Source organism: Cervus elaphus, chromosome 21 (assembly GCF_910594005.1).
Source record: "Cervus elaphus chromosome 21, mCerEla1.1, whole genome shotgun sequence".
NCBI lineage: Eukaryota > Metazoa > Chordata > Mammalia > Artiodactyla > Cervidae > Cervus > Cervus elaphus.
The window spans coordinates 50,597,247-50,669,335 of record NC_057835.1 but is presented as its reverse complement, the minus strand read 5'-3'; the positions used below and the strand labels follow the sequence as shown (position 1 = coordinate 50,669,335).

The 72,089-nt window shown below is 39.0% G+C and overlaps 1 long non-coding RNA gene across 1 annotated transcript; it reads left to right on the top strand.

Annotated features, from left to right (window-relative positions):
• The first annotated feature begins 30,303 nt into the window (after window positions 1–30,303).
• On the top strand, window positions 30,304–38,517 carry LOC122679637. The gene is made up of 3 exons (XR_006336466.1): window positions 30,304–30,471; window positions 35,438–35,585; window positions 35,814–38,517. It is a non-coding gene; the product is annotated as an uncharacterized LOC122679637 (long non-coding RNA).
• Window positions 38,518–72,089: the final 33,572 nt, after the last annotated feature.

The following is a 72,089-nucleotide window of genomic DNA, read 5'->3' as shown; positions in this document are numbered from 1 at the left end:
TTTAACTAACAGGAAGAGTAAGGCTTGAACTGTGATATGAAGGGGAAATAGGAGTTGACCAGATAGGCAAAGGAAAGAAAAGTGTTTAGAGAAAAAGGAACAAAAAATATTAATATAAAGACAGAGGTATATGAGTGTGCGAGACATTTAGAGGGTCTATAGGAAGCTGGTTATTACATGATCGCCAAGGGCTGCAGGATCAATGTCAGGAGAAGCAGCTGAATACAAAGGCAGGGGACAGACCATCAAAGGCTTTGTGTATTGAACTAATGAATTTAAAACTTTATCCAGTAAAAGAGTGGATGAAGGATTTTGAGCCTAGGAGCAAGATGCTCAGATTTGCTCTGACAAAGATGCCTGGTGGTAGCCTGGAAAAATGGATTGGAGAGGGACAAGGCAAGGGTACTTGCAAGAGAAGCAAGAGTACTTGACAGCGTCTGTAAAAAGATGGGTTATAGATTCTGAGTGTCCCGACTAAGGCTGTGACACTGGGGATGGAGCCAAAGGGCAGACAGTTAAGGGAAACATTAGAAGGAGAGAATTGGCAGAACTTAAGGGCTGATAAAATGTGAGATATAAGAGAAGAAAGAGTCTTGACTTCTCTTGATGCATTTCACAATTAATGGAGGAAATGTTGACCCTATATGGTAAAGCTGCCTGTCCACTTGTGTAGCAAATCCGTTTTTCCCTCCTAATCAAGGACTTTCTTGCTCTGAGTATATATCCCCTCTCTCTTTACCGTATCTCTGTTTACTGAATCATTCCTGTCAATATAAAACATGGTACAATAGCTCTTATCTTTAAAAAAATAAAAGAGCTCTTTTTGACTCTACTCTCCTTCCCAAACACTGTTTGATTTCTCTGCCTTCTTTTATAGACAAATGTCTTATGTGAGTTGCTGCTCTTCACTGTCTCATCATCCAATTTCTGTCAAACTTCACACAAGTTTTTGTGCCCAACACTCCACTCATCTCTTGCCAAGTGTCTGGTAAAAGTTAACTTGGATTCCACCCCCCTGGGCACACCTGGAGAGCGTGCAGGCGCAGTTCAGTGTGGTCTTGCTCAGGGATCTCTAGTATTTATACGGCAATACCTGCAGCACTGATTAGGGGCCATCTAAGGCAGGGTTGTTATTGTTTAGTCACTAAGTCACGTCCCACTCTTTGAGACCCCCAAGAACTGTAGCCCACCGTTCCTCTGTCCACGGGATTTCCCAGGCAAAAATACTGGAGTGGGTTGCCATTTCCTTCGCCAGGGGATCTTCCTGACCCAGGGACTGAATTCATGTCTCTCACATTGGCAGGAGGATTCTCTATCACTGAGCCACCTGTGAAGCCCTCTAGGGTAGGACTGGGAAGTATAAATTCCTCAGCATCCCTAGATGTCTGTGAAAGCAGGTTGCTGAAACCTGAGGCCAGTTTTCCTACAAAGAGATGCAGGTACTGACCTTTAGCAAAAGCCAGTGTTCACAAAAGCTGCCTAAGGGAGGGGTACCCAAACTGGGATCCCCAGATCAGAATCCCTTGAAAATTTGTTGGAAATGGAAATTCTCTGCCACACCCCCAATCAAAAGTCCTCCAGGTGACTCTGATGTACATTAAAGTTTGAGAACCACTTCCTAGAATCTCTGTGAAAAAAGCACAATTACATTATCCTTCTTGTATAAATAAGAGTCCAGGAGATTTTTGACTCCATTATTTGGACATCGTGAGAGTCCGACTCCACATTTATGAACACAAACTTTAAAATCAAAATTATAATAACAAGGATGAATTTTTATCAAGAAAAAAATTTCTACAGCAGACAATATTATACCAATTTAATTTCCTGATGAATTTTTTATATACTACACTTAAGTCTTTTACTATTGATTTAACATTAACATCACTGGGATTAATACAATTTACTATGCTACTTTTGTCAAGGAGCTTCAATTTATCCATTAAAAATTTCATTCTATCTAATTCAAACTTTTATGGTTATACATTTAGCTAATTTAAAATTTGTTTTGTGGCCATTATTTTTGTGAAGTCAATTTTTTTCCAGGCCAAATTTTGCAAACCTATATTTTGCCAACAAAAATTGATTTGTCAGTCAATTTTTCATCAACAGCAAATTTTACAGTGAGCAGTTTTAACTATTACTGGTTTCATTTCATGTCAATTATTTCTATAAACTGTAAGCTGGATAAAATACTATATGTTTATCCTTATTTCTTAGCTAATCCATAAGAAAAACCATGGCAAATTTTTATCAAGTATTACATAATCACCCTATTTACAAAATCCCCAAATTATAAAAAAACTCTCTTTCAGGATATGCAGTTTTTCCATAACCTCTTACCCTTGAGAGTACCTTAAATGTGTGCTACTAATTTCTTCCAGAGTGGATCTAGTAGATTTTACAAATGCGGAATATGGGACACTGAGCTCTCAGAATTCTGCTGGCCAAAACAATGTGGAACTTCGACAGAGTGGTTTACTTTTGTTGTTTTACCGAGTGCAAATAACAAACAGATTTACTATAGGGAAGAAACAAGGGGATTACTGAATTTTCCATAACGTATGCACCCAATTTCATGTCGTCTCTCTCTCTCTCTCTGCTCTGCACTAACTACTATACCAGTGAGGGAACAAACAGCATTAGTGAACAGATGTGTGGGAGTTTGGTGCATGGCAGGTTCAAGATCTTTGACTTTGTCATACGGCCCGGACATTTGTTCATCAAACCCATTTTTTCTTCCTCTTGAGCTTACATCTGTCTTTCAAGGCCCTGCTTCCTTCAGAGATCTCTGGGCACACATGACTAGTATATCTTAATGAAATATGAGGACAAGTGAGACACAGCACTCTCCCTGTGCTCTCTTCTTCTGGCTGTCTGACATGGAGAAAATACTCTGGCAATGTCAAGAGTTAAGTGTTTCAAATGGCAGAGCAAGAAGAAACACATTCTAGGTTTCTGAATCATTGCTTAAAGGAAAGTTGCCCCACCAAGAATACCTACTGTGGACTATTATATTAATAAGAAACAAACTGAAAGGTTAAATTATTGAGATTTGAATGCTTGCTTGTTATAACACCCCGCATTATCCCAACCAACACAGAGGGAATAGCGGTAGTATATACAAAGGCAGGATCAAAACACGCTGATATGGAACACAAATGCCCTTCAGTGGGTAAGTAGTTAAACTGTGGTCCATTCCTACTCATGGAATACAGGGAAAAATTAGTGACACAGACAACAACTTGGATAGATCACCAGGGAATTATGCTGGGTGAGAAAAGTCAATCGCAAAAGGTTACATACTGTATGATTTATAAGATGTATTTGAAATAACACAGTAATAGAGTGATAAAATAGTGGTTGCCAAGATTAGGGGTGAGGGAATGGAAGTGATGAGTGCAGCTACAGCTTTGGATCTTGATTGTGGTGGTAGTTACGTGAATCTGTACATAGGAAAAAGTCACACAGAACTATACACACACAGGCACATGAGAAACTAATGAATCAGATGAAATTCTGTGGACTCTACCAATGTCAGTTTCCTAGAGTGGAGATTTTACTATAATGGTGCATCACATTACCCTTGGGGAAAGATGAGTGAAAGGCATACACAGAAGCTCTATGTATATTTTTTGGTAAATTCCTATGAAATTTTACTCATTTCAAAATAAAACCCTGGAGAAGGAAATGGCAACCCACTCCAGCACTCTTGCCTGGAAAATCCCATGGACAGAGGAGCCTGGTAGGCTACAGTCCATAGGGTCACAAAGAGTCAAACACAACTGAGCGACTTCACTTCAAAATAAAAAGTATTGAAAATATATGGATTGAATTTTCATAAAAGTTATAAAAGGATTAGACTTAAAGCAAGAAAAATTCTGTGATTCTCAGTGGGTATTATTTGGGTTCAAGGGGTGACCCTCTGAAAATAAAAATGGCTGGATCTTCAGGGGAGAAGATGTACTTGGGCTTAAGCTATTGCTTCTAGTTAACTTCTGACCCACTAAATATATTTAATTGTTAACAGTTCAATGAAAATTTATCAAATCCTTTCTAAGAGCCAATTCTGATTTTCTTTTTCCTCTCTCTCCCCGTCTCCCAATTTATATCTCTTTCAACACACCCTCTTTTTAACCAAAGGGAAGGGAATAATTGTAATCTTTATGTGTGTGTGTGTCACACATGAATATATATATATATATATATATAATCTTTATATTCATATATATTTTTCCCAACACATCATATTACTACTCTGGATTGAGGATTATAGTTAAATATTTATTTATCAAATATATATCTGAGCACTTTGAAATTCAAGACTTTACATTGGGGTTTCTGTGTGGGAAATCAGTCATAAAACAGGAAGGATCGACTTGCTAACATCACTTTATGTGCCTGTGTCTATTACTAACTGGTGGTACTTTTGGAGGTGTGTGTGTGTTAGCTGCTCAGCTGTGTCTGACTGTTTGAAACCTGCCAGGCACCTCTGTCCACGGAGTTCCACAGGCAAGAATAATAGAGTGGGTTGCTATTCTTTTCTCGAGGGACTCTTCCTGACCCAGGGATGGAACCCAGGTCTCCTGCACTGCAGGCAGATACTTTACTATCTGAGCCACAAGGGAAGCTCACTTTTGCAGGAGTAAGTTTTTAACTGTCAGCAGTCTATTAATGACTGCTTAACCAAATAGTTAAAAGTAAGCTGACCCACTTAAAGATGATATTTGTTGACAAAGGCAAGAAGTTTTCTACTGCCTCCACTAGTATTTACCATTTTATCACTTATATTTTATGAGCTGTCTCACCTAAAATGTGCTACCTATATTTCATTCATTTAATTCTAAAAGAATACCTGAACTCTAATTAAATCATCTTCTTCCTAACACTTTACTTATTATCAAGTCAGGATAAGCCATCTCCCAAAATCTGCCCTAGAAAACAAAGGCCAGATTTATTGAAAGCTAATGTAAACAGGTGTGTCTACAATGTTGTATGTGAAAAAAAAAAAAGTTATCTATGTATGGAATGTCTACATCACTGTTTAATCCCCCTATCCACACTAATTTATAATGCTCTGGTTTCCTCATCCATCAAGAGGGATGGGTGCCCAAGATGAATGGCTTCCTCTTACTTTAAAGAAAACTTCCCACTCATAAGTCTCTTCCTTGAGTCTCTCAAATGGCACCGAGAGAGATTCCTGTCTAACAGGTCTGCAGCACCTTTTTCTATGGTTCATTCAATGACCTGGATCCTCTAAGCTTCAGCTATTCATCTTCTAAGCCAAATCTTTGTGGGAGTTAAAGCAAAACTGTCTCTTACGTTCAGCCCTCATAAATGAATAACACTTGTTTTGTCTCTTGTGAGCATTTAAAAATGAAACAAAACAAAAATGAGGATAGCCTGGTATGATATGAACAACAACTACTCACTTAAAAAGAAACAAAAATTAGTTGAAAGAGAGCTGGGAATTAAGAAAAAGACTCCCAGCCTTGCTCCTTTCTAGGTCAGAGTCTCCCTCAGCTACAGTGTGGCAGAGGAGAGACCCAGAAGGCACTTCAACTCCCTGAGATTGAGCTGGAAGCTGGCTGGGAGCTCCACAGGGCCCTGGAGACCAAGTCACTCTGGAGCAGAGGGCTGCAGAGTGGAAAACTCCAGAGTTGGAACAGAGTCACCCATCAACTGTGTACTATCTGCCTGGCCAGAGCAGTCAGCAAGAAGAGTGGCCAGGCTGCAGGGAGCAATTGCCCTGCATTGCTTACGCCAAGAAGACAGACTTGAGTCATCAGCAGTGAGCACAGCAAGGACAGAGGCAGACTGTCCAAGTCCAAGTCAGCAGAGAAGAGGGAAGCCCGGAGGACACTGTGGATCCCCAGTACCATGTTATATGCCAGTCTTGCCAGAACAGACCCGATGTGATCTGGAACCAGAGGAGGGAGAAGAAGTAGGAGAGTAAAACTCTGCAAGGCTCCCCGCCCCTAAAAGACTGAGTTCACCTTAAAATGACAGAACGAAACCGCAGGTGATTAAACCAGAAGTAGAGGCTCATGAGCAAGCTGTTATAGTTTTACCTACTAACATTGTAACTGTAATTTTTAAAGCCTCTTGGTGGGATTTTTGACCTCAATAACCAGTAGGTGAGTTTTGCCAGAAGTGTGGGATTTAGATTTAAAGACTTGGTTTCAGTTTCCGGATATTTGTATAATTCCCTCCTCTCCTCCAGCCTTATTTAATTCAAGGATCTCCTCACAGAGGCTTTGCTAGCCTACTCTGTCTGAAATAGCCCCCCTTCCTCCTCTCTCTCCGCTTACCCTGCTTTATTCTCCTTGTGAACATGTACTAAACGCCTACTCCATGGTGTTTCATTATGTAAGTATTTGTTTATTGTTTCTCTTCCCTACTAGAATGTTAAGCTCCATGAGGACAGGAATTTGATTAATTTACAATTGTTCCAATGTGACACAGTACTTGTTCAATATATGTTTCTTGAGTAATTAGAAATATTCTAAGTCACCCAACTTCTCTCTTGCTTTCCTCAGTTATATATCAATGATCATATGAATACCAATTCATCAGCACTGAGGAATAAATCAGAGTGTACCTATAAAGGCTCCATGAAATCCATAAATAATTGGTAGTTAGTGTTTTAATTAAAACCATGAAAATGTTTAACTCAGGGTCCCTCAAGTGATATCAACAAGATCCAAGAAGTGTTCATCCACTTCTTGTTTAGTCGCCCAATTGTGTCTGACTCTTTTGCAACTCTATGGATTGGGATTTTCCAGGCAAAAATACTGGAATGGGTTGCCATTTCCTGCTCCAGGGGACCTTCTTGACCCAGACATCACCTGCGTCTCCCGCCCATGTCTCCTTGCACTGCAGGTGAATTCTCTACTGCAGAGCCTGCCCATGCAAAAGCCAGTGTTGTTAACTGCAGTGTGTCTGCTACCCTCTTATTTTGGATTAGCAATAAAGATGTAGCCATGTTCTACTGCCATTGCTTTTAGAATAAAATTCAGACTCCTGACAATAGACAATGCTTTCAAATCTCTAAAGATCTAGGTTCTGCCTGCTTCCTGGTATTCATCAAATACCACTGTTACTATTCTTTAGAGTCTAGGAACACCAAACTTCTTTCTGTCTCGACTACTCCAAGCTTTTGCACTCACAGATTTTTTTTAAGCCTCTTCTTCTCCTTGGCAAAGCTTCCCAAAGAGCTTAACAACCCTGGTCCCTTTCATGATTCAGGGTTTGACTCAAACATTAATCTCCTCAAATGGTTCTTTCCTGATCACTTTGTCTGCAGGAGTCCACCCCAATCACCAACACACACATACCAACCTGCCAAAGTCATTCTCTATTCCAGAGCCCTGTGTTGTTTTCATGACAGCAAAAGTTTACATTCGATTTTTTCATAGCACTTAAAATGTTTAATCATCTCAGTCTCTTAAAGTTCTATACCAAAAGGGAGTTCTTTAACATAAAGAGAGTTCTTTATAAAAGTTTTAATTATTGCATTGAGACTGTTTTAACTTTTGAAAAATAATTATGCCTAAATACTGGCTTTTGTGTACTATAAATAGTTTTTAAATTTTATGATGCCCTACAAGTGTCTAAGTGACAAACTTACAAATCTACAAATAGATTCCTTTTGCTTTTCTCAGAACTAATTCATCTTTTTATATCTAATAGATAAAAAGAAATACTGCAAAATATTCTAGACATAAAAATGAACATATTGAGGTCTTAAAGTGGCCTTCAAACCAAATTCTCAAACCCAACCTTTTATCTTCAACTAATTATGTAAGTGTGCTAAGAACTTGGCCCTAGCTCTTAGATTTAACACAGAAATATCCTGATAGATCAAAAGGACAACAAAACTATTCCTTTATTCAATAAATATTTATTGAGTGCATAATTTATGTCAGTCCCTGTTTTAGGCATGAGTAAAACAAATCTTGGTGTTCTCTTATCGCTTACTATATCAAAAGAGACACATATTAAACTAATATACATGCACAAAATATCTAATTTATTATTACAATAAAAATATAAATGGGGGAAAGTACTAAGAAATAGAATGATAAATCTAAACATAATTTAAACTAGGGGATAACATTTAAAATGAGTCCTAAAAGATGATTGGAATCAAACTAATTGGAATTAGTGATCTAATCATTAAAATGATTAGAATGAAATTGATAAGCAGTAGGCTTCCCTGGTACAGAATCCACCTGCAATATGGGAGACCTGGGTTTGATCCCTGGGTTGGGAAGATTCCCTGGAGAAGGGAACGGCTACCGACTCTAATATTCTTGTCTGCAGAATTCCATGGACAGAGGAGCCTAGCAGGCTTTGGGCCATGGCATCACAAACAGTTGGACACAACTGAGTGACTTTCACTTTCAGGCTTTATATTGGCATCCAAGGCAAAGAGGACTGCTTGAGCAAAATACCTGGGACAGGATAAATTGTTCATATTTCCATTTTTAAAAGTTTCATTTCTAATCTCTCCAACGCTTATTCATTGTATTTGAGAAGGTCACTTTGTCTTCCAAATATGAGTGCTATCATCTATAAAATATAAAAAATAGAATGAAAATACACTTTGGAGAATAAGAACTGTATATGAAAATGTTATGGAGTTATAGATAAACTATAGTACATCCAGACAATGGAATATATTATTCAGCACTCAAAAGAAATGAGGTATGGGGCTATGAAAAGACATGGATGAAATTTAATGCATATTACTAAGTGAGAGAAGCCTGTCTGAAAATGTTGTCTACGGTATGATTCCAACTGTGTGATGATAATCTGTAAAAGGCAAAACTATAGAGACAGTAAAAAGGTCAGTGGTTGCCAGGGTTTAGTGGAGAGGGAAAGATGCATAGTGGGGTACAGAGACTTTTAGGGCAGTGAAACTACCATGTAGGATATTATCATCATGGGTACCTAAAATGGTACATTTGTCTAAACCCCTGAAATGTGTAACACCAAGAGTGCCTCGAGGTAAACTACGGACTTAGGTGATAATGATGTGTCAACGTAGGTTCATCAATTGTAATACATGCGCCACTCTGGTGGAGAAGGTTAATGATGGAAGCTATACATGTGTGGAGCAGAAGGTATGTAGAAACTCACTGTGGCATCTACTCAATTTTGCCAAGAACTTAAAGCTACTTTGAGAAAACAAATTCACTAAAATAATGTTATGAAAAAAATTATACTACTACATAAACAGTATAAAGTGTTCAGGTAATACTTTAGTAGCTTCTATTAGACTAATTTCAAGATAACAATTACCAACTCTGGAAACTATTTGATCATACTGAAGAGATATAAGCAGGAGGCTTCCCTGGTGGCTCAGCAGTAGAGAATCTGCCTATCAATGCAGGAGACGCAGGAGATACAGGCTCAATCCCTGAGTCAGGAAGGTGCCCAGGAGAAGGAAATGTTAAACCACTCCAGTATTCTTGTCTGGGAAATTCCATGGACTGAGGAGCCTGATGGGCTATATACCATGGGGTTGCAAAAGACCCAACTTAGCAATTAAACAATCACAACACCAACATCATAAGCAGACAGAAACTTGAAGAGATTTGACCTTTGAAAGCAGAGAAACAAGCTGAAAAATATTTATATTTGCACAGTGACTTCCATGAAGGTAAAAATAAAGTCTTTAAAAATAGTCAAAGGATTGAAGTTGGGGACATCATCACATTATATAAGAGGAACAATAAGAAAGACAGATAATGTCTCACCAGACACAATGGAAGGCAGAATATAATGAGATAGCAGCTTTACACTGATGAAAGATTTTCAAGAAAATCTGTCAAACAAGAATATTATCTCCAACAAAAATGTCTTGTAAAATCTTAGTTGAAATAAAGACATTTTGAGAAAAAAAAATGAAGCTGAAATACTTTTGTTAGCATATCCACACTATTATAAATAATAATGTTCTTTGGGATAAAAGAAATAAAACCTAATGGAAATTCACATAAAGGAAGATTTTAAAAACACTGCAAGTGGTAAATAAGCAGTTAAACATAACATATAATTTTTATTTTCTTTCTTAAATTATTTTAATGTCAATTTACTATTTAAAGTGAATATTTTAATGTATCTGAGAGTTTATAACATTTAGAAGTAAAATATATAAAAACAATTGCTCAAAGTGTGGTAGGGGTATGAATAAAATTATATTGTTGCAATTTCTTATATTAGTAAGGTAATATAGTATATTATATATAGTATATTACTATATTATATATATATATTATAATAACTCCAATATTTTGGCTACCTGATGCAAAGAACTGACTCATTTGAAAAGACCCTGATGTTGGGAAAGATTGAAGGCAGGAGGAGAAGGGGATGACAGAGGATGAGATGGTTAGATGGCATCACCGACACAAGGGACATAAGTTTGGGTAAACTCCGGGAGTTGGTGATGGACAGGGAGGCCTGGCGTGCTGCAGTTCATGGGGTCGCAAAGAGTCAGACATGACTGAGCGACTGAACTGAACTGAACTGAATATAGTATATTTACAAGGTAGATTGTGAAGCAACATATGCATAAATTACTCACAAAAGCACTACTAAAATGTAATGTAAAAATGTAGGTAAAATTCCATAGAAGATATATAATAAAATACTAAAATATGGCAAGTAAAACACACATACAATCCAAAATGAGAAGGAAATGAGTAACAATCAAAGAAAACTTGTTACCAAAAAATTCAAGATGATAGACAATTACATCAACATCTATGTCAACTGGGTAATTGTTTCAATTAAAAAGCACAGATTGTCACATCAGTTCAAACACACCAGAACCATCTGTATGAAGTTCAGGGAAGGTATACTTTAAATATAAAGACACAAATAGGTTGGCAGGAGAGATGGAAAACAGTATGCAAATAGTGAGTATAAAAACTTGTGTGGCTATATTAATGTCACCAAAGGAGTAACCTGAAGCAAAAATTAACAGAGACTTTAAAAAAGGTGATTTCATAATAATAAAGGATCAATTTATCAAAAAGATATAAGTCCTATGTATATATACATCTGCTAGCCAAGCTCTCAAATACATGAAGCCCAAACTGACATAATAAAAAGAAATCTATACAAATCCACAATCAGAACAGAAGACTGTGATGCCCTCTTTTCAGTAAATGATAGAAGTAGACAAAAATCAGTAAAGATACAAAAAATTTGAATGAGCTATCAACCCATTTGATCTAATTGATAACTAGCAGAATATACATGTATACACAATTTAGTTACCAAGGAAAATATATCTTAGGTAACAAAACAGATCTTAATAAATTTTAAAGGATTGGGATATTATATAGTATTAGATCAAGATAGAAAAAAATTAAAAGGTAATAATGATAAAATATCAAGAAAATTCACACATTTATAATAAGCATCATATAACTAGTTGACCCTCACTCAGTTCAGTTCAGTTCAGTCACTCAGTCGTGTCTGACTCTCTGCAACCCCATGAACTGCAGCATGCCAGGCCTCCCTGTCCATCACCAACTCCTGGAGTCCACCCAAACCCATGTACATGGAGTCAGTGATGCCATCCAACCATCTCATCCTCTTCGTCCTCTTCTCCTCCTGCTCCTAATCTTTCCCAGCATCAGGGTCTTTTCCAATTAGTCAGCTCTTCGCATCAGGTGGCCAAAGTATTGGAGTTTCAGCTTCAACATCAGTCCCTCCAATGAATACCCAGGTCTGATCTCCTTTAAGATGGACTGGTTGGATCTCCTTGCAGCCCAAGGCACTCTCAAGAGTCTTCTCCAACACCAAAGTTCAAAAGCATCAATTCTTCGGCACTCAGCTTTCTTTATAATCCAACTCTCACATCCATACATGACCACTGGAAAAACCATAGCCTTGACTAGACGGACCTTTGTTGGCAAAGTAATGTCTCTGCTTTTTAATATGCTATCTAGGTTGGTCATAACTTTCCTTCCAAGGAGTAAGCATCTTTTAATTTCATGGCTGCAATCACCATCTGCAGTGATTTTGCAGCCCAGAAAAATAAAGTCAGCCACTGTTACCCATCTATTTGACATGAAGTGATGGGACCAGATGCCATGATCTTAGTTTTCTGAATGTTGAGTTTTAAGCCAACTTTTTCACTTTCCTCTTTCACTTTCATCAAGAGGCTCTTTAGTTCTTCTTTGTTTTCTGCCATAAGTGTGGTGTCATCTGCATATCTGAGGTTATTGATATTCCTTCCGGCAATCTTGATTCCAGCTTGTGCTTCCTCCAGCCCAGAGTATCTCATGATGTACTCTGCATATAAGTTAAATAAGCAGGGTGACAATATACAGCCTTGACGTACTCCTTTTCCTATTTGGAACCAGCCTGTTGTTCCATGTCCGGTTCTAACTGTTGCTTCCTGACCTGCATACAGGTTTCTCAAGAGGCAGGTCAGGTGGTCTGGTATTCCCATCTCTTTCAGAATTTTCCATAGTTTGTTATGATCCACACAGTCAAAGGCTTTGGTGTGGTCAATAAAGCAGAAATAGATGTTTTTCTGGAACTCTCTTGCTTTTTCGATGATCCAGTGGATGTTGGCAATTTGATCTCTGGTTCCTCTGCCTTTTCTAAAACCAGCCTGAACATCTGGAAGTTCATGGTTCATGTATTGCTGAAGCCTGGCTTGGACCCTCACTCAAAGAAGTCTCAAAAAAATTTTTGAGCTAAATAACAATGGAAACATATCAACATTCATGGAATTAAGCTAAGAAAGGCAATCCCAAAGAATCCTCAAGCTACTGCACAATTGCACTCATCTCACACGCTAGTAAAGTAATGCTCAAAATTCTCCAAGCCAGGCTTCAGCAATACGTGAACCAGTCCATCCTAAAGGAGATCAGTCCTGGGTGTTCATTGGAAGGACTGATGCTGAAGCTGAAACTCCAGTACTTTGGCCACCTCATGCGAAGCGTTGACACCCTGAGGCTGGGAGGGACTGAGGGCAGGAGGAGAAGGGGATGACAGAGGATGAGATGGCTGGATGGCATCACTGACTCAATGGGCATGGGTTTGGGTAGACTCTGGGAGTTGGTGATGGACAGGGAGGCTTGGCGTGCTGCGATTCATGGGGTTGCAAAGAGTTGGACATGACTGAGCAACTGAACTGAACTGAACTGAATCCATAGAAGGACAAAATTCACCAACCATTCATGATAAAAACTCAATAATTAGGAGTAAAAGTGGAAGTCACTCAGTTGTGTCCGACTCTTTGCTACCCCATGGACTATAGAATCCATGGAATTCTCCCGGCCAGAATACTGGAGTAAGTAGCCCTTCCCTTTTCCAAGGGATCTTCCCAATCCAGGGATCAAACCCAGGTCTCTCACATTGCAGGAGGATTCTTTACTAGCTGAGCCACAATTAGAAGTACAAAGGAATGTATTTAATTTTTAGCATTTTTAAGAAGCTAGGGTTAACATTATATTATTGGTAAAAAATTGAACATGTTCTTCCTAAGATTGTGAATAAGGCAAAGATATTTGCTCTCTGCACTTATATTTGGCATTGTTTAGGAAGCTCTAATCATTGCTATGGGGCAAACAAAGAGGCATCCAGATTTAAGGGAGAGAAGTATTTCTTTCATTTGTAGAAAATATGATTTCTCATATAGAAAATCCTACAGAATCAGCAGAACTAATAAAATATCTAGCAAACTTGCAGACTGAAGTCTGATTTTAAGATTTCCCATAAAACTACTGTAACCAAGACAGTGGCATAAGGAGAGACAAATACATTAATGAAACAACAGAAAATTTAGAAACAGATCCATACTTACATGATTAATTGATATTTGACAAAGGCACCAAGGTAATTCAGTGGAGAAAGAGCAACCTTTTCAACAAATGGCGCTGGTGTTGGAACGACTTCATAACTACGGAAAAAAATTTTTTCTCCAATTTGAGGTGAATGAACAAAACAAATATAAAAGCTAAAAAACATAGGATAGTGGAGGTAGGAAAAAATTCCTTTCAGAGGACAAAATAATAAAATAGCAAAAAAAAAACCTTCTAAAATTTTAAAAATTGAAGAGGTTAAGTCTGTGTATGCTGAAGTTCCATCATTTCATGGCAAGTAGACGGGGAAACAATGGAAGCAGTGACATATTATTTTTGGGGGCTTCAAAATCCTTCTGGATGGTAACTGCAGTCATGAAATTAAATGATGCTTGCTCTTTGGAAGAAAAGCTATGACAAACCGAGACAGCATCTTAAAAAGCAGACACATCACTTTGCTAACAAAGGTCCATATAGTCAAAGCTATGGTTTTTCCAGTAGTCATGTATGGATGTAAGAGTTGGACTATAAAAAAAGCTGAGCACTGAAGAATTTATGCTTTTGAACTGTGGTGTTGGAGAAGATTCTTGAGAGTCCCTTGGACATCAAGGAGATCAAACCAGTCAGTCCTAAAGGAAATCAGTCCTGAATATTCATTGGAAGGACTGATGTTGAAGCTGAAACTCCAATATTCTGGCCATCTGATGTGAAGAGCTGACTAATTGGAAAAGACCCTGATGCTGGGAAAGACTGAGGGCAGGAGGAGAAAGGGACGACAGAGGATGAGATGGTTGGATAGCATCAGGGACTAAATGGACATGAGTTTGAGAAAACTCCAGGAGATAGTGAAGGACAAGGAAGCCTGGTGTACTGCAGTCCATGGGGTCACAAGTCAGACACAACTTAGCTACTAAACAACAACAATGCTAGAGTACACTAAAGTTGTTATTTTTGGAAGATAAGTGATCAGTGTTTCTTTTAATGTATGATTTAAAGAAACTTGTATAACTGAATGTTGGACTGGGACTCTTTGTATTGTGCAGCAATTTAAATTAAATACCAACAATCAGAAAAAGGCTCCACATTTTAAGATCAGGTCGCTAGTTAGGACCACTGACTTCTGAGGACATAGCCTTTCTATTTTACTCAACTCAATACAACATAAATACTTGAAGAACTGGAGAGGGTGGGCTTTATGGAAGCCAAGTGACAAAGGCTCTGAAAGAGTCCCTCAGAAAGGGGGGAAGTTGCTGCAAGGCAGGGACAGCATGCTATTCCCTGGCTGAAGAGCACAGGTTGGTCTGCGGAGCTCAGTTCTTGGAAGAGCATGAGAAATCAGGAGTATAGCACATCATTGTTCTCAGAACTTCCCACCCCATAGTGGAAAATAGGAGGATACCTCCAGTGTCCCCTGATGTCGGAAGGCACACTTGAAGAAAAAACTCCTACCTACTTCTTGCCTAGGCCTATTGATTAGCCTCTTCCAGTTAAGTCTGAAAGGACTCTAGTGTACCCTAAGACAAAAACAAGGCAAATTGTACACCATCTCAGCACTCTGCGGCCCTCAGAGGGAACAAGAAAGTGCTATATTGCTGCCAGTGGAACTACTTGAAAAGGCACTTGGAAGAGAAGGATCCAGGTGCAGTGCTAATAATTCTGATGCCCAACATGAAGAAAACATTGACTTATAAACTCTGGAACAATGAAGGGCATACATGGCTGCCCCCTGAGGGAGAAGTTGAAGGGGGTTGAACTGAGTGAAACAAGAAATAGTACCCACAGGCAGACTCTATACAAACAACCTCACCATCAGAGGCCAATAGTGACAGAAGAAAGGACATTTTCCCACCACCCATATGAAGACACGCCCATGCAAGGACCTTTGCTTTCTTTCTTCCTACCACCAGTACTGGAAAAGCAAGCATCTGCTCTAAGAGGGACGAACCCAATCTAAGGAGAGGAACATGGAGGGAAGCTTGAGGGTTGTTTTAGAAAATGACAAAAGGGAGGGAAAATATGTATACCTATGGCTGATTCGTGTTGAGGTTTGACAGAAAAGTAAAAATCTGCAAAGCAATTATCCTTCAATAAAAAATAGATAAATTTTAAAAATGTTTTTAAAGATAACTTAGTATGAAATATCAGATGAAATGGTCCTGTAACCAAAATGACTGAGACAAGTTTAAGTTAGGCCAACCTTTTCTTAGTGCTCACTATCCAGAAGGAGAGAAACAAAACCATTTCATATTTTGCAGTCCAATGAGTAGATGCCTCCATAAATGTCATCCACTTCATTGTCATTTTGTAGTAAAATATATGTGGACCTTAAAATTAAATTATAATAAACTAAATTTGATATTATTTAAATTAGGAGTTAAGATCTATAGCTCAGACTCTTTTGTTATATATTTAATGGGAGTCTCCATAAACCATCATTGGGCTAGCAGTGAGTTAAACAAATAATTATTTTTCTGGTAAGATATTTTTCATGCAGCAGATTCTAGGAGTTAGCTGGAAAATTTATAGAGATGGTGACCTCTTTCCTATGTGAATCTCTGAAGTAAAATTCTATGAAAGTAATTTTTTAAAGATATTCATTTGTAATAATTATACTTGAACTCTCCATAAGGAATAATTTAGTTCCATGAAAGTTGGCTTCTTTGATCATTTTCAAATGGAATTTTTTATTTAAATTAAAATCAATCAAACTCATCATGAATATTAAGATTGATTTTTGAGGCCACAAATGTAAATAGCAATCCTGTTACAGTTCTTAAAGAGTTGAAGTCTACTTTGCATTTCAACATATAAGTTTATTGTTTATGTAGAACTAAAATCATAATCAAAGGGAAAACTAAAATATTTCATCTATGATATAATAAATTTTATAATTAAATGTAAACTTAACAAAGTTCCCAAATCTTAAGTGTTATTGACAGACTTCAGAAAGCAAGATTGACCAGACACTGAGAGTGATGTCTAAGTGGATTTCTAAATCGAGAATAAAAAGTTGATTTGCCCAAGCTCATGGTCAAGTGTGAAATGATCAACAGCTGTAAATTAGCAGATGAGCCTGTGTTCTGTACACAAGGATAAAATCAGGAGATCTACATCGTGTGTGTTTCTATACATTTGGCAAAATGTGCTTATGAAATCATATTCACAAAATCTTCCAGGTGAGCCAACTGCCAAAAAAATTTGTTTCCTTAACGGACAGAGACTAACACTTTCTCGTCATGGGGCTATCATCAGTATTTGTGGAGAAGGGCTGACCAGAAATTATCTTTCACTAAATGGTTCTATAATTGCTCTTCTGTAGCATATGTTAACATAATTTATATCTTGAAGATGCCAAAACTGGATGAAAACTAAAACAATCAAGTCAATCATCTGGATGGTTAGTGTTACTGTCACAGAGACATAAACTGAGGCCAAATTTGGTAAGAAATCAAAGTCCAATCTAGCTTAAGAGTAAACAACCATGTAGTTATTATTTATCGTTGAAGGATGTATATTTTCATAAACAAGCTTAGATTACAATGGTCCCCCAATGCAGCTCCCAGTTTGTCTGTTTGTCTCCCCACTCCCTTTCCTGTCGGTTACACTACATTAGGAATTTTCATGCCATCGTGCATCCTATAATTGGGGTCTTGATCCCTCCAGTCAACACACAGAAGGAAAAGTTTGCATCATTGTATACTGAGCTAATGTACAATGACTGGGTTTGGCCCAATTGTAAGTTTTCAAATAGTAACAAGGGGAGGAAAAAGCTCCCATACTGGAGGGATAATGCATCTGAAATCACTATTTCATTTGGCTTCAGCTCTGGCCTTATTTTCCACATAATGAATCCAGAAATCAAGAAAAAAGGAGCCCATCTCAATTTTAAATCTAAATCTTTTCAGGAGTGTATCTCAAAAAAAAAAAAAATTTAGAATCCTATGGCCAATTAGGAGAGTACACATACTTGCTTCCTCCCTTTACTGAAAAATAATTTCCTTTCCTCAGATAAGATGGCTACAAAGTCAGTCTCAGGAGGAACAAGTTCAGCAAGAACAGTAGAGAGTGAGTGGGCACCCGCCAGTCGCTCTGATCAGCCATGTTGATCCTGGCAATCCGAAGCTTGAGAGATCCCTTCCAAGGTCATCCTCACCTCCAAGTGAAGTGAACGTGTTAGTCACTAAGTTGTGTCCATCTCTTGAGACCCCATGGACTGTAACCCACCAGGCTCCTCTGTCCATGGGATTCTCCAGGCAAGAATACTGGATCGGGTAGCCATTCCCTTCTCCAGGGGATCTTCCCAACCCAGGGATTGAACCCAGGTCTCTTGCATTGCAGGCAGATTCTTCACCATCTTAGCCACCAGGGACGCCCAAAGTAAATGTGAAATCTAACAGAGGCCCTACAAACCTGCAAAGCCAGGCCAATAACCTATTTCTTGCAGTACCTCAAGCATTAGGTGAATTTTAATCATGGTTATTGTTCATATTCTTGGATCACTTGATATTTGCTCCTCAAATTGCTGATGTTTTTTAGCACTCTCTTTTTTTTGGGTGAGTTCATGATTTGCTTCGTCAATGACACTTTTTTTTTTGTTTTCCTTTCTTTTCTATAATTTAGCACAGCTCTAAGAAAATAGTTAGTCCTTATTAGCTGTTTTTTCTTAAGTTTAATCTCCAAGTTTTAAAGAAAGTGAAGTAAATAGTGAGGTATGAAGTTATAGCATTAATATTTCAATTGGTCAGTCATCAGTTATGGTATCTCATTGTCCAAAGGTAAGAGACTAGTAAACATAAAAGTGTCATTTTTTCTTTTTTCTTTACAACCTTGCTGTGATAATTAGCAAATGCACATTGTTTTTAAGTACAGTAGAGTGGCATCACCCGTATGAACACAGTTTTGAATTCCTGAGCCACAACACTATTCGCTGTGTGGTTTGGGGCGTAAAGAATAGCTCCATTGATGAAAATCTATAGGAACTTCGATTTCTACCAAAAATTTTAATAGATTACAATAACTTAAGAATCTATTATCAGTTAGGGAAAAACCATAAACAACTAGAAAATTTCTTTTTAGAGTGAATTAAATTAGAAAAAAAAAAAAGCTAATGATGTGGTATCAGAACAGTATTTGTTTGGAACCATCTAGAAGTTACACCTCAGAATTAAGACAGTCTTTCTAGTAAGGCTTCCTGAAAGATGTCACCTTTCACTTTCCCCAAATAGACTGGAGGCAAGGAGAAATAGCAAGAGAAACCAAAGTCTGCTCCATTATTAATCAGGCTTTATTATATTCCCTTTGTTTTGAGTAGACTTGCTAATCTCTATCATGATGGGTATTACTTAACCTGAGGAGTCATCATAACAACATGACCTTGACCTAGGAATCAGAAAGAGACAGGGTTTAAAGCATACACCATACTCTCCAAATATTTTTTTAAATGCAGTTTCCCTTAAAGAAGCAACATTAGTATGTGTTTCTTCTTGCAAGATGGTGGAAAAAGAGAATCCTATTTCAGCAGGAAAAGTCCTGCACTGAGTTCTTTTTTAATATATTTACTTATTTATTGGGCTGCACCAGGTCTTGAGATCTAGTTCCCCAACCAGGAATCGAACCTGGGTCCCCTGCATTGGGAGCTCAGAGTCTTTGCCACTGGACCACAAAGGAACTCCCCCACACAGAGTTCTGATTTAAAATACAAATTAAAATATTGTCAAGATACCCAGAAAAAACCTATTTTACTAGTAGACCAACAGCTAAGAATGAAACACTTAGTGCACTCCTGCTAACATCTTATTATAAAATTTGTTTGAGTGTTTTCTCTTCTCTTCCACAGAATAGTATGTAGTAATTAAAGCCAGCAAGTCTCTGATTAGTATGAAAATGTTACCCTGTTATTAAGTGTAGTTAATAATGCCTTCTGTGCATGTAATAGGCTAAAACCTAAAGAATCCTTAAGAGTTTTTTACATGTAGGATGAGGACTTCACTGGAATGAGGACTAGGAAAGGGATGCTAAGAACAGCAGACCTTTCAAAATGGTGAGGACAGTTCACTTAATTGAGAAATTGGCAAGGCACAGTCACTCAGAAAAAAGTTTGGCAGATCTGGTAATAACAGCCATGAAACTCAAGATCTGCCTGGCAAGGAAGTTACTCAATGCCATTCTTGAAAGGTTTTATTCAATAAGTAAACTAAATACAATCAGTCAATTGTTGGCCCCAAATTTCCAGCCTATCCCATAGATAGGCTTCCTAGCCTACTCCATTGCAATATTATTAATTCCTGCCAACTCCCACATTTAGGAACCAACTTCCAGGGGTCTTTGGTCTGATGATTTGTTATTTGGTCCTATATTAATAATCTTTGAAACATCCATAAAGCAAATATTGAAAAGTAAATCACTAGGTTAGAAAGAAATTGTATATTTTCCCCTGAGACCATGATTTCCCCCTATGGCACTGACCTAGAATCATGCCCTTCGCCTTTCAGCTCATTTAACAGTTAAATTTTACACGTATTTGTGAAGTCAGTTATGGCTCCATCATAACTGCACAGTATAGTATCTGGCACTTTATAGGTATTACAACATTTTGTTCAATAAATGAATGTATGGATCACCAAGTAGATTATTTTTAGCACAGAAATGCTCTTCTACCAAATTGCAGGACATATAAAATTTACACATGTTCACTTTATCAAAAGTAGCCTGAAGTTTCACTAGTGTGTTAGTCATGTAGTCGTGTCTGACTCTTTGTAACCCCATGGCCTGCAGGCTGCTGGGCTCCTATGTTCAAGGGGTTCTCGAGGCAAGAATACTGTAATGGGTTGCCATTCCCTTCTCTAGGGGAACTTCCCAACCCAGGGATCGAAATCAGGTCTCCCACATTGTAGACCATTTCTTTACCATCTGAGCCACCAGGGAAGTTTCACTAGCCCAGGACTTGTGTAGAATCTCAGCCACATCTATGAGGCTTTCATTTTCCTTGTCCTTGACCTAAAAGTTTACTAAGTAAACTGATTGTGTGAGCAAGTTCCCAGGAAACGTAAATAGTATTTCACAGAATACTGAACTTACTAAGGTCAAAATCTTGTCAATGTATTTGGAAGGCACCAAATTGAATTTAAATACTATGCTATTCATTACACTTTAATCTAATTCATATATCTGCAGGTTATTTCCAGATAACCTTTCCATGACAGTTGCCTCTAGTCAGTTGATGTGGTCATGAGCAGTAAAGTTGCATTTAAAGAAGCATCTTTCACTGAATTCAGATGGTCTTTCCTTCAATTGGTCTGAGTTAGGGAAGTTTTAATACATATTTATTTAGCTATGTGAACAAGTAGCAGGGGAGAGGAAAATCACTGTGAGTTGATAAATACAATCTGGGTCAAACAGATTGAAGCCTTACATTTTGAGTTTCTATAAAGGATTACGTTAAAAAATGAATCTGGACCTGGAATTGTCCAATCATGAAATTGTTCTATACATCAGAACTGTATTGTCCAGAGTATGGCCAGCAATGGAAAGGTTTGTAGAAATTTAGGGGTATGACTTCAGATCTCCTGACTCAGAAGCTCTGTGATAGGCTTAGGAATCTATGTCTAAAGAAGATGAAGTTGAAAAACTGCTGGACTAAGCAATGGCTTCCAAAGTGGCATGTTCTTACCTGAGGGACATGTACAGACAACAAAAAAATGACTAGAATTTGTCTAAAAATATATATATATAAAAATACGTACAGACACACACACACATGTGTGTGTGCACGTGTATACATATTCTTATATTCATGGGCTTCCCTGGTAGCTCAGAAGGTAAAGAGTGAAGAGTGTGCCTGCAACGAGGGAGACCCAGATTCGATCCCTGGGTCAGGAAGATCCCCTAGAGAAGGAAATGGCAATCCACTCCAGTATTCTTGCCTGGAAAATCCCATGGATGGAGGAGCCTGGCAGGCTACAGTCCAAGGGGTCTTGAACAGTCAGACATGACTAACTAATACTCACACGTGTATATATGTGTGCATACTCAGTCGTTCACTCATGTCCAGCTCTTCAGACCCTATGGACTGTATGTAACCTGCCAGGTTCCTCTGTCCATGGAATTTTCCAGGCACGAATACTGGAGTGTGTTGCCATTTCCTCCTCCAGGGGATCTTCCTGACACAGGGATCAAACCCATGTCTCCTGCATTGCAAACAGAGTCTGTAACACTGCCAATGATATATGTATATACACATATATCACTATATATGTATAACATCAGTTTCTATTTCAATAAATGGTTTATAGTATTTTATATAGATGTACATGTATATAACATAAAAATAAATGAATATACATTATAGGATGCCAAAATGTCTTTACTTATGGAGTATACAATTGAAAACATTTGCAGACCTAGAGAATAGTATCTAATCAATCTTTTTGAATAAAATCCCCTGTGTCTGTGTTCAAATACCTTCAAATGGGTTCTACTCCCCCTCCAAAATAAGTACAGGGAACATGTCAAGAGTTTAGCATGAGTGATTAGGATTTTGTAGCTTTGCCTTTAAAAACAAAGTGAAACTGTCCAACAAGTTAAGCATCTTTTTCTGTGGAAGGTGTCAGAAAGGTTTTGAAAGGTAGGCTACCAAGGGAAATACCTATTATCAACCTAAACAGAGTCAGGTGGTTGAGAGCCAATAAAGAATTAGCCACTTACGGGGGGGGGGGGGGGAAATCAAACAATGGAAGTAAATAAGGGTTTAGATTCTGCCTGTCTGATGCCTAGGAACAATTCATTTGGGGAACTGCAGGGGTATTTGAAAATTTAAAGAGGGTGGAACAAGGCTGTAAACATCAGATTTAGTAGTTGTGGATGCCGCCCCTGGTAACAAAGAATCCGGTTCCCAGTAACTGTGTGAAATTGACTTCAGCTGTCTGCATAGAGCTAGAGTGGGTCTTGATTTGAAGCTTGGGGGAAAAAAGTCTTGAAAGCCTACAAAGTATGATCTTCCCTTTGTTATTTTCTTTCCTCTGTCTGTCTTGTGTTGTACTCTGCCTTCGATTTAAGAAAAATAAATAAATAAAAAGAGGACTGTAATTGAATTAAGGACAGTGCATCCCAAACTGCATAGCTCTTCACATGAGACCAAAAGATTTGGTTTTGATCTTCGAGTAACCAGATGCCTCACTTTTAACAGATGCCCCTGACTTTAACATACACATACCCTCACCCCCTGATCCAAAAAAACAAAAACAAAAACACCCTTATAGCAAAACTAAGGGAGAAGGGAGAAGGAGTGGGTAGAAACGACAAATGCTTCCCTTTTTCCAAGTGTGGGAAAAGAAAAGGAGTAGTCCTTTCTCTGGTCTAAATGTAAGTTTGCCTGATTGGTGACAGAGCAGGAAGGGACTGAGAACATTGAACAGAGAAGGAAAAAGAAAAAAGTAACCTTTGGAGAGCTTTTGGCAAATGTCCATTTCTATTATTTTATAAAGCTGAGGGGAAGATTATGCCTATCATTATAATGTTGAGAAATATACAAACATTTTATATTAAATGAATATTTGACTCACTTTTTATCAGGTTTACGATGGCACAATTTTCATGGGCCTTGCTTTATTTTTAGCATAATATTCTTGGATAATTATTTACTAAGAGACCTTAGGACTCATGGGTGCTTATCCAAATATAGTATTACAATTATTATTTTATTTTTTGCAGGTCTTTGTGCTCATTTCACTATTATATAATAACTATTATATAATAGTGTAAAGAAAAAAAAACCTTGAATAGCAAGGCATCTTTGACTTTATAGTTCTTTGACCACTTTATCACCGATCCTAAACTGATGGTAAAAGTTTCAAACAAGTCACTCCCAAAAGAATTATTTTTCTAAATGGGCATCCCTATCTTTCCTTTCCTTTCTGCTCTCTTTCTTTTCTCTCCTTTTCCCGCTTTCTCTGGCTCTGCCCCCTCTCCCTCCTTCTCTGTCATCCAAAGTAATAAATACAAGGCTCGAGCAGCAAGAAAACTATTTTGTAAATCTCCAAGCATGATACATACACACAAATGCACACAATAAGACAGTGAAATGTGCCCAGGACTCTAAAGAAACAGGAGCAGACAATACAAAAAATACTTTCAGCCTTTCTCTTTGTGCTCTAAAAATATTTCCAGTAAACATGCTGCAAGCCAGGGGGATCACAGGTTCCTTTATTAGCATATATAAGTTTTAGCAACTGCTGAAAACTTATCTCGAAGGCATAGCAGATCTCTGGTATAGCAGATCTCTGGTAATTGTGTGTGGTTTCAGAACCAGTGTTTCATGGGTGTGAAATCAAATGAAATATGGTTATGAGGTTTTTGATCCAGATATTCCCTTCTAAATTTTGCCAAGACATTATATACTTGGATCTTTTATCATATTTGTGTATAAAAAGAAACTGAGGTTAAGTGCAGACTTGACACTGAGACATATTATAATTGTACTCTTTCAAAATATCACACGTGAAGCCTCTCTCTGTGTATTCTTTTCTATATATAGTTTCATTTACTAGTTTTCTGAGATCAAGGTTATGTAACTTGAAGTAGAATGGGTACTTGCCATCATACAGGGAATTTCATCCGATATTCAGTTCAGTTCAGTCACTCAGTTGTGTCTGACTTTTTGCGACCCCATGGACTGTTACATGCTGGGCTTCCCTGCCCATGATCAACTTCCGGAGCTCACTCGAACTCATGTCCATCAAGTCAGTGATGCCATCCAATCTTCTCATCCTCCGTCATCCCTACTACTCCCACCTTCAATCTTTCCCAGCATCGAGGTCTTTTCCAGTGAGTCGGTTCTTAGCATCAGGTGGCTGAGGTATTGTGAGTTTCAGCTTCAGCATCAGCCCTTCCAGTGAATATTCAGGACTGATTTCCTTTAGGATGGACTGGTTGGATCTCCTTGCAGTCCAAGAGACTCTCAAGAGTCTTCTCCAACACCACAGTTCAAGAGCATCAATTCTTTGGCACTCAGCTTTCTTTATAGTCCAACACTCACATCCATACATGACTACTGGAAAAACCATAGCCTTGACTATAGAAGGAAATAGAACTGCCATATGACCCAGCAATCCCACTTCTGGGCATACACACTGAGGAAACCAGATCTGAAAGAGACACATGCACCCCAATGTTCATCGCAGCACTGTTTATAATAGCCAAGACATGGAAGCAACCTAGATGCCCATCAGCAGATGAATGGATAAGGAAGCTGTGGTGCATATACACCATGGAATATTACTCAGCTGTTAAAAAGAATTCATTTGAATCAGTCCTAATGAGATGGATGAAACTGGAGCCCCTTATACAGAGTGAAGTAAGCCAGAAAGATAAAGAACATTACAGCATACTAACACATATATATGGAATTTAGAAAGACGGTAACGATAACCCTATATGCAAAACAGAAAAAGAGACACAGAAATACAGAACAGACTTTTGAACTCTGTGGGAGAATGTGAGGGTGGGATATTCCAAAAGAACAGCATGTATACTATCTATGGTGAAACAGATCACCAGCCCAGGTGGGATGCATGAGACAAGTGCTCGGGCCTGGTGCACTGGGAAGACCCAGAGGAATCGGGTGGAGAGGGGGGTGGGAGGGGGGATCGGGATGGGGAATACGTGTAACTCTATGGCTGATTCATATCAATGTATGACAAAACCCACTGAAATGTTGTGAAGTAATTAGCCTCCAACTAATAAAAAAAAAAAAAAAAGAAAGACCATTGTTGGTAAAGTAATGTCTCTGCTTTTTAATACGCTAAGTTGGTCATAGCTTTTCTTCCAAGGAGCAAGCGTCTTTTAAATTTCATGGCTGCAGTCACCAACTGCAGTGATTTTGGAGCCCCCGAAAATAGTCTCTCATCATTTCCACTGTTTCCCCATCTATTTGCTATGAAGTGATGGGACTGGATGCCGTGATCTTAGTTTTTTGAATGTTGAGTTTTAAGCCAGCTTTTTCACTCTCCTCTTTCACTTTCATCAAGAGGCTCTTAAGTATACCAAATTTCAAAACCATGATTCACTCATAAACACTGTCAGTGATTAGCCACCTTAAGAAGATGTTTACATTTTAAATCTCTTTGACTAAAGGTATCATTAAGATTAAAAACTTTTAAGATTTTTTAATGAAGTGACTTCCAGGGCACAAAAGATTCTAATAGTGGCCCCCAAAAAAGAAGTTCCAATAGTAGCTTCAGCTATGTTTCCTTCGTACTTTTTGTCACTAAAATCTATTCCATACTATCTCTCGTGTTAGCATGCTACACCACTTCAGTCATGTCCAACTCTTTGTGACCCTGTGAACTGTAGCCCGCCAGGCTCCTCTGTCCGTGAGATTCTCCAGGCAAGAATGGAGTGGGTTTCCATGCCCTTCACCAGAGGATCTTCCTGACGTGGGGATCAAAACTGTGTCTCTTTTGTCTCCTGCATTGGCAGGCAGGTTCTTTACCACTGTGCCATCTGGGAAGCCCTATTATCTCTCAGGTTCATCCAATGGGATGCTTGTAGTCTACTCTTTTAGTGAATTATTTTTTCTATAGTCTCTTAGGCATTTTTACTGGAGGGCAGATAGTAACTTTGGACAGCATGGTCAAATGCTTAGTTTGCAATGGATCATCTTCATGTTATAGTGTAATGCTTAAACTCAACCTTAATAAAACTTCATAAAACCCTTAGATCTTTGGTATTATTAGTCTGCTCACATGGATGCAACATTTGGACAAGATATTTGGTATATGTCTTTAATACACTGTGACAGAATTAAATTTCCACAAACCATGTATAGGCAGATGATGGCAAATCCTCAGCTTGATGACTATAAAAAACAAACTCTTGTATACAAGGAACATAAAACTGAGCCAAGGTTGAATCATAGATTAGCACTCTGCTCATGAATACTATTATCAGCACCGAAGGGGTTTGGAGTAAACCACTTCCCCTCTTCTCTGTCTTTATAGAACAGATAGTTCTCTAACTTTTTAGCTACTTACTTACTTACTTACGTTGTGATGTATAAATCTGGCCTGATGGTGTCATGCCTTGTGAATATGAATGTAGCTGGGGAAGTTAACAGGGAAACCAAACCCAGCCCTTCTTCCTCTTCCAAGGTCTACTTCTACCTGGCTCCACTTTCCACAGCACTACCATGAATTTTATTTTCCCTAAACTCCTCAGGCAAATTTTAAGGATATTTTTAGGTAATATTGGTTCATCTTTTTTAAAAATTAAAAAATACACATATGTAAATAGAATAGACACTTCACCAAGCAATAAAAAAGTTCATATTTTGAGTGTATCATCTCAAATTTTTTCTGTCATTGAACATCATTTTAAAATAGGTGCAAATTTTCCATAGTATAGCAGTGTCAATATTTATTGCACTCATATCCTACTTTAACACTTAGGGGTTTTGCAGTATTCACTGCTAAAATCAACAAGCAATGAACAACTTGATGAGATAATTATTGTGGACGATGAAGATAAATTCTAGAGCATGAAAGAGCTTTGGCATATTGTAACTTTCTTCCAAAAAGTTTTCCTAATTTACCCTCTCAACACTGGAGTCTAGGGGTGTCTGTTTCCCTATTGCTTTTCCAACACTGGTTAATGATTCCGAAATTTTAACAACAAAAATAAACATCATCTTAAGCCTGTTCATTCACTTAGAAGAATATCATATGGGAAACTTCTTTGGTTGGTCTGCTTCTGGTTAACTAAGAAGAAAATTTTGGAGCAGGTAGTCCCACAAGCTAGGGGAATGGGGAACACGATGGGATAGAGGCTAGGACAAGGAGAGAATCCATGCCTCTGGGCTGAAACGGGAAGTCACTGGGATTCCCCAGTGACTCAGCAGTAAAGAACCTGCCTACAACCTGCCACGCGAGACACGGGTTCCATCCCTGGGTTGGGAAGATCCCCTGGAGGAGGGCATGGCCACCCACTGCAGTATTCTTGCCTGGAGAATCCCACGGACAGAGGAGGCTGGTGGGTTACAGTCTGTGAGGTCACAAAGAGTTGGACACGACTAAAGCTACTGAGCTCACAGGCACGCACACATTGGAAGACTCTTTGGGGTTAGCATGGAAAGTTTAGATATCACCAAAGACAAAGGCTTCAGCACTGAGAACAAATCCTCTTTTCAACTACTCCTAAATCACAGGAGAAAAACTAAATTTGCCACGAGTGCCCCTTCCATCAGATATTAAACAAAGACACTGATAACTAAAGGAGAGGGGACAGATGGATTGATAGACAGGTTGGTTTGTCAGCCAAACGTCTGCCACTGTGTATCCCAAGTCCTCTGCATGTCGGGGTCATTCTTTTCTTTTATTCTTCAAATAGCAAGATGTCGTTTCCCATGATATATACCATAAAAAAAAAAAAAAATCCCAGGGTTACATCATCTCTCTGAGAATTCCTAGGGAATTGTAATTTTTCTTTTCATTTATTCCTGTTTTCTTCTTTTTTCTTTTTTTTTCTGGTTTGGGCTTTGTCTTAGTGGTTGTAGTTTCTGTCATGGTCATGGGACACATCACCCCATCTATCTGTCCAGACTGACACAAAAATTTAGGCTTTTACAGGAAGCTTAGTGTAAAAGGAGAATTAAAGTACAGTATGGAAACAGGCTAATGTTAATATTCATTTTAACTGATCTAAATATTTACTCGTGAATCTTCACCATACTTTTTTCACTGACTATGAAGAGGTGACACAGATTTGAGGTGGCTCTGGAAGGAAATGTAAGAGCTAGCAGAAATTTGGCAACATGCATTTCAGTCAGAGGTGTTTCAGGTACAAGAGGGCATGGTATGGCGAGAGAACTAGGCTCCATGATAGCAGTCGCGTTTGTAGGCAGTGGTAGAGATGAGGCTGGAAAACTGGCAAGGAAAGCACATAAAAAGCTATTTGCCCCATGTTAAGTATTTGGAATACATCCTGAAGATGATGGGGATTTACAGTAAGGTTTGCAGCAGGGCTTCCATGGTGGCTCAGACAGTAAAGAATCTGCCTGAAAAGCAGAAGACCCAGGTTTGATCCTGGGTTGGGAAGATCCCTTGGAGAAGGAAATGGCAACCCAACTCCAGTATTCTTACCTGGAGAATTCCATGGACAGAGAAGCCTGATGGTCTACAGTCCACAGGATCACAAGGAGTCAGACACACAACTGAGCAACTAACACTTTCACTTTTATTTTCCAGCAGGGTACCACATGATCAGATTCTTGCATTTAATTATCATATACTAAGGCATATATATGAAATCTAGAAAGATGGTACTGATGAACCTACATGCAGAGCACCAGTGGAGACAAAGACACGGACAACAGACTAATGGACACAGCCGGAATGGGAAGGAGAGGGTGGGAGGGGGGTGGAGAGAGTAACATGCAAACACACTTACCATGTGTAAAATAGATAGCCAGTGGGAACTTTCTGTATGGCTTGGGGAACTCACACTGGGGCTCAGTAACAGCCTAGAGGGGTGGGATGGGGAGGGAAGAGGGAGGGATGTTCCAGTGGGAGAGGACATGGGTAAACCTATAGCTGATTCATGTTGATGTTTGGTAGAACCCAATGCAATACTGCAAAGCAATTATCTTTCAAGCAAAAATAAGTAAATTTATAAAAAATCTTATATTAAAAAAATATTGCCTTCTATAGGTAGCCTGGAAGATGCTGCCATCAGAATCTAACCAGAAGTAAGATGACTTATAAAGAAGCTACTGCCATAGTCCCAGCAAGAAATAATAAAACCCTCAACTAGAACTGTAACAGCAGGGTGTGGAGGACAACTTGAGAGAGATTTGAGAGGTTGAATTGATGGGCCCTGATCCTGTCATAAAGAAATATGAAGCATTATAAAAAAAAAAAAAATTGTTGTTTAAAATTTCAGCTCAATGCCTTCAGAAATAGCTAGCAATTTGCAAGTTCCTTGTGTAAGACAGATTTTTGCATTTAAAAACATTTATTTAGAAAAATGATCAAGAAAGTAGACTCTTCTTCCTTAGATGTCTGTTGATATGTATGATGAAGTTTGAGAGAATCAAAATCATTCCTTCTGGCTTTTTTTTTTTTTTGTAGTTTGTGCCCTTTAAACTAAATCCAGATCTAACAATTTCAGGCTATTATTATAAGAGGGAAATCATAAAAGCATTTTGCCAAAGCCACCCAAACTATACATCTTTTAGGAGATCTACCACTAAGCAGGCAAGAGAGAGAAAAATCAGAGAGCAATGCTTTTAAGATGAGAGACAAGCAGCAGATCAAACATGTTGGGTTGAGGTTAGAGCTGTCAGCTCCTTCAAATACTTGACTTACGTTAGAAAGATCTGTAGTGCAGACTGGAAGGCGGAACCGGGTTCTAAAATTGGAACCCTAGTAGGAAATGATTACAGTTCTGTGATTAATTTATGCAAAAGTAGAATCATACCAACTCATAGTCCGGGCTGGAAACTGAGTCTCTTTGTAAGCAGTCTTTGGAGTTTCTGATGTTAGTTTTCAAGTTATCCAACCCCTCCTTGGAGGAGTGAGTTTGCAGACCTGAATCAGACTTCACCTTCACATAGACCTTGCCTAGGAACTGGTTCAAACTACAGTTGGTAAGTGGTTTCCTGCCCTTTATGTAATGTTTCCAAGGTATGCTTCCAAATGGATGAGACATAATTTCCTGAGCCTGAATAGGAACAAAATTGCAATTGTTTTAACTAGTCCTATGGGCTTCTAGCTCAGGGCCTTAAACACTTATCGTCTTGATCTTGGCTCTCACTATATTAAATGAGCGACTGTGATTAGCAACATGAGAACATGGTTGCATTTAGGCTGTCCTTTGAATCCCAGTGTAAATCTATCATTGGAGCTCAGAGATTTCAGGCTTTTGGTGATGGGACGAGAACGCACAAAAGCTTCTAACAACTACTGGAAAAGTGAAACAGTGGCTCCCAGCCATGGTTCCCTTTCGTCTCTGCTGCATTAATGTGTTCCACATTGATCTCTCAGTCCATATGCTCTGAGGGGCACTTGGAGTGTTCCAGAAAGAACAACTTACTCCCCGATTCTAAGTTATCAGAGTTTTATTTTATATGCATGTACTCTGAGGAGCATCTTCTACATTTATTTAGAACACACATATCTTAAAGAGTTGCTCAGGATTTTTTCTTTAGTAACTTTAGATGAAGTTATTACTCTGTGAAAATATCAAATCACACACAGAAAAGAAGAGAAATGAGAAGACTGTCTCTCTGTCTACTGTGTGAGGACCCAGCAAGAAAGCAGCTGTCTGTAAGCCACAAAGAGTTTGCTCACTAGGAACTCAACTGCTCAGCACCTTGATGTTGGATTTCTCTAATCCCAGAACTACAAGAAAATAGTTTTTATTGTTTAAGAAAAAAAATTATTTTTCTTTTACAAAGCTTTTATATTTTATGTTCACATTAAGTGAATTTTCTGTTTCCCATCGTAGGAATCTTCTCTGAAACTGTTAAAAGGGTTTTAGTATCTGGTCTCTTATAATAACACATTAATAGAGTTTTACCAAAAAGAAACACTGTAATTAGATTTGCCATATAAACTTCCTTAGCTAAACCACTCCACACTCTGCTGAAACAAGATGATATTGTTGCTATAATAGTATTTTTATGGATACATACACAAAGGTGAAGGGGCCACAGTAGCACATGCTACTGTACATCTGGTCTTATCCAGTGACCTAGTCTGGTGTCTGAGACAAAAGGTAAGTTTGCAACGGTAGTGGCTAGGTTCAAACCCCCTCCTTCTCCTTCCCTCCCCTTTTGGTCTTCTCTCTTCCCATCTCCTGCTAAATTCCTGAATATTCCATTCAGGTTGGGAAACTAGACAGTGAGGGTACTACTACAGGTTCTCAAGTAATTGCTGTCCTTCTCCATCGCTAGCGTGGGAAGCTTTCTGCAATGCCGTAGCCCTGCTTCTCAGCTGCCCAGCACATTCACAGAACAGTTTTCTGTTCATACCTGCTGAAGAATCACTGATTCTGTCAAGCTTTGAAATTCTGCTTCTCAATAATTCAACTTAAAAAGTTAAATGAGTGGGACTTCCCTGGCAGTTCAGTAGTTAAGACTCCATGCTTTCAATGCAGAGGATGTGGGTTTGATCCCTGGTCAGGGAACTAAGATGCCATATGCCTCGTGGTAACAAAAGTCAAACTAGTAAAAATAAAACTAGTGAATACTAATTCAGAGCCACACCCTGTGTTAAGTAGGTACTGAAGAAATATGAGGACAAGATACACCTCCTCATCTTGACGTTCCTCAGCAAACATATATACTGTCTGTATGATGGACTCGCAGATTCACATGGTGGCATATGAGAGGAATGAGCACCCTCCACAGCGGGTACCCAGGGAGGGGGCAGATACTAGTTTACTTTCCTGGTAACTGGCACAAGCTTTTGTGTGTTCTCATCCCAGCACCTAAGGCTGAAATCTTTGAGCTCTAATGACAGATTTACACTGGGATTCAAAGAGCCTCACTGTCCCTGCTCTGACTTCTAAGGAAGAAGCAGCCTTGCTAGTTCATTTGAATAAAAGGCAGCAAAACAGAACTGGAAGAAGTACGATGGCCTTAAATACCTGCATTAATACCTGCAGGTGAAACAACACAGAGTATTTTAAAGAAATACAAATAGACTGGAAAGGAGGACAGACTGGGCTAGGGGTGGCAGGGGGCTGACTGATTTGACCGATGAACAAAAGCAGTTTGGGGACCCTTTGGGAGAGAGCATGGCAGCCTGAGGGAGATCAATAAATAAAAGTAATTTTTAAGATTTGTTGCAGTGCATCATCCATTATACTCTTCCATCTGGCAAGTTTAAGGGGCCACAGTAAACGTTTTAATTGTTTACAATATGGCAACACTGTACTGAGGATTGTTCATGGGGTGGCATGATTTTATGGGATTTGTCTTTGCTTCAACATCGCCTGTGAATTGTTTGCTAATTATTTTGAGCAAATTTGTTTATTTCTTCTAAATAAATTTAAATCACTCAAGTGTTATACTTCTAACTACTAACACAGTGCCAGGCACGTTTTAGTTTTCCATAATGTCCTGCCCACCATTCTTTCCCCCTTTTTTATTTCAGTGGCTCTATCTCACCTCTCTTTTGAGAATGACTCTTTTCCCCACTCATTGTTGCCTTGGTGGGAATATAAGTCAAGATGCTTTCCCACATCTATTTCTTCCCATCATCACAATCAAGGCAGGCTCATTGACTGCTCTGGTGGCCAAGATGGGCTTACTGTTTCCTTTTCCCTACAACATTTTCCTTATAAAGCTTCTGCAGCTTTGAGATGGAAATCTTTCATAAAGCCTCTTGCCAATTTATACCCCAAGACTGTCTTTTCTCAAGGACTTGGGAACCATGCCTTTGAAGTGTAACCATCAAGACAGATAGACCCCTTACCTTCCAGTACCTGTGGGAGCACTGAACCTTAACTTTGGTGGGAGCATAGGATCAAGTTGTAAAATTACCTCCTGTCATGATGATATGGGGCTTCCCTTGTGGCTCAGATGGTAAAGAATCCGCCTGCAATGTGGGAAACCTAGGTTTGATCCCTAGGTTGGGAAGATCCCCTGGAGAAGGGAAAAGCTATCCATTCCATTATTCTGGCCTGGAGAATTCATGGGGTCGCAAAAACTTGGACACAACTGAGCGACTTTCACTCACTCACATGACGAAATGAGAAAGTTTACTTTCCTTTTGCGTTAAGTCAACTAGTAAGCATGGATAGCCTACAATCTACTCCTCACCCCACCTCTACACCCTGTTCCTCTTTGTTTCAGCAGAGTTGAGTTTGTAGTTCTCTCCTCTCCCCTCTTGAAACAGCCTTGAATAAAGTCTTCGTTGTTGGTTTAGTTTTGTGCTGTGTAAGTTTTACTGTGACCCTGGGATCTTTAGGTACTTTGTTTCCCCTGGGAATTTGGATCCTGAAGAGAGTAACACAAGGATACACATCATGTAGAAATGAGATAACCTAACAACACTAACTTAAAGACACAGCCTTTTGGTTCTTTCTCCTTAGATCTCTGGATTAACCCTCATTCACTCTCCTTTTAATTCTGTGAGTTGGCCCATATACTTCCAATGAGCTCCCTTCCTGTCCAGAAACTGTTTAGAAAGTATGCTTACTGATGGATATGGGTTATCTATATTAACCCTCACAAAACCTCTACTAGGTAAGAAGTATCAATCCAATATTAAAGATAAAGAAATTCAGAGTACTTTAAAGTCTATTATTTTTATAAAGGTCACCAGTTAGTAAAAGCAGGATTCTGAAAACACATTATCTTTCTACAAATGATCATTTAAATAAAACTCACAAATATAGACTCCATAAAATTTCAAAGAATAAATTCACCTCAAGTGTAGAGTTTTGCTTCGTTTGTTCAATAAATGTCTCCCTTCTGTCCTCCCGACACTTCCTCATAATGACTTCTGTAAAAGGTTAATACCTCTCAGGACACCTCTTAGTCTGTCAGTGGGTCACATTTCCCTTCCCTGAATGTTCTAATATAAGCAGAAATGCTTGACGGAGATGGAGAGATTTAGCTCTGATGATTCATGCATTCTGCTGCCACTCAGGTGCTCAGTCGTGTCCAACTCTTTGCGACCCCATGGACTGTAGCCCTCCAGGCTCCCTTGTCCATGGGGATTCTCCAGGCAAGAATACTGGAGTGGGTTGCCATGCCCTCTCCATGGGCATGAACCCAGGTCTCCCGCATTGCAGAAGGATTCTTTACTGTCTGAGCCACCAGAGAAAACCAATTCATGCGTCGGTCAACATCAATTTTTGTTTATATTTGAAAGGAAGGGGATTACGATTCAACTTCATACTTTCTACCAATTTCTACAAACTCATCTCTTTCCTAATTCACCTTTGTCACCTTCTAATCAAGAACCTTCACTGACTTTTTTACTCTAAAAGAAGTAACAGGCTTTCAAGTCCTCTTATGACACAGTTCCATATTCCACATTCAATAGGACTATGTCTTTAACAGACATGGCCTCTATTCTGTCATATAGCTCTCTTCCTTTCCCCTGCCTGCCTTCCCTCACATACCATGTTCTGTCTTTCATTCATTCTTTTTCATTTTGCTTATTCTAATCCTTTTATTTGAAAGTCTATTTCAATACTCTCTATTTTGCATTAAGCTTCCCAGCAATTAGAACATCCTTTACAGATCGATTTCTTTCTTGAACTTTAACTGTATTCCTGGTCAGCAAAATTTATCCATCAATTTTCTCTAATTGTTGAAAGTTCATTAATCTTGTCTTTCAAGAACTGTGCCATAGTGTGGCATCCTTATGGTGAGCTAATGAGTTAAAAAAGAAAAAAAAAAGGTAAGTTCTTAATTAAAGATCATCTTTTAGACAGAACTAGGTAATGAGCTATAAAGAAGATATTAAATGGATGAGTTTTACTTCCTTCACTTAAAAAGAAAAAAAGATTATCTAAAAATCCTATAAACGACAGCTTTTGAGAAGTTTTTGTTCCAGATCTAAAAGGATAACAAACAAGAGAACTCTCTTTCACAGGTTAAATACTCCTTTATTCTTTGATGCTAATAACACCTTCATGACAAGCCTGGGGAGTAATAATTATTAATTCACTTTTGCTACCCAAGCAACGGATGGAACTTAAGTTGCCCAAGATCACACAGGTGATTTAGAATTGGAACCTAATGTAAGTCTGTTACAAAATACCTCCATATTCTTGCTTCTATCTGTGGTAGACAGAATACTGTATCTTTCAAAATGCCCATGTTCTAATTCCCAGAACATGTAAATGTGTTATGTTATATGACAAAGGGCAATTAAGGTAGCAGATGAAATTAACTTTGCTAGTCAACTGACTTTAAACTGGGAAGATTATTCTAGATTATAACCAGACATGTCTAATATAACCACAAAGGTCCTCAAAGAGTGGAAGAGGGAAACAGAAGAATCAGTGTCAAAGTGATGCATTCTGAGAAGACTCCACTGGCTATTGCCGGCTTTGAAGACGGAACGGGGAGGCCATAGGACAAGCAATGTGAGCAGCCCCTAGGAGCTGGAAAAAGCAAGAAAGGAGATCTTCTCCTGGAGCTTCCAGAAATCAACACAGCTCTGACACACTTTGATTTTAGCCCAGTAAGACCCATTTTGAACTTCTAATCTCCAGAACAATAAAATAAGAAATTTATGTGGTTTCAAGCTGCTAAATCTGTGGTGATCTGGTGAAGCAACAACAGGAAATTAACACACTATCCAAACTAATATTTGAAATTCCACAATGGTTTAAGACTTAACTAATGGCAAAGGTACATGAGTTTGATCCCAAAGGACTCTGAAGATACAGTTGAACCAAAGGAAGGCTACCTTCAGTATATTTTTTTGTCTCTCTTGAAAATAAATTCACCTTATGCTAGAGAGTTCTTAACTTCTTCACCTAAGAATATTCGACGACTGAGGCAATGAGAAGATCTGAAATATCTACTACAGACTCATACCAATGAATCTGCTTTCATTCAACAGTCTCAGTCCCTAAATTTAGTAGTTCCTAAATCAGTCATCAATTAGAGATAGAAATATCTTTTAATGCATACACATTGTCTTCAAGAAAGCTCTTAAAGTCACCAGTTTTTAGCTAACATAATTGGGGAACATGTATACATATATATGAACAGATTTCCTTAACTTATACAGTAATTACATAGACTAGGCTATGTGTCTCATGCAAGAAAAATATGCATATATCAGCTTAAAGATCTCCCAGTATACCCCAATTATAACAGTTGTACCATAACCATAAATCACAGTTACACAGTAACTCTAAATCATTAATTAATGCAATAAGTACTCACTGAACACTCATTATGTGCTAAACATTATTCTTGGTGATTGGGACGTATCAGAGAGTCACTGTATTTCCTAGAAAACTTTTTCTTGAGAACTTTTTAAATGTTCTCATTTAAACTTAACTCCTAATTCACATAGTATCTCAAGCTCCATAATCCTGACACTCCTAAAAATTCTGTTCCACTCATCATACTGAATGCCTGATACAGTGATTAAGAAAATATGTTGTACAGTCAGACAAATTTGGGTTTGGGACACTCTCAACTACTAGCTGGGACATTGGTCAAGGTAATAAAAATTAGTTGTAACTTTCTTTTCTGTAAAATGGAAATGATAATATTTATCCTACAGAATTGTTGGAAACTGTAATTACAATTAATACATTATTCATATAGCATCTTACATGGTATCAAGTATTCAATAATGATCATTATTGTTTATATTATTACTATCATATCATAGTGCTTAAATTGTATCACTTTTTATTATACTTGTTATGTTGTTGCTATTTGCCCACTAATATAGGCCTGAGAAACAAAAGACACAAATTCTGACTAAGACATAGAGGTAATTCTGCCATGATATTGACCTTGCTGATTTGTAACTTATTTGCACCTCCAGTTATAACAAGGCAATTGATTTTGAATGAGCTTTACTAGTTTGTTTGGGTTTTCCTAAATCTTAGTGGTCTGATCATCCTATTCACTGAAAAGAGTGTTTACCAGCAAACGGTGGTGGGAGCAGGACGTATCTCTTTAGATACATTCAGAAGGAAAGTTGTTTCTGCCTATTGTAAGCAGACTCATGACAGTAACACCTAACCCTTCCTTAGGGTTAAGATCTTATGCTTATGTTTAGTTTCTCATTCACGTCTGATTCTTTGCAAGCCCATGGACTGTAGCCTGCCGGGCTCCTCTGTCCGTGGGAGTTTTCAAGCAAGAATACTGGAGTAGGTTGTCATGTCTTCCAGGGGATCTTCCTGACCCAGGGATTGAACCCTCATCTCCTTCTTGCACTGCAGGCAGATTCGTTACCTGCTGAGCCATCAGGGTCAAGTACTCACAAATCCAAGGAAGAGATCATCAGCTTTGCAACAAATATTAATACAACAGAATGGAACATAGTTTGGGCAGCCAGGCTGTTTTCTCTAGGTTAAAATTAAAAAGTTGAAGCAATTTCAGGGAGAATGTTCTGAGATCATCTTTCTAAACAACCCCAAAGAGAAAATTTAAGTATCTGACAGCTGAGTGTCATTAATAAAAGTAATATAATTACATATCTGATACCTACAATCTATTATCTATCTACGTAGTCTCATTTCCATTCCCCTTCCCCCACTGATTTCCAAAGAATTTTTTGTGACATTGAAATAAAGGAGTTTTGTGTCCATATAAACATTTTTATTGGGCAATAATGACTAGAAATGTTTCACTTTCATTGACAAGTTTAAGTACACTTCTTTTTTTTTTTTTGACATTTTAGAAATCAGGCATAAGAATACAAATATATTTATCATCCATTGGCTGAGATAATAGCTCCCCATTGGGGCCCAATAAATAGCCTCTAATGTTTATTTGATCAATAAACAATTAAATTGGGATCCAAAGGCCAACAAACATACAGGCAAGAATCCATGAGTGTGTGGCTCGCCTTGGAACCAGGCATTTAGCCTTGATGCACACACTTCCTTGCTGAAAGCAAGCGCTTTGCACATAAGCCACACACTATGTTGATCTGAGAAACTCAGAGCCCAAATCCCAGTTGACAAAGCACACCTGCAATGGTTCAGCCTTTCAACACGTCTCCTCCTGACACTAACCAGGTAGGGAAATGGGTGGGGAGGGCTGGGGTGGGAGGTAAGCCTCCAGCCCCATGAGTGTATCTTCACCTTAACAGCATGTGAGTGATTTCACAGAAATCCACCCAGCATTTTGGAGTAAATCACTTCCATCTCCCACGTTACCATGATGAAGCCAGAAGTGCGGTATTTGACATTGTGGACATCTATTGAAGACATTGATATTTTCAAACAAACAAAGGTTCCTGAATAAGATGTGTAAGACTGACAAAAGAGTGATTTCGTTGAAAGTCATTCTTTCCTCTTTTCTTTTCCTTCTGTAAATAAAGGAGGTTTTATATTTGTCCTGCCCAGCAGGACTTTCTGCAACAATGGAAAAGTTCCATATCTGAGCTGTTCATTACTATAGCCACTAACCATGTGCTACTAACAAAGATGTCTAATGGGACCGAAGAAGAAAACTTTAAAGTCATATATTAAAAGAAAAGAGGGCAGCAGAGGATGAGACAGATAGCATCACCGACTCAATGGACATGAGTCTGAGCAAACTCTGGGAAATAATAAAGGACAGGGAAGCTTGGTGTGCTGCAGTCCATGGAGTTGCAAGGAGTCAGACAGTACTTAGTGACCGAATAACAACAAAATTATTAGTGGCAACTGCATTAAGTAGCATAGATCTAAATCTTGATGACCATATTTCACATTTTGAAATTTGGGATTAATGAGAATCAAATGAACAGTCTAGCAAAATAAAATAAAAACTGATATTAGGAAACAGAGAGGCAAATTCATTTCAGCTATCATTTTCAGTGCAAAATGTAATTGCTTCTTAAGTACAAACTTCCTCAGGCAACTGTAAATATTTTGTTCTGGTCAATAGTTTATAGTATTTTGATCAATTGGAAGGTACTAGATACCATGGATTTCCAGTTTTCAAATGACACTACAGCAATAAAATACAGTTATCACAAAAATACTCTCTAACAGTAAAACTAGAAAGAATCACAATATCATGGATTTGCTCATCTGTTTCAAAATGTTGGGAACAAGAGGACTTCTTCTTGCTATTCTACTTAAAATAACCCTTCATCAAAATGATGTAAGAAGTTTTTCTGCATGTTCCCTTCAAAATAACACCCTAAATAACAAGAAGAGACTCAGACTGCACCATCAAAGAAAATGAAACCATTAGTAATCTAAATTATGCCACACAGTTACAGACCTTTCACTCACCTCCATGCAAAGCCAGAGGTTTATACTCCAGAGTGGTAGTCTCCAAGCCCTAGATCTGGGATCCTATTGTTGGGGATGAATGTGTTTTCAAACTCATCCCAGTCCTGTTGAGTCAGAAAATCTGGAGGCAAGGCTCAATTACCTGTGGTTTAACAAGTCTTCCAGGTGATTCTGGCGTATGCCTAACAACCACTGCCCTGAGGTAACTGAACCAGAGAAGTTCTGGGTTCCTTAGCCCAGGAACAAGGTTGTCATTTAAATTCAACACTGAAGACCAAGGAATAGAGGGGAATACTTATTGAAAGGCTCCAGCTCCAGGACAGCAGCAGCCTCACAGCACTTTAGACAGAAGATAGTGGGATCCCCTATTGGTGAAACCAACTACCCCAGAGAAAATTAGCCAGTTAACAAGCTGTGGGCTACCTGATTGCCCTACACTCCACAGTGCTAATCAATTAGGTTTAAGTGCCTGATCTTAGATCTGATTGGATAGTCATGGGGTGATCAGCTATTTGAGGACACCAAGACACACAGAAAATCTGGGCACTCACGGGAAACATGATGTAGGGCTCACAGAAAGCCTCAATATATATACATATATAATTAATGATCTTTCAAAAGAGAAAAAAAGGAAATAAAAATATCATGATATACACAAGAAGGGTTTCCCATGAGGCTCAGTGGTAAAGAATCACCTGCCAACACAAGAGGCGAGGGTTCAGTCCCTGGTTCGGGAAGGTCACCTGGAGAAGGAAATAGCAATCCACTCCAGTATCCTTGCCTGGAGAATTCCATGCACAGAGGAGCCTGGCGGGCTACCGTCCATGGGGTCACAAAGAATCACACACAACTTAGCGACTAAACAACAATAATAAAATACACAAGGAAAAATTGTAGAAAATAGCTGAAACTTTAAAATGTGATCATTGAAATTAGAATTCAATAGAAGATTTAACAGAACATTAAATCAGGGATTCAGAGCAATAAAACAGAAAGTAGACAGTAAAAAAATAAATCAATTTGTTAAAAGATCTACTCAAGTAATCAAAATATCAAAAAAATAGGGGCCCAAGGAAGAGTGTAAAACGATGGTGATAAAAGAGAGGATATTTTTAAAGCAATCATGTAAGAACATTTCTTGGAAATTAAAAACAACTCTCTTACTGAACATCCAGCCTAATAAACAAGTCACATCATCATAAGGTCTTAGAGTATTAGACATTTTTTAAAATGTCCTAATCATTTCCAGAGATGAAAAACCTAGTCACTTAAACAAAGTAGGGAATGAGATAGATATCTGCCTTCCCAACAGCAACAACAGAAAATACAATAAAATGGAACAATGTATAATAAACTCATAGTCAAATGAAGTTCAATCTAAATTGCGGTAGCCAGTCAGTTCCTCAAGCAAAAGTATAAAAATGATAATTTCAAGTGTGCAAAAGGTAAAAAAAAATTCCTCTCATGTAAACTTTCTTGGAGAAACCACTGGAGAAAGGATCATAGTAAAATCAACCTGGGTTCTTAGAGCAAGATTCTCATAAGAGCAAGGTAGAAGTGCATGATATTTTCATGGAAAGTTATAAATTATCACCTTGGACTATGAATCGACACAGATTCAAGGAGAGGGGTACTGGATTCAATTTCTCAATGAGGGAGTGAAACGATTCTATTTAAGTGCAGGAGACAGGAGCTATTGTTGCAGTTACCGGTCCGACTTTATTACAAATTGACTTTTAGAAAGGAAGATTTGATACCAGAAGTATAAGCAAACCAACATGGGCTATCTGAAAACTTTTTCACTAACTCATTCTTTTTTTTGTTTTGTCTTTTTGGAGAGCCTCTAAAAAGAGGGTGTAGTATCTAAGTGACACATATATTGATTGATGTATTCTAATATATAGCCTCTGATTGGCTTTGACCCACTCTCTACTGAAAGGCTTCCCAGGTGGCACTAGTGGTAAAGAAGCCATCTGCCAATGCAGGAGACACAAGAGATGCAGGTTCAATCCCTGGGCTGGGAAGACCCCCTGGAGAAGTAAATGGTAACCCGTTCCAGTATTCTTGCCTGGAAAATCCCATGGACGGAGGAGCCTGGTGGGCTACAGTCCATGGGGCCTCAAAGAGTTGGACATGACGGAGCAGCTGAGTACACACACTAGTGAAAGGGCCCTCTGTAAAAAGAAGGTAAGAACTAAGCTTTAGCACAGTGATCCTACCAGAGTGCTGACCTAAGTTATCACTCATTGCATGTTAGGCATTTTTAAATCTCTCTCTTTCTCATACACACACACACACACATCTTTTATTACTGGGCCAGCCTATCATTCTGTAATTACGCAGTCCATTCCAGAAATATTTATGGAGCTCCTACTATGTGCCAACATTATGTAATACAAAAATGAGTGAAGTCTGCTTCTTCCCTTTCTGATGTCATAGATTAATGGAAGACACAGACAGGTAAATAGAAAATGGCCATGTGTTTGAAAAGGAGCTTTACCCTGGCCGTACAATGTGAATCACAAATTATATAGTCTAAAATCAGATTTTCCCTAATTTATTAATATATTTGTATAAAAACTTACATAACAACTAAATGTATCTCTCTACTGAAATGTATTTATTGAAAAGAACAAAATGTCTTTTCTGTAATCTCCCAGTAAATAAGGCTATTATATTTAGCAAATAAAGATAGAGAACACTGTGTTAAATTTGAATTTCAGATAAAACATGACTAATTTTTTTAGTCTAAGTGTCTTTCATGCAATTTTAGGGACATACTTATGCTAAAAGTTATTCATGGTTTATCTAAAATTTAAATGCAACTGGGAATTTTGCATTGTATGGGCAACCCTACCAGTAAACCTAGATCATGTAGTCATAATAAAACAAAAGTATTAATAATGTCCTCTAGGAATTACAAAGGAAAAAAAAAATACCAAAGGTATACAGCATTGCTTATTTAGGTCTGCTATTAAATGGGCTGCATGTAGATAAGACTTACATTAATGCAAATGATAGCTGTCTTAATCCACAAAATTATTTTTAAGGTTGATTTAGCTCTACAGCAAGGGCTTCTCAGATTGCTCAGTGGTAAAGAATCTGCCTGCCAATGCAGGAGACATATTTGTGGGTTCAATCCCTGGATTGGGAAGATCCCCTGAAGGAGGAAATGGCAACCCACTCCAGTATTCTTGCCTGGAGAAATCCATGGACAGAGAAGCCTGGCTGGCTACAGTCTATAGGTCGCAAAGAGGCGGACATGACTTAGCAACTAAATCTCCTGCTGCATGCACACACACAATAGCTCTAAAGCAACATATGTAAGAAAAAAGCAGTGTTTATAGCTTTGTCTAATCCATGAGGTAAATTAATAATAAGATTCAGGGTCCTGAGGCAACAACTAACAGTGCATGCAATGCCAGGTACAAAGAGTATTTGCATGATCTTCCAAGAGCTCATTCTACTTACTTCTATAAGTCTAAAAAGACCATTTGGATCATCAGACTGTTTCCTTACATAAGAAGTAAATTGTCATTGCTGCCTTATTTTCCTGATTTATAAAATTGGGTCAATACATTAAGTGAAAAAATTGGAAAAAAAAAAAATTAGCAGGTTAGAAATGTGACCAAATGGCCTTGAAATCAAACATAGCCATCTTCTCTTGTAACCAGAAATACTTCAGGCTCAGAAAACTGTATTATATTTCTGCATTAATTGAAGCAGTGGGAAATTTTAACAAATAGTAATTTTCTGGATTTACTACATGACAGAAGCATCAGTGACTGACTTAATAATGCAAGGCATAGAAAATTAATAAAAATCTAGTATAAGCCTGCTCATCACAGAAATAAGAGGGGCCACTACCCTGTCACAATTTTTTATATCCTCTGAGCTGGGAAAACAAAAAGTCTTATCATGCTTATTGACAATCTGACAACCAACTGAGATATGGTGAGTCAACCCAATACTTGGAAAAAGGAAGCATAAACTTCCTTTCCAGGTATTGATGGCAGGCAAGAAGTCTTACTTGGGATTTTTTTGTTGTTCCTTTTGAATGAACAGTAACAAATTTAATTTCTAAAGTAAACAATTCAAGAATGTCAGTATCAAAAGTGATTGCATCTATGGCAAGATCAAGACAAAAATTCAACTCTTGGTCATGTGAAGTTCGGTAGCAACTGTACCTTCTGCAAAGGCAAATCCCTCCAAGTGCCAGCACCTAACAGAAACACAGTGATGGGTTACAAATACTGCAATACTTATTGTAAAATAACTATAGATAAACGAGAGCAAGATAAGAGACAAAGAGAGGAGACAGAAAGTTGGTAAGTTTTTGAATCTTTCTCACTTTCTTATTTTAGTATTTTTCTCCAAGTTTCCCAATAATGCCTGGAGAAATAAAAATAAAACAAACAAATAACAACAACAACAAAAAACAGAAAGATCCCAGAAAAGTTACCTTTCTCTACTTTAGACGTCATGGTGAGCTACTGGCTCAGAAAACATACTAGACTTAAAAGGTTGGGAGGAAGGGAAAGAGGAAAGAGAACCAGAGTTGTGGGATGTTGAGGAGAGTGTGACAAAGGTAAGGCCAGAAACTAGGGACAGTCGTGGGGTTATCTGGGGTGAGCCCTCCACAGAGGTGGAGAAAAGACTGTGGGCTGTTTTGCTCAGTGTTATGTAATGTATTACGCATTTGACATTTTTCTAGAGAGCTTTACACTGATTACCAAAATAAATGAATGGAGGCTATATGTAATTTGAGAAGAAGGCAAAGAGAAAATAGCACAATAACATCAAAGAAGAGAGTGCCACAATATCTAAGTTGACGGAAATCAAGTTTCCTAACAAAATCATGTATAGATGTTAGAAGTATAGGATCAGATCCAGTAAAATTCTGATAGAAAAAAGCCAGAAAAAAAAAAAATATATATATATATATACAGCACATACAATTACACTTGGTAATGCATCCATGTTCCTCTGAAGAAGCTGAAACATGTGTTCATTACCTCATTTGGAGTAATTTTTTATGTGTAAGTTTTATTGTTCAACTTTCCTATTAAACTCCTACTAATGTTCCCAATTGCTTACAAACTAAATTCCAATTTCTTGGCATAGTATTCCAAGTCTCCTACAATCTGGCCCCAGTATCTCTCCCAACATTTTTTCACATTGTATCTACTCAAACCCTTATTGGTAGACTTCTTTTCCGATTCTTTATCTGTGTTTATCACATTCCCTCTTCTTGCAATATCCTTTCTGAATGGAATGGGTTTAAATCTGGGCTCCACTACTTCTTAGCTGGGATGGCTTAGACATTACTTCATGTCTCAAAACTTCCTTGGTAAGACAGACCTAATAATAATGTCTACACCATAGATATTCTGTAAGTATTTTTAAGTGAAAGTGAAAGTGTTAGTCGCTCAGTCATGTCCGACTCTTTGTGACCCCATGGACTGTAGTCCACCAGGCTCCTCTGCCCATAGAATTCTCCAGGCAAGAATACTGGAATGGGTTGCCATTTCCTTCTCCAGGGGATCTTCTTGACCCAAGGATAGAACCAGGTCTCCTACATCGCAGGCAGATTCTTTACCATCATAGAAACCAGGGAAGCCCGATGCATTGTTTTAAACAATGCATGTAAAAAACTTAGCACAAGGCACAGCATATAGCTGCTAGCAGTAATATTATTTTCTCTTCTACAAATTATATGCCTCTTTATTCAGCTTCATGGAATCTTTCCCAATCTTGGACTTACCTCCAACTGAAGTGATCCTTTTTATTCTCCAGATCCCCATAACACTTTGCATATAGCTTCTTATGCCCTTTCTCCACTCGAACTTATCTTATAAGGAGTTGGGGCATGTTGGTTTTCCCTGCTAGAATTGTCAACTTAATCTTTGTTCAGGCTACATTATATTAATCACAGTGCTTCCACTGCACAACATATGTTGAACCTGACATAATGCTAGCCATGGCAGGGCAGAGGGGAGTTAATTGGTTGGGAGGAAAGCTCCTAAACTTCTTGGCTTTTCCATACTAGACAGGCTTCATCAACTAAGTGCAAACATCCAGAGAAGGATATAGGAATGAGCAACACCAGGTTTCCATCTTTCACAAACTCAGGTCCATTGAGTCAGTGATGCCATCCAGCCATCTCATCTTCTGTCACCCCTCTCTCCTCCTGCCCTCAATCTTTCCCAGCATCAGGGTCTTTTCCAATGAGTTGACTCTTTGCATCAGGTGGCCAAAGTATTGGGCAAGACTAACTTTTATCAATGGTCTGGACATCTGGAAAAGAGTCCCCTCATTTTCCAAAGGAGAGAGAATTGCTTCTTGGACACAAGAGTTTGATAACCCAAGTAATTAGAAGTTGTTGAAATTCCAGAGTGTTTGAAGACAAAGGTAATTTATGTGCTAACAGAGGGAAGGCAAAGCTGCTGAACATGTGCTAATTGGCTCAAAGAAGGGGAAACACAGGAAACTCTGCATATTTAAAATGTGTTCTTTCTACTGGGTCCCCTACTAACTGGATAAAAGCAGGAAGTTTCAGGGACTGAAGAGCAGTGCGCATAGGAGGCCTCAGTTTCTGAGGAGAGCAGTATTTTCCTCCCCATTTTAGTATTGCTGAAGGTAATGCAGCTCCCACCAACAACAGGCTTTGGAGGATTTCTTTTTGGTTTGCTTGTTTTCATGTTTTTAATATCCAAAGGGTTTGGGGTTTTTCGAGTGGAACTCCTATTGTAATTTATTAGAGTCATTCCAGATTCCCAGCGTCTGCCGCAGCCAAGAATCTTGTGGTTTTTCTCTCAGTTGTCCCATCACGCACTTCCAGGGACCAATATGATAAAAGACAAAAAAGCATAAAGGAAAATCTTTTACCTGTAGTTTAAAAAAAAAATCAATTACATAAGGACAGAATGAGAAATACATGGCTTGACTACACTTTCTAGGGAAAAATTAAAGGCCTGGGGCTTCAGACCACAAGTTCAATAAAAGCCATGAATGTAATGCTACTGTTTTAAAAGCTAATGTGAACTTAGGCTGCAATGACAGAAACACCATTTCTAAAGCAAGAGAAATTATAGTTTCAGGGTTCTCTGCACTTCTCAAGCTACATCTGGCTTATTGTGTTCTCAGGATGGAGACGACTATCCAGAAGAGAAAAGCCAGCAGGGTGAGACATCTGGAAACAAAGTCAAATGACTTATTGGCTAAAAAAACTAGAGATTTTTGCCCTGAGCAGACGGGAGATGTGAAGAGACAGACCAGCTTTCCTCATATAATTAGAGAAGTTGCAGTGGTGGGGAGGGGGAATCGACATTATTTTATTTTATCTAATATAAATGGCTTTGTTCAGAATAAGGGAGAATGGAGCAATGTTAAAGAGATGATGATTGAGACATATTATCAGAAAGAATGGTTTGAAGATTATAAATGCCTAATAATGGTCTGGCTAACTCAAAGTACTGAGCTTCCTATTACCGGAGGTGCTCAATACAAGTTGAGTGATAGCATGACAGGATCACAATATGGCAAGAAGTTTTCTCCAGTGGGGAAGAGCTCGGACTCAGAATCTATCAAGAATCTGAGAATGAGACAGAGATTTAAAAGTGCTGAATGTGCTGAGGTGAAGGAGGAGAGGGGTACCATCACTCTCCTTGCAATTTACATTTAGTGCACATCACATATTAAAGGTGGTCTGAGAGCAATACAGAGAAAATTACTCTTTGATCTACCAAGTATTGCTTAATAATTATTGACTTCCTCTGCGCAAATTTTCTGTAAACCTTTTTCTAAATATATTAGTCCCATTAACTTGTCATGAACCTGATATTACCATAAAATTATCACTTTTAGAATTCATGTTAGTACCCCAAATTTTATTATCCAGTATACTTTTTCTGTTGGAGGAATGCTTAAATGACATCTGAAATCACACTATATCAAGGTCATTGCATTATTTGCATAAATAACTGACTTCATCCCCATGGCTGAGTTGATCAGTACAATTGGATCAACGACTTTGGGCAAACAGTCTGACTGAATTTCTTAAAAAATCAAATCATCAAATATTTATTTACCTCTTCCAAGAAACTACAGGGAGACCAAGCTACTAATGATATGACTGGATAAATACTACAACATAAGAGCATGAAAAAAAAAATTTAAACTGAAAGTATTAATACTAGCATTTTGTTTCTGTTGTTGTTTAGTTGCCAAGTCGTATCCTGCTCTTCACAACTGCATGGACTGCAGCAAATTACTACCTGTATATCTAGGAATTCATAGGCTATAACCACCTTTAGAATAGGATAGTTATATTAGACTTTAAAAAGGAAATGAAGTTTGTGATGGGATTTGAAAAATAGATGACATTTCACTGGTCAGAAGGAATGGCATTCCAGGTGCAATGGTGTGAGAAGGAAAAAGGGGGACAATGGTGAGAAACATCAAGGGATACTTAAGAAAACAAAAGTCATTTGGTTGAAGGCAAAGAACAGTGGGAGGCATTATAAAGGGATGGTTAAGAACACAGATTTAGGTTAACCCCTGAATATAAATTCTATCTCTACAGCCATGTAACTTTGTGTGTGCTATTCATATCTACCTGTCTCTTTCCTTGCATGAAGAAAGAAACAATAGCTACTTCCTGGTTGTTGCAAGGATTAAATTAGATTATTTAGCTAAAGCATTTAGCACAGTACCTGGCAGACTGAAGAGTCTCAAAAGTTTTCTGTTAAGTATTAGTGTCACATTCTGAATTTTTAATCCCCAAAATTCACAGTTGAAATCCTAACTTCGAAAAGTGATCGTATCAAGATGTAGAGCCGTTGGGGGTGGTGAGGTTATGAATAGGATTAGTGCCCTTCTGAAAAAGTCCAGTCGAGCCCCGCTTCCCCTTCTGCCATGCAAGGTTACAGCAAAAAGAGGGCCATCTAAAGAAGCAGGTGCTCAACAGAAATTGAATCTGCCGGTGCCATGACTTTGAAATTCCCAATTCCAGAAGTAAACATTTGTGATTCATAAACCACTGGTTTATGGTAATTTTATTGTAGCAGCCCAAACAGATTAAGACAATTCATGTTAATGTTACTCAAGAACGTAGAGTATGAAATAAAGTCTGAAGATGGACCTAGCCAAAGGGTTTGAGGTTCAAACTATTACTAAAGGGCATTAAGCAAGAGAGGGGAAGCAGCATGGTGATATTTTAGAAAGATGAATTAGAGAGCTTTCCATGGATTTGATTGGTAGGATGGACTGGAGTGGGGATGAGAAATGCAGTAAAGGCAAAGCAAGTGGATAAGAAGATAATGACAAAGTCCATATTTGATGCTGTAAGTGCCTGAAGAGCAGTGGGTGTGTGGAGTTAAAAAAGCAAAGCAAAAATACAATCAAAAGGTATATAGGGACTTTCCAGACATAGAAAGAATCAGACCTCTGAATCAAAGCTGACGGCCTGATTTATAGCTTGAATATTGAGAACGTTGGCGCTAGCAGTAGAAACCATGAAGTTGGGATGAGAATAAAACTGGGAAGTAAAACAAAGATTTTAGTTTTATATCTGTAAAGTTAGAGATGCTAGCGGTGCTCAGTTGCTCAGTCGTGTCCTACTTCGTGTGACCCTGTGGACATTAGCTCGCCAGGCTCCTCTGTCCATGGGATTCTCCAGGCAAGAATACTGGAGTGGGTTGCCATGCCCTCCTCTAGGGAATCTTCCTGACCCAAGGATAGAACCCAAGTCTCCTGGGGCTCCTGAACTGACAGGAAGATTCTTGACCACTAGCACCACCTGGGAAGCCCCTATAAAGTTAGAAGAGACATCAAAACGCACTTATAGAAATGATCTTTAAGAACCCATAGATTTTTTTTTTTTTTTTTGCCCATATTTGCCTTAGAATTCAGTAAAACTGGAAAACCTGTGGATCACACTGACTCTTTTTTATACAATAACATGCATCATTGTTTTGACCAAATAGAAAGTCTGGGACACGTGGAAGAAGCATGCTGCAGATTAAAAACGAAACCATCTCAGTGACTGCTGCACAGACCTGAGTGTTTCTCTGCAAGGTTACTGACCGTGAGATGTGAAAAACTGCATGGAAAAGCCCACTCCATCTAGCTGGTGAATAAAAGAAATTCACAAACATTTCTGTGGGATAATTGATACAGATCACATCGAAAAGAGTCCTTTAAATTGTCCAGTTTAAAGAGAAAGAAGTGATGGAAAGTTTTCTCTGTTCTGGAAGATTTTCAAAAAAGGGTTTTAAAAGAAAGGCTCCAGTGTATATGCTTCTAATTACAATATTGTGAACAAATGTTTTATAAATAAAAGCAGAAGTTTTTGAAAATGTCCCAAACACTGAGAATGTATATAGTGCATGGCAAATGTGGAAATTTTTTTCTAAATAAAGAATAATTTAACAGGGACATTAATATCTAAGAATAAGTTATTCTGTTAAAATAATTACTTTGAGAATGTACAATGCAGTGTTATTTATGAATATTATTATCCATCTATTGTTGAAGTTAAGAGATTTATATGCTTTCCCTGATGGATCAAATTTTAACATCTACAAATTAGGAAAAAAACATACAAAATCTTCCTTGAAAATATGCTATATAAGAGAGATTATATTCTCATATTTTTTAGTTTTATGCTTAACTTGATTGATAACATACGAAAGGGTTGCAAAAAAAAAATGATGTTTTTAAATGGTGTTTCCCAACCTCTCCTTTAAGCAGGCAGATGAACTGTGGAATTTTAAATGAAAATTTCATTAGTGATGTAGTAAAATACATGAAAAATTACTTATATAGGCAAAATTGAAGTTACTACTATTTCAACAACTATTATTTTTTAAAACGTGAAGTTTGGTCTCTGTCGACAGATGGGAAATGATGAATACATTCAGAGGAAAAGTACAGGAGAGGCAATAATTTATATTACCTGAGTGGTAAAACACTGCTGGATGTCAATCATCCCATAAAGGCAATCTCAATCACTCTTTTTCTCTTGCTTTTGCTTCTTGGATAGCACAATGATAAATGTAAAGTTCATGGTGACAATGTTAGGAGCCTAGTATTACCCTCATGTTTCATCAACTTTCCGAAGATGGCAGAAAATAAAAGGAAATGTAAACAAAAGAAGGCAAAACACGTTTTTAAAAATGAAACAAGCTTTGTTTTGCTTGTACAATGTTTAAGGCAAAGGATGACTTTTCAAGCACATTTGCCAGGATGGTAGTACCGTTTGGAAGGCTGTTTTTTAATTAAAACCCACCAAAGTAAACAAATCAATAAATTCAAAGCTAGGCGTGGGTAATCTCACAGTACAATGACCTTAAGGGTCATTAATGTTTTCTCAGTGATAGAGCACAATGTGACTTCAGCGGCTTTCAGGCCAGAAACTTTCAAATGAAGGTGGATTAGATGAGTTATTCAAATCTGATGAATCAATTTTTAAATTCTCAATAAGTCTCAGTATAAATTCAAGTGTGCGAAGCTTCTCCCCTTCCGTACAACTCTTCTCCTAGCTAACTGGAGAAGTTGATGTTGAAAAATTGCAATGCAGGGTTTGTTCAGGATTTCATGTGTCAGGCACAAAAGGAATTCCTCTCCAAGACTGCCAGTGTTCTCATATGCAAGCTCTCACACACCTGGTAAGCGACACAGAAAGTTAGATGGAAAAAGGAGCTTCTCATGGCAACTAACCCATTCTCCTTTGATCAGCAAACAGCTCCACTGTCAAAGGAGCTTGGGGTGATGCCTCAAGAAAATCAGAAGGTCTTGCTGGGCAAAAGAGGAAGTAAAGGAGGATAGAAAACCTCTAAGAAACACAGGAAATCCAGCTCTTTCTTTGGAAAAGTGAAAAGGGCTTCTTTTTTTTTTTTTTTTTTTTTTTTGTAGTGTTTTTTGCCATACATTGACATGAATCAGCCATGGATTTACATGTGTTCCCCATCCCGATCCCCCCTCCCGCCTCCCTCTCCATCCCATCCCTCTGGGTCTTCCCAGTGCACCAGCCCTGAGCACTTGTCTCATGCATCCAAACTGGGCTGGTGATCTGTTTCACCCTTGATAGTACACTTGTTTCAATGCTGTTCTCTCTGAATTTGGAAAAGGGCTTCTTTCTTCATGTCTGGGTTCACAGGTTTTTCAGTGTCCTGGTGTTGATGCTGGATCATTGGAGATTTTTTAAATCTGCAAATTTCGTGAACAGTTTTTATGCAATTCATAATCCACATATTCAGGATATTCCTTGCTGCAATATCACTATTAATGTAGGATGAGGGGCTCATCAATACATAGAAAACTCTGGAAGATTACTTACCAATTGGGTGGCAAAATAGCACATTTTTAACTAGTTAGCAGAATACCTGTCCCATGTACAAAGTCAGAGGTGTCACCAGGAAGGTCATTCAGAACATTCAGCAATCAATCTGTCCTTGTGACACTATTTCTTTTATTATGATGATCTCTATACATACATGCTTCATCTCCCTGGTAGGCAATATGCTATATAAGAGAAAATGTCCAGGGTTACAGTCAGACATATTTGAGTTCACATCACCACTTTGCCACTTCGTAGTTGTGTGTCTTTGTTAAGTTTTTAACATTTTAATAAGACCGTTTCTTTAAATTGAACGAAAATGCCCACCTTGAAGGGGGTTTGTGAAGATTAAAGATAAGAGAGATCAACAACTAAATTCATATCCAGGTCACAAGATTCCTACCAGAGTTAAAATGCAATCTGACTTCTAAGTAAACTATAGGTAATCCTTTAAGTAAGCTTTCTGAGGCATATTTAAGCACCCCCTTTCAGTTCAGTTCAGTTCAGTCGCTCAGTCGTGTCCAGCTCTTTGCGACCCCATGAATCACAGCGCACCAGGCCTCCCTGTCCATCACCAACTCCCGGAGTTTACTCAAACTCATGTCCATCGAGTCGGTGACGCCATCCAGCCATCTTATCCTCTGTTGTCCCCTTCTCCTCCTGCCCCCAATCCCTCCCAGCATCAGGGTCTTTTCCAATGAGTCAACTCTTCACATGAGGTGGCCAAAGTATTGGAGTTTCAGCTTCAGCATCAGTCCTTCCAATGAACACCCAGGACTGATCTCCTTTAGGATGAACCAAACACCTAACATAGCAGCAGCAGGTCCATATCAACTCAGTATAATGCCATGTGCCAGCATCAAAGTCGGGTAAGAAATGGGCATCCAAGCAATAGCAGAAACAATTAGCAACTCTGAATAACCAGGACAAACTACTCTTTTCTTGGTCCTACAAAGGCAGTTCCATAAACTGGGACTCCCCTTCTCCTCTATGGTCTAGATTAGCACAGTCCAGTAAAACTTTTCAAGATGATGGAAAGGTCCAATATGGCAGCCACACCCACACATGTCTATTGAGCTCTTACAATGTGGCTTGTGTGTCTGAGGAACTGAAATTCTAGTTTATTTCACTTTAAGAATAAATTTAGAGTCACATATAGCTAGAAGCCATTGAATTAGACAGTGCAGGTATAGATGTCAGGAACAACTGTAACCATGTTAGACACAGGATAAATACTATGGTGACCAGGCAAACTTGAGTAGCTCAATATCCTGGGGTGATTATTTTTAAGTTGAAGTTGTCATTGGTGACCTCTGCTCCAACTCTTAGGGGAGATTACTGCCTCTGCTGTTATATCTAATTCTAATTTGTGGCTCAGTTCCCGCCTACTTAAGCCAAGAATTGACGTGCCTAGGTTTCTTAGGACAGTGTGTCTACAAAACTGGGCAGAGCTCTCTCCCCACCGGTCTTAAACTTTCTTAGCAGGCTATCAAAAAAGCATTCTTCTTTCACTTTTTCTACATTATTATAATAATGCATATTAATACATATATAAATATATGCATGTGTGTGGGTGTGTGCTCAGTCGCTCAGTCGCCTCTAACACTTTGTGACTCCAGGGACTACAGTCCTTCAGGCTTCTCTGTCATGAGATTTCCCACGCAAGAATACTGGAGTGGGTTGCCATTTCCTACTCCCCAGGATCTTCCTAACCCAAGAATCGAACCCACAACTCCTAAGGCTCCTGCATTAGCAGGTGTATTCTTTACCACTGAGCCATCTGAGAAGCCCAAATATATGTGTAATAATATATTATTACACTAATAAATGCTATACTATATATTGCTACACTGCTGCTGCTAAGTCGCTTCAGTCATGCCCGACTCTGTGCGACCGCATAGACGGCAGCCCACCAGGCTCCCCCGTCCCTGGGATTCTCCAGGCAAGAACACTGGAGTGGGTTGCCACTTCCTTCTCCAATGCATGAAAGTGAAAAGTGAAAGTGAAGTCGCTCAGTCGTGTCCGACTCTTAGTGACCCCATGGACTGCAGCCTACCAGGCTTCTCCGTCCATGGGATTTTCCAGGCAAGAACACTGGAGTGGGGTGCCATTGCCTTCTCCGATTGCTACACTACTCTAATATTATTACAATGCTCATGATTAAATTTGTTGTTTCTTACAACCCCCTCTCTCACAAAAGTTGGAGCTTTCCAGATCTTGAGTGACACGACATAGTCACATTCCAAAGTCTTTTTCTTTCCCCTCCTTAATCAACAGGAAACCCAGGTAACCACACCAGAAATGGCAGGTGCTGCTTACAGACTGTGACACTCTGTCCCACTGGGTTTTCACATAGCCTCTGAATCCTCCTAATTACAACCCATTGATTATTTTTGATATGTGACACAAAACTCATTAACTTTAAGTGACATATTTTCTTTTTTATCCCAGAATGAGTTCCTTGCCATATAAGGTTATAAATTCCAAGGCTTTTAAGATGACCTTTGTCCTCATTGTTCAAGAACCTAAGTTCTGGGAAATATGGTAAGTATGACAGAGCTTCTTCCAGGAGGCCCTTTGGGTGTGCATGAATACACAACTTTTGGCAGCCTTCTCTGGCATGGCAGAGCTTCACACACAGATTAGTTAGGACATCCTCTTAGCCTTGACCTGACTAGCCAAGAAACCCTAAATATTAAAAATCCTGCCAAACACAGGTTGAAAAAGTCCCTTGGTGACCCTTGGACTAGATATTTCTTGTTGGCTCTTAAGGAGTGAGAATTTTTTTCCTGCTCCATTCACTGGCCATTTTATAAATGAATTTCAGATGCTACTTGTAGTTCAGGAGCAAGTTCAGAAACTTTCTGACCACCTAGTTTAAGAACTAGATTTGATCAATGAATTTCTAGGCGTATATGCCAATCTTTCGCATTTTAATCAGAGATATGGGCTCCCCAGGTGGCTCAGTGGTAAAGAAATGCCCGTGATGCAGGAGATGCAGGTCAATCCCTGGGTCAGGAAGATGCCCTGGAGAAGAAAATGGCAACCCACTCTAATATTCTTGCCTCAGAAAACCCATAGAGAGATGATCCTGGCAGGCTTCAGTCCATGGGGTCACAAAAGAGTTGGACACAACTCAGTGACTAAACAACAACAAAAGGGATATCACAAAGCACCCATGACTTCTCTAAACACTGCAGGCTGGTGCTTCACTATTCTAGAAGGAAGGTGAGAGAGATGGAGGAGGAAGAACATGGAAAAAGGGAAGGACAATAATGGGATGGATATTGCTGAATGCTTCTTTCCTGTCTTTGTGCAGTGTTCGAATATTGCTCCCCAATCATTCACTCACAGCTTTAGTCATTCATTTCTGTTGCTCTTTTATCATTGGCCCTTGTTAGTTCTGAATGTTGCGCAATTTTTGAAAGCTCTGATGGCCATGTCCTCAAGCTTCCTCCCCGGTTCCTGGAATTTATGCCGTAGGACCTCGGCCCTATTTCTGGCTGTGGTTTTGATTCCGGCTCAGATTCTGACTGCAGAGACATCCCCCTTCTTGGCGAATACCTTTTTCTCCTTGTGGTGGTGTTTCCAGTCCAGCTTGAGGAGTCATAAAGTGCCATTAAATCAGTCATCCCTCTTCGTCCATCCTCGGTAGTCATCACACAGTATTGCTATTGTCCTGGGGCTGGAGGCGGAGGCTGAGGCTGAATCGGAAAGTTGGTTTTAGTATCCCAGCCGGGCCAGGGAAAATAAATCCCTGAGTGAGAATATGGCTGGGCGTCAAGCAGCTGGAGAATCGGTCCGTGAGCAGGGTCCAGGGCCAGATTATTTGGGTGAGTGTGCATGGCTACCAGACATCAGTTTCATTTGACTAATATGTTCTTTTCCATCCAAGTGAATGGATTACCACAGTGTCAAATAAACAACGTGTTGCTACATTTGGCCCAACAAAAAAAAAATACTGGGTATCAATAAGCAAGTGGAAGGCCACATGAAAGCCCAACTGTGTTTGAGAAAAACAGGAAGGAGCCCTCAGGTATCTTGAAAAGCCGTCATACTTCTTGTCAAAATGTTCTAGGGGCCAAATGTGTGGAGTCCCCACTGCTGTGACAACACTCTGGTGTCTGAAGCTCATCCAAAGTGGCCACAGACCCAAATTAAACCGGAGGTGTTTGTGGAGGCAGCCGCAAAGTGGGACAATGGCTCATTACTCAATTCAGAATACATTCAGGCAAGGCTCATTGAGTGCCGCCTGGTCTCCAGGCACGGAGATGGCATCTCAGGGTGGCGGGGAGGGTAAAAAAGGTTGAGAAGAAATAAAAAGTGAACAAGGCACAAACTCTTGGCTTACATTCTGGTGGAAGATGCAAACACACACAGAAGATTCTTGTAGCCTGTAGCAAAGTGTTATAATGGAAATGTGGGCAAACTGCTAAGGAAGCAAGAGGTAAGAACAGGTCAGTTTAGAGGACTTTCCTGGTGGTCCAGTGGTTGAGACTCTGACTGCCAATGCAGAGGACATGGGTTCAGTCCCTGGTCCAGGAAGATTCCACATGCCATGGACAGCTAAGCCTGTGCACAACTACTGAGCCTGTGCTCTAGAGCCCATGTGCCACAAGGACTAAAGTCCACACGCTAGAGCCCGTGCCCCGCAACCAGAGAAGCCACCGCAATGAGCCCACATGCTGCAACCAAGAGTAGCCCCACTCGCCCCAACTAGAGAAAGCCCACTCACAGCAGTGAAGACCCAGTGCAAGCAAAAATAAAATAAATTAATTTTTTTTTTTTTTTAAAGAATAGGTCCATCTACTAGAAAACAGCACAGGGGATGTCTTCATGAAGTCATGATATTTGGGCTCTGGCTTAAAATACTCTGTTTGAAGGCAGTATTATTTTCACAATGACTAAAATGTATATTACAAACCATAAGAAATCCCACCCCCCAAGCCCTTCTCAGTCTGTAACACGTATCAGCATGGATGGCATTATGTAACTTTGCTAGAGGAATAACAATTTTTTAAAAAGACAGGAATAATAAACACCGTTCTAAGCATTTTACACATACTGGTTAATTCAATTCTTAAGCAATTTCTATGCTGTAGGTATTCTCCTTACTTTAAAATCATGGAAATAAGGCACAGAGAAGTTAAATAAATCATCCAAGATCACACTATAATGTCAAACATGGTGCTAAGTGCTTTAGACTAGTCCTCACGTCAACCTTTGCTCTGAGTTACATATAATTATTTTGGGGGTGGGGGTGGGGGGTTTGAGAGGGTTAAAGACCTGGAGCTGAGAGTGGCCTAGTCTCCTCTCAGAAAGATGTTTCTGATAGACAGCCAAGTATGGTTGTCGACTCAGTGCAATGGAAATACATGTGTGGTGTGTTTAGAGAAAGGTTTCCCTATTGGCTCAGACGTTGGTTCAGTCCCCGGGTTGGGAAGATCCCCTGGAGGAAGGTATGGTAACCCACTCCAGTATTCTTGCCTGGAGAATCCCATGGACACAGGAGACAATCCACGGGATCCCATAGAGTTGGACATGATGAGCGACTAACACCATCACCGTCACTGTGTTTAGAGAAAGCAAATGGAAGCATCATACATATCGAGGGGCTTGAAGTTTAATCTCTAGAAATGGGGAGATGTTCATGAGAATAACATTATTAGAGTTTTCTATCTATATACATGCTCTGGTGGCACTTTGAATGGAATGGAGGGGAGAAGGGTACAAGGAAAGACTGCTTGATGGCTACTGAAATGATCTCAATCAGGGTGGTGGCCACTGACTAAGGGAGATGCATTTAAAAGATATTCTGGAGGAGGATCAAGAGGATCTGATCCCTGATCTAGTAGGAGAAACATGGTCTGGTGGGAGAAACAAAAGCCAACTCCAAGATTTCTCACTTTTCCCATTCTGCTGGAATATGTTGGGGCCACTAACCAAGATAGAAAAAGCAGAAGAACTGGTGAAAGTGAAAGTCACCCAGTCATGTGTGACTCTTTGTGACCCCATTTGGAATTCTCCAGGCCAGAGTACTGGAGTGGGTAGCCTTTCCCTTCTCCAGGGGATCTTCCCAACCAGGAATAGAACTGTGGTCTCTTGCATTGCAGGCAGATTCTTTACCAACTGAGCTATCAGGGAAGCCCAAGAATTGGTAGGTTTGGTGGGAAAAAAAATTGTTTCATTTTGGTCTGAGTATGAGGGGGCTACTAAGGTGAAAATGTCCACTGGGCAACTGAATATAGAGTTCTTGAGTAAGCCACTGCCCTATTTGTCGTGTGTGAGGACAATTCATTACCTAGCTTTGGGGAACATTCCTTGGGGGATAATAATATACGGCTGGCATAACTTTATAGGGCTGACTTAGATGCTCCTAACAGCCATGTATTCATCTTTACAACATTCTTAAACTGAAGACATTCTATTAACCCAGTGTCACAGATGAAGAAACTGCAAAACAGAGAGTGTAAGTAATTTCTCCAGTGCAGCACTCTAGACGAATTCCAGAGAGAAATTTTTCACTACCCAAGCAGCATTTCCTATATCCATGATTTAGGCTTCTGTGGCTTAAGTTCCCTTTCTGAGAGTTTATCTACCTGTTCTGGGAACTGGAAGAAGAAAGAGATGCTACGGATGCAGGTGCAGGTGAGGACCCACTGTGTTGCGAAATTCTGTCACTTCGACCTTTATAAAATTTGTATACTTGTTCTTGACTTGAAGGTTCTGCAAGACAATTCCTCCTCCAGTGCCTCACTTTGCTTCACTATGGTATGGATGGATAAAAATACTTGCTTCCTCAGAAGGTTGAGAGGATTAAATAGGCTCATCCATCTATCATACTCATTCCTCCATCTATAGCATTTATTCCTGACACAGGTATGTGCTCCAGAAATTTGAATGAAGATGATGACCCGGCAAACAAGGAGGTATGATGGTGAGGATGATCACCTATTTATCTCTATCCTATTTTGCTCAATGGTTTAGAGAAGAAACACCAGGTCAAGCTCTGCCCTTCTAAACCACCATTAGAGAGAAAGAGAGTAAATTATTGCTAGTTTGTCAAGATTTAGAATTTAGAGGTCTCTGGCCTCTGCTTTTTGGGAAATACGGGGAAGGAGAACTGTGACGGCAAATTGAGGAGCAAGAGAAAGGACCTTTTGTTAGGATCCAGGCAATCAGAAAAGCTCATCGTCCCTCAGTTAGCCTCCAATAGCACTAAAACCGATAAAGGGAATGAGACTTTACAAGATGAGGGGGTTAAAGGACATAGAAACCCAATGCTCTGGGCCTCAGGTGGGCCTGTTCAGGTACCAGTGAAAGCCTGAACTGGGCCATATAAGTGGAGAAAGTCTAGGGGAACAGCCCAAGAATTTGCAGGACAGCCTTTGTTTGGACTTTTAAAACCAAGGAGGGAAAATGCTGGAAACATAAAAGACCAACTTGGACCATCTGGTTCTGTAACAGTCTCCCATCAACACGTCCTCACTTGATGAGGCCAATATAATAAATGAGGATAGATGTGCTTCGCTCCTGTCAACAGCCATACGAGAGGAAAGATAAGAGAAGCTTTTGAAATCATAGAGATCTTTTGGCTTTAGCTATTCCAGAGGCAATTAGTTCCATATGGGAAGCAAATCCACGCGGATAGATTTAACTATCAATTCTGTAGCTGCTTATCACAAGGCAGTATATTTTGAAACACACAAAAGCCGGATCCTTTTACTGTGACACCTGCTTTTGCCCAGACCAGGCAGCAGTGAATTAGCCTTTGGTCTCTGATATTCCACATGTCAACTCATTTTAAGGAAATGAATTAATTATCCCTGGAATCAAAATTAATAATAATAAATTTCTTTTTTAAAACAAGTCAGATCAGGGCAACACTACTTGCACAGGATTCTAAAATGCTTATAACACAGCTTGATAAGTCCTATGATGCTGGGAAAGATTAAGAGCAGGAGGAGAAGGGGGTGACAGAGGATGAGACGGTTGGATGGCATCACTGACTCAATGGACATGAATGTGAGCAAACTCTGAAAGTTAGTGAAGCACAGGGAAGTCTGGTGTGTTGCAGCCCATGGGATCGCAAAGAGTCAGACATGGCTTAGCAACTAAACAACAAATACATTCTAACATCTCTCCTTATGCCATGGTAAATAATTAAGAGATCTACTGAAAAATACTTTCCAACTGTCAAACATTCTCTGCTGGAACTTACAGTGGATAACTCTGAAGAAAAGAAATTAGACCGCAATAAACCCTCCAGCTTCCTACAAGCTTTCCCTTATAAGTATTCTTATTTTTACCCATCCTTCTGCTTTAAAAGAGTGAGAAAAGAAGGAGAAGGGGAAAAGAGATAAAATAAGGAAGAAGTGAAGGCCGGAAAGAGTAAAAAGAAAGCTGGAGAAAAAAAGAGAAAAACCGAAAAGCCAAAGAGGAAGAGAGAAAACTCCAACCACCTCTTGCTCCTGCCCCCATTTCTTCCATTCTTTCAAGATCTGTTTCTCTCTGATAACTACACCCTCATGTGCATGGTGAGAAGCAGGGCACATGAGAAGTGGTGGCAGGAGTCAGCCTTGACAGGTCACACAATTCTCAAAGCCAAGCAAACTCAAGGCTCAGAAGACTTTTGAAAATACCCATAGGACAAACCCATAGCCTTGAGGATTTGGCCAAAAAAAAAAAAAATTCAACCCATTATTCAAACATTTTGTGCGAAGCAAAATGCAGTGCATTTTGTCAGGCCATTTCCCCTTAATTTCCAAACCCATGTGTATTTCCAAGGGAATGTGATCCATATGTTTCTAATTCATTTACATTTAAATCATCATAATGCTGTTTTGCTGAGCTATTTGATGTCCAAGAAGCCTATGAGGCCTTTTACAAGCCCTTTTAAAGGCTTTCTCCTTTGAACCTACAAGTCATGGTTTTCCTGTACAGAACGTGAATTAAAATAAAGAAAGGTTATAGTTTCTCTTCAAACTAAATTCCTCTGTATTTAAATGGATAATAATAATGACAACCATTAAAATAATGTGATCTCTGAGGCAACCTTACATCTAAATTTAGAGAAATCTACCAGTTGGGGGAAAAAAAATGTCCTGACTTTTCCAATGCAACAGCCATGAATAGGAATGGTTAGGTTCTACTCTGTTTGCAGATTAAGTTTAAAATGTTATTTGCTTTTTAAACCTGCTGATTTTTCTAAATCCGAACCTACTTTCTTTCAGACTTTGAATACATTTGTGGGTAATTAGTTTGACTATCCTATACTATTTTTAAAGGAAGTTTTGAATGCCTTTGTGCTCAAATCACCTATGTCCTCAATAAATTTATAACATACTAGAACATTGATTTGTTCTTTAAAAAGTAACAATCACACTGTTATCTACCATGTAATTGGCACATTGATATGGGCTGGGCACTATATGGCTTTATACATACTACCTAATTTAATATTTATAACAAATACAAATTTCTCATTATGGCAACCCATTTCATGATTGCTACCTATTTCTCGTAGTTGCTTACCCACTGTGCAAAAACTAGGGCGCAAAATTTGGCCCAGTTACTTGATTTAAGGAAACTTGTTGAAATTCATATAGCCAGCAAGCAGAAGAATAGATATCTAGGGGTTAGCAATTACTACTTGTGCAGCTTCCAGAAGGGCTGCTCTTAAAACAGGAGGAGAAGTCTGGAAAATGTAGGATAAACTTTTGTTTACTGAGTTTCTACTATCTCTCAGCCACCATGCTAAGCACAATGGAAAACAAAAACAAGCAAAACATCACCCTTTTACTTAAAAAGCACTGAGTTTAGCGATCTAGAAAGACGTAATTGTCAATGCAAGTGACACTGCGTGACTATGACCTATAATTACATTGGGAAGAGACTGGAAGTTAGGGTGTATAAAATAGTGGTGGGAGATGGGGTTCATGGTTCACTCTGAAGATCTAAGAATACACAAAAACTACTTAGGATTAAACCTGTCCCACAGGCTGATATACATAGGTTTACCTCTTCTATAAGGTTTGGAATTTGTCCTGAAGACAAGGACCAGGTGTTTTGTTTTCTCAGAAGAGAACTTTGTACAGCAGAGCCAAGAAAGAATTCGAAGACACTTGAGATGGGGAAGCCAGCTAGGAGGCTCTTTCAATAACCTAGTGATGGATGGAAGGCAGTGGGCTGGGGAAAAGAATTAATTATAGAGAACCTTACATTTCACATTTTCTAAATAATTTTGAAACACTTGGCCTTTTAAACAAGAAAAACTCATTTTGCAGTATTTGCTGAAAACCCCGAATCTCTCTCTCATTTCCCAATGTAATGTCTATGCACCCACTGACATACATACTGGTCATCTACAATAAACACTAGTTTAATGATCATCTAAGCAGAAATGCTTCTTTCTGGATAACCATTTCAATTCAAGAATGGTTTCTCACTGGGCTTTGTCTTTCTCCATTGATATTGAGAAACTGATCTACCATGATGACTTTTCAGGAAAAAAAGAGAGAAGTAAGAACTCCCAAGTAGAAAATGGCAAAATTATTTACATAAAATAGGTTTATTTCCCCTCAACGGAAAATCATCAATCACACCAGCATTATTATGTATTGAGTATGCAGAGTCACCAATTTGACAACTGAGAGATCTCAAAATACCTGCCCATCTAAACATCTCTCCCTTGTTAGTTTAGCCTTAAAAGCAGTAGTTTATTTCTTTAAAAAAGGTCGTTGGGTCTTTTATGATTTGGGACTTGGGATTTGAAGGGTGAAGAGGAATTCTCGAAAAGTAGCTCATTAATATCTTAACGTTCCTAGATTGGCACTATGACAAATGAGATAACTGAATTAACTGGATATACTCCAGTATCTTAAATCTCTCTTCTCTTTCTCTCGTCCCAAAGTCTCTCATTTGGTATCATTGCATTAGTTACTACAGTATTTCTACTTGTTCATTTCCTGTCATCACCCTCTCACCTGGACCCTGCCTCTCAGCTTCCAATCTTGTCCTCCACGCAATCCCCAAACAATTGCCTACGAAAATAAGATAAATGATATCACTTAAAACTTTTCAACCGCATGGCATATCACTGCTTCTCACTGTACTCATAATAGTGAAACTTTGATCCAATTCCAGCTGAGCCCCAAGCTCACCTCGATGGCCTCTCCCCGTCAGTGAACTCCAGCCACTCCGGCTGTCCTGCTCAGCACACCTCCTGAGGCTCAGATCTCACCTCTGATGGCATCTCTTCAGAAGGACCTCTCAGCAACCCAGATGAAGCAGAGTGTGAAGACCCAAGTGTGGGACCGAATCAATAATGGTCATAACCAGAATGCATTAAACACACACATGCACAAACACACTCACACCCTACCACGGAAGAGAGAAACAGAGTTCAATGATACTCTCCTTTCAATGAACTATCAGTGTACTGATTGGAAAATCAAATACATGTCGTGTGGGTCCCAGTCAAATAAGGAATAAGTTTACAGTCCCCTAAAAACCCGCCCATAAACTCCATCGTTATCGCCTACCTTGCTTGTTTCATTGCCTTTCTCACACTAGAAAATCTGGCTTATGTCTGAATTAACTAATTTTTTGAGAAAGCAAGCACTTTAAAAGTAAGACCTTATTTCTCTTACATATTTCATTATCACCAGCACATAGAACAGTACCTGATGTAGATCAAGTTCTAAAGGAATTTCTGTTCAAAGAACATCTGAAAACTTCTGTCATTGTTAACTTTATATGTCAACTTGACTGTATCACATTACCCAGATACTTGGTCAAAAACTCCAGTCTAAACATTGCAGTGAAGGTACTTTTTTAGATGTGATTAATATTTAAATCTGTATACTTTAAATAAAGCAGATTACCTTCCATTTTTGTGGGTGGGCCTCTTTTAAACAGTTGAAGGCCTTAAGAGAAAAAGACTGAGATCTGCCATGTGGTATGTGGTAAGTTGATTCAGTCATGTCTGACTCTGCAATTCCATGGATTGTATCCCATCTGGCTCCTCTGTCCATGGGATTCTCCAGGCAAGAATACTGGAGTGAGCTTCTATTTCCACCTCCAGGGGATCTTCCTGACCCAGGGATCGAACCAGCGTCTCTTGCGTCTCCTGCATTGACAGGCGGGTCCTTCACCACTAGCACCACCCGGGAAGCCGAGGTGGAAGGTCTGCTGAGGAGGAAGGATTCTGCCAGCAGACGGAATTTGTACTTGCAACTACAACATCAACTCTTTCCTGAGTCTCTAGCATGTCAGCTTGCTCTGCAGATTTTGGACTTGACAACTTCCACAACTGCATGAGCCAATTTCTTAACTCTCTGGCTTACACATACACATACACTCAGACACACACACATACACGCACATGCACACATACACACGCGCATTTCCTATTGGTTCTGTTTCTATGGAGAATACGAACACAGATGTGGACACTCATTACCCAGTGAAGTTTACTAACATTCCTCTTTAGATATTTCTCCTTTTACCCACAATGCCCCAGTCAGGGTAAGAGCTGAGCTTAACTCTCTCTTTTCCAAACCTCCAAATTCTCTATCTCATCTTTCTTCCCTGTTCATTTTCTTCTTCTCCTCATAACCTTGCCATGTGACTTCCTGATGGAAGTAACTTCTATAATTTCTTCTCACATCATCCAAGCTCCCCATGTCACCCTAAGAAGAGTCTGTAACTCTAGAATTCCTTGTTGCTTTGATAAATACAATTTCATTGTTTTGATTGCTTTTCTCCTGCAAAACTTCTGGTGGATAAAAGGTTCCATGTTGCTTCATACACATACTCGGAAGTAAAATCAGAAGAATATAAGAAAACCACAAAATGGGTTTGTGCCAATCTGTACTGTCAAATATTATAATGCTGAGAATTTTAATTAAAAAGAAGCTATAAAAACCACTACAATATTGTAAAGTAATTAGCCTCCAACTAATAAAAATAAATGAAAAAAATAAAAATAAAAAACGTGATTTTTGATAGAGAATATGAGATGTAAGTGGAAGTTAACTATAAGGGGTCTTCATTAAGGAGTCCTCTCTTCAATGAACTAGCTTTCTCAATACATTCAAACTGGTACCTGCACTGAAATGCAACTTTCTTTGATGGCTTCATGTGTTCTTCTCACCAACAGGACTTTGAGTCTCTTTTGAACAAAGACACTGTCTCTTACATAGTAATATGCAAATAGGGTTTCACAATCACAGAGACCAGGGTTAGAAACATATCTTGATCACTTACAACTATGTTCCCCAGTCATATGATTTACTTTGTTTAATGTGGAATAATATGACACTTATATGATACATTTAACAGGGCTTGGTTCCTAGTAGATGGTCAATAATTGCTAGTGTCTATCCTTGGAGATATAGTTTAACTTTCATAGTACCTAACAACATAGCATATAATAAAACAAAATCATTATATATGAAATGAAATATAACGAAATTAAAATGATAGGGGGCACTTTTCTTCCTTATATTGCTAAGCTACATTGAAACATCACTGTATAGAGTTTTCTGAATTTGTATGATCATGTTTTATTATTAGATAAGTCTTCCCTGCATACGTGACATTTCACAGTGTTTCTGAAAAAGTATATATAAATTTCAGTCTTGATAAAAGTACTACTTTATTCTTAACATTGGATTCATCTATTGCCTTTACTTTAAATTCATGTATGTCCTAAAAATGTCAGGTTTCAAAATTTTGTGTAAACTTGACTCTTTCTAGTGAAAGTGAAAGAGCATGTCACTCAGTTGTGTCTGACTCTTTGTGACACCATGTGTCTGACTCTTTGTACAGTCCACGGAGTTCTTCAGGCCAGAATACTGGAATGGGTAGCCTTTTCCTTCTCCAGAGGACTTTCCCAAGCCAGGGATCGAACCCAGGTCTGCCATATTGCAGGCGGATTCTTTACCAGCTGAGCCACAAGAGAAGCCCAAGAATACTGGAGTGGCTAGCCTATCCCTTCTCCAGGGGATCTTCCCAACCCAGGAACTGAACCAGGGTCTCCTGCATTGCAGGAGGATTCTTTACCAACTGAGCTATGAGGGATTCTTTCTACTTAGGGATAAATAGTGACAGATGTACAGGAATCATTTTTCTTAAAAACTTAAGGTTCACACCTCACTAGAGCCATATTTGATATGAGCAGCAACTTTAAATGCAAGAAAACAAATCAAACATACACATTTCTTCTAGACAAAAATAGTTATTGTAAAACTGCATTAATGAAAATATTCTAGCCTTTGAACAAGAGGCTCATCAACTAGAAAAACTAAAATTAATAATAAATTTCTAACTTAAAAGACATATATATACATATATATATTTCAATTTATTCAGTTGGCATCCTTCTTGTCAGAGGCAAATAGAAGTCTGAGACTGGTTTGATCTTGTTACAGAAGAAATTTCTCTATTTAGTGAAAAGCCCAGGAGACTCTTCCAACTAGAAGATTTTTTAGCTCTGTGATTTAGTTACTCCAGAAAAATTTTAAGAGTTCATTCCTAGTATTTCTTATGTCCTCATTTTTGTTTGCTGTTATACAACTATGACCTCAGTGTTAAAAACCCAGAGTTTTTTTCCCCCACTCATTTTTTTTTTTTTTGTATTTTAAGAAACAAGAAGAAAAAAATAAAAAGAACTGCACAAGTGTTACTGAAATTTTACAGGCTAATTCCACTTAACTCTACAGTTATACAAATATATAATAGAATTAAGCAATATATATAAAACATCTGCCTATATCACCACAGAGTTACATAATGCCTTCTGTATGATTTTCAAAACCCATCTTGAGAACTAAGGCTAAAGTATTAAAATATAAAGTATGTCCTAAATGACCTTTATTAGAGGTTCTAGTGTAAGAAACTTGAAAAACAAGCCCAGGAGTGTAAATAGATATAATACATGTAAAGCCTCTGTTATTTATGCTTGTTTTAAATACTGGATTAAACATTCATGTCAACCTGATCTTATAGAAGACCAAAGTAAATAAAGTGTTTTCAAAGTTAAATGCCTAACACATGAGGTTACTGACTCTTCGGGAGTTAGAGAACAGCATTTGCTTAGCAAAAGGCAACTGCGGTTCTTGGAAAATTCAGATGTGTCACTAGATCTGAACTGACACAAATGAATTTTAAAAACCTGCAATTAGATTCCAAATCCCAAAGAAATCAACAGTACTCTTGGATGCTAATTTTCTAAAAATGTGTCCTGTTTGTCCTGGATTAGTGAAATAAGCACATGATATTAGAAACTTCAAATGGATTTATTCTTTCTAACTCCATGGAAGAAATAAGACAACCTGAATTTTGAAGGGTGAACAAGGGATATCTGTGAATCCTGTTATCGTGTACATGGATGAACACACTGGTATACAGGGTTCCACCTCGGCCTCTGAGATTTGAGTCAGGTGTCCCTGGCTGGCATCCTGACATTGCCTAGTGGTGTATCTGCACCTACAAACAGTGTCCTACCTAGAAGCTCTGCCCAGTGGCTTGGCATGAGGGGAACTGAAGACCTTGCTCCAAAGAGAAGTTCTGCCTGAGTAGCAAGTCTCCCCAGAGGGATACTAACCTGCATGTGTCTGGGGAACAAGGAGATCCCTGAGCAGTCTGCCATGTTTCCTATTCACAAGGAAATCTAACAGTCCCCGCAGAAGAACCAGTGAACAAGAATTGTAAGGACTGAAGGTCATCCTCCTGGAAAATTGAGCCAAATAATCTTGAGTAGAGGAGGTAAAGGTAAATATTTGGAAGCTGGAAACTCACTAAGTTAAAGGAGAATGAAGGTACTGCTTGGATTGTATGGTAGAAAATTATATATATTTTTTTAAGCAGGAGGTACAATTCTTTGTTGTTCAGTCACTCAGCCGTGTCTGACTCTTTGTGACCCCATGGACTGCAACATGCCAGGTTTCTCTGTCCTTCCCTCTCCCCTGGAGTTTGCTCAAACTCATGTCCAATGAATCTACTTTTTAATACGCTGTCTAGGATTATCATAGCCTTGTTTCCCAGGAACAAGCGTCTTTTAATTTCATGGCTGCAGTCACTGTCCACAGTGATTCTGGAGCCCAAGAAAGTAAATTTCCTTGGCACTATTCTTAGGAAATTTTAAATGCTCTCTCTGATGCAATGAAGTATATCTGGTTTTTGACCCCAGTCCAGAGCTTCAAAACCATTGGAATTTTCTTAGTGATAGTAGTGACTTTGTTTGCTCACTCATGTGAGCAATTAATTAGATTCGGCATAGGAACTCATCACCAGAAAGGCCAATCGTGTGATTAGATGGTTGGAACTTTGGGCCCACTTGATCTCTGATCTCCAAAGAGGTAAAAGGGACTGGAGGTTGAATTCAACCACATGATCAATGATTTAATTGATCATGCCTATGTGTGTTGGTGGTTTAGTGGCTAAGTCATGTCCAACTCTTTGAGACCCTATAGCTCCTCTGTCCATGAGACTTTCTAGGCAAGAATACAGTAGTGGATTGCCATTTCCTTCTCCAGGGGATCTTCCAGACCTAGGGACTGAAGCTGGGTCTCCTGCATTGCAGGAAGATTCTTTACTGATTGAGCCACCAGGGAAGCCATGCCTATGTAACAGAAGTCCAATAAAAACTCTGCGCAGAGGCTCAGAAGAACTTCCCAGTTGGTGAACACACTGCTGTGCTGAGAAGATGATAAGCTGTGACTCCACACGGGGGCAGGCATGGAAGCTCTGCACCCGAGACCCTTCCAGACCCTGTCCTACATTACCCTTTGTAATAAAACGTCACTCACGAGTATGATGCTTTCAAAGAATCCCATAAATCTTTCTAGAATGTCAATCCTCATGGGGTTATACGAAGCCCCAAATGTACAGCCAGTCAATCAGAAGTACAGGTGGCCTGGAAGCTTTAGATGGCATCTGAAGTGAGGGCAGTTTTGTGGGCATCTGAGCCCTAATACCTGTGAAATCTGAAGCTAACTCTGGGTCATTTGGGCCAGTATTGTATTGAAGTACATCCACTTGGGGCAAAAACAGAGCATCTCTAACCTAGAGAATTAGCTTATGTTCCTTTAGAGACAACAGTAATACACATTCATAGAGCCAGACTCTCTGTCCCATCTCTGTGAAATCAGAAGTGCAAGTCAATGCCATCTCCTGCAGTTGGGAATACATCTAATCCTGTTGCTGGCCTCAAAGCAAGAACAACCAGGCCATTGTTGGAGAGGGTAGAGCAGGAATCTAGGGAACACACCAGACATCAAGTCATCAGAGATTTACATATGCCATGACAATGATGTTTAAATAAAGGTGAGGCAAAGGAGATGACCCTGGAATGGTCAGGAAATGGGGGTAAGATATAGTAAGAAATAAGCCTCACACTTAGGTGCAGGTCACACTGTTATCAGGCAGTGAGTAGTTCTAATATCATCTAAGAGGCATCGGAAGTAAAATCTCCTAGGCTTGAAGGTTCCAGATTGAGAGTATAGCCGAAAGGAGTGGCCATATCATCAAATCTCCTCATCTCTCAAAGGATAGCTAACTTACGTGCATCAAGAGACCTCGACAGCAGGGAGCCAGGTGGAGACTGATTAGCTAACATTAGTTAATATCTAGAGTAATAATAAAAGAAAAAATCCACAATATTAACAATGACAATAATAATGAATATTTACAGAATATTTTCTACATCCTGGACACTCTGCCAAACATTTTACATGTATATTCTCAGTTAATTCTTACAACAGCAGCATCAGGTAGACACTATATTGTTCCCATTTTACACAGAAGAAAACTGAGGCATGGAAATAAGTGCCTGAGAGCCTGAAAGGCTGGAGGAGACCAGGGTCCAGAAAAGAACAAGGTGCCCTGTAGTTGGAATGATGATCCTTGTGTTTAGCTGAGAAAGAGTTAGGACAAGGTCAGAGAATGGCAAAAAAAAAAAAAAAAAAAAAAGACAGCAGTGGTGAATGCAGCTGCTATTTGTTTGCTTGTTTTGCAATTAAAAAAAAATACAATGTGTCTCACCAAATTGATCACGTAGTCAACAGAATCCTGTCATTATGGATTGGAAAACAAAAAATCAAATGGTTTTCAGTATGAAGATTTTCTTTGCAAAAACACCCTCTGGATACTTTCCCAGAAGGAAAGTATAACAAAAGACCGTATATGCCCTTGACTGTATCATTCCAATCAAATAATAATCTGGGCTTCTTGAAGACTGAAAACAACATCAGGGAAGAACTCAGGAGCGGTACAATCCAGTGAAGGGCCTTGGCTAAGTCCTGGTATTTTCAGTCCCTCTGAAGATTCCCACACCTTGTGGACATATGAAAGGGCTTAGTATTTCGGAGGTTTTATTACCAAATCATAAATATTTTATTTACCCGAACCAGTAAGGAAGGAAGAAACGAGGGGGAATTCGGGCAGCTTTCTGAGGAAACCCTTGCCAAGGCCCCATTTGCATTGACTGTGCCCAGCACTCAAAAGCACTTTTGTTTTGTTTTAAATCTTTCATTCTGTTGGGATACAGCCATCAGGTGTGCACTGCAGATAAACTCATCTGCCAATATCCGGGTTTAAATCTGAAAAATAAACACATCAATGAACTTGATCAAGGCAATATCTTTCATGTTAGCATCTGCTTTGCTGCCTCCTAAGATATCTCAGCAATGGAATCAATATGAATGCTGTCCTTATAAAGACAAATTTACTGACCCACCACCATCTGGGTGACTGCTTTGAGAGTTTTCTTGAACATAAGAAAACTGGTCCTCACTCAAGTCTGTTGACCAAACCCCAGTGCGCCCTGGGAAAGAGCGTGCCAGATGAAATGGGTAGGCTGAGGGGGGAAAACAGCCATGTAACTCATTTCTGTAGGGATGGAATCCTTGACTTTGCCTTTGAAATTGTTCTAACTGATGCCATAGAATCAGTCTTCACATCATGACTCAGTTGTTACATTCCTGTTGTGAGCCTCTGTTCTTTTCAATCTCTACACATCTTTCAGACCTGCCTTTACTAACATGAAATGCCATCATGCCATCTGCTTAAAAACCCTCAATGGCTTCTCTTTGCCTCCAGGACAAGCAGACTGAAGTTTAGCTTGTGGGGAATTATGACTACTGTTACTGAATTAGTTTCTAATACTGAAAAATCAAGAGACTTTACCTTTTACATATATGGATTTCTGTCTTTTCTTACTAGAGACATGTAGAAATCCTGTGGCCCCAGCCCCACCTGGACCACAGCTAAGCGGCCACTATCCTCTACAAGACAGGGCATTCACACTGCGGCTCACCACAGTTCACGTGGTCTTCCCAAATTCACACTTGTCAGCTACCACTTACTGGGCTGCTTGCTTGGGCTTCCCTTGTGGCTCAGCTGGTAAAGAATCCCCCTGCAATGTGAGAGACCTGGGTTCGATCCCTGGGTTGGGAAGATCTCCTGGATAAGGGAATGACTACCCACTTGTGTATTCTTACCTGGAGAATTCCATGGACTGTATAGTCCATGGGGTCGCAAAGAGTTGGACACGACTGCTTGTTTAATTTTAGAAAGATAGAGAAATATTCCTGTGCACACTCATCAAATAGACATCCAGCAAACAGCAAAAACAAAGAAAAGAAAAAAAGAACCACACTGATTTGCCACATTTTGCCCATTTCCATGGTGTAAACACTTCTACCATGCCAGATTTAAGCTACCAACATGAAATCATTGAATTCAAAGTTGAGAACAGATGGTAACAGTCCACTCCCATACCAACTCCAGCACATCACTGTGATAAGTACAAAGAAAGGTGCACGGTTCAAAATTAGAAAACAAAACAGAAAGAAGGAGCTTACATCCTCCCCTATTCTCACTTTATCTGGCCCAGGTGGACCCTTAGGTGTACAATTCTTGTGAGTGATCCAATAAAATTCAAACTACTTTAAATGGCTAACAAATCTCTTCAC